General features: G+C 41.5%; 1 protein-coding gene across 2 annotated transcripts; it reads left to right on the top strand.

Moving 5' to 3' along the window:
* The first annotated feature begins 33,585 nt into the window (after window positions 1-33,585).
* Window positions 33,586-64,311, top strand: LOC121453650 (desmoglein-3). 2 transcript variants are annotated; one of them, XM_041660576.1, is made up of 18 exons: window positions 33,586-33,633; window positions 40,702-40,704; window positions 42,734-42,766; window positions 43,414-43,548; window positions 44,387-44,542; window positions 44,971-45,115; window positions 45,742-45,908; window positions 46,806-46,934; window positions 47,948-48,133; window positions 50,753-51,024; window positions 52,038-52,177; window positions 54,182-54,412; window positions 56,136-56,390; window positions 59,209-59,354; window positions 59,632-59,695; window positions 62,027-62,256; window positions 63,499-63,777; window positions 63,982-64,311. In XM_041660576.1, the coding sequence occupies exons 1-18, from the start codon at window positions 33,586-33,588 to the stop codon at window positions 64,309-64,311; spliced, it is 2,949 nt and encodes a 982-aa protein (XP_041516510.1). The 2 variants fall into 2 exon arrangements, with proteins under 2 accessions (XP_041516510.1, XP_041516509.1); XM_041660575.1 differs by lacking the exons at window positions 40,702-40,704; window positions 42,734-42,766 and adding exons at window positions 34,232-34,260; window positions 36,209-36,224 and having other exon boundaries at window positions 33,586-33,637; window positions 43,418-43,548; window positions 63,499-63,800; window positions 63,954-64,311.
* Window positions 64,312-69,454: the final 5,143 nt, after the last annotated feature.

Raw genomic sequence — 69,454 nt, 5'->3', positions numbered from 1 at the left:
CAGTTTCCAGGACCCACCTCAGGTAGCTCACAACCACCTATACCTCCAGCTTCAGGGGATCTGATGTTCTCTTCTAGTCTTCATAGACACTGAACTCATGTGCCTATAAAGACCCACACACAGGCAACCGTGCATTCACATCATTTTAAAACAATAGAAATATTTTTAAAACGAAACATTTTTAAGTAAGATCATACTTAGGTTAGAAATCCATGGGCTGTCCTACCATGTGAGCACCAGATGACTGGTTTCTTGGTGAGAGAGATGCTGAGTGTGTTTGAGAGAGGCGGTCTGTATCTCTGGTGAGTCACAGTGAGTGTTAGGGCAAAGGTCACAGTGCAAGCATGTGATCAGCAAATACATATTGACTAGGACAACTTCATTATGAGTTTAAGAGGGAGTCACTGACTGGGTGGGGACTTTGGTATCAATGAGGTGAGTGCCACCAGGTGTGAGGAACATGAGACATGGTGGGATTAAGTTATAAAAAGGAGAGTAGCAAAACTAAGAATTTGTTGTTATGTGTCTCATGGTATGTTAGTCGCTTCTCCAACTTTCCTCTTTAAATCTCTTATAATTTTCCTTTTATGGATAAAGGAGGTTAAGAAAGATAAAATTGTTATGAGAATCACTGTGACCATGAGAAGTCCTAATAATCATGTGGTTTCACATTACCATTGGTTGGGTTTTTTTTTTAATTTGTTTAGTATTGCCATCATTTGTCTATGAACCAATTGCCAGAGACAGAAAAATAAATTGAATTAGACATCGAGGCCTTCACAGTCAGATGCAGGGGGAAATAAAGAAGTAGAATTCAGTCATATTCAGCCATGTGCACCTGAGAAAAACAACTTGAAGAATGACCTTTGACTCCGGCTGTAACTGTGCTAGTCTCTGTATCATCATCATAACACCTGTCATAGCTGCTTAAAAGAAGGAGAATTTACTTTGGCGGCAGTCATGGGGCTCCATGCTTCTGGGTCAGTGGCAGAACAGAGGATTGCCATAAAGACCATGTTGTTGAGCAGAGCTGCCCAGCTAGTGCAGTCAGGAAACAGACAGTTGGTAGAGTGTTTGCCAGGCATTCTCAAATAAAGCCCTAGGTTCAATATTCATCACTACATAAAACTAATTGTTTTAGTACACATCTGTAACCCCATTATTCAGAAGATGGAAGAAGAGGATTTGAAATAGCATAGTGTGGCTATATAGTAAATTTGAGACTACCCTGGACTATATGAAACATTGTTTTAAAACATAAAACAGGGCCATCTCTGACCACTGGAGCTTTGGCCCAGGCTGCCCCTGGAGAGGTAAATGTCTGAGTTTGTAGCTGAAGGGCCCAGTGCTCTGACCCTAGCCCACAGAGGTACATCCCAAGCCCCATATCCACACAGTGAGGACCCAGAGCCATGGGACCAGTCTCCCTATACCTGCAGCCATCCCCGACTGCATCCCTGACCACTGGAGCCTTGGCTCCTGGAGAGGTGAGTGTCTGGGTTACAGGTTGGATAGCCCTGCTCTCCAGGCCCTAACCCACAGAATAACATCCCATGCCCCACCCTCAACCACCAAACCCTGTGGCAAGGATGCCAATTTGTTGCATGGAGGCCACTTGTTCATCCCTGCCACCCAGAACCAAAATAACCACACAGAAACTGTATTAATTAATTCACAGCTTGGCCCATTAGCTCTAGCTTCTTATTGGCTAACTCTTACACATTAATTTAACCCATCTTCATTAATCTGTGTATCACCATGTGGCAGTGGCTTACCAGCAAAGATGTGGCATGTCTGACTCTGGCCACAGCTCCATAGCATCTCTCTCTCCACCTTCCTTCTCCCAGCATTCAGTCCAGCTTTCTCTGCCTACCTAAGTTCTGCCCTATCAAGAGGCCAAGGCAGTTTCTTTATTCATTATTCAATAAAATAAACACATAGACAAAAGGACCTCCTACACCAAAACCCCAGAGACCCCGGAGAAGCTTCACCACACCTGCAACAATCTCCCCACTGCACCTACAACCACTGGAGCTTTGACCCTTGACTGCATCTGGAGAGGATCCCCCAGAGCCACATCAGTGACTACCAGAGGTACAGCCCCACCTTCATCAGGAGGAGGAGTGATAAAGTAAGCCACAGGCCCCACCTGCATCAATTGGAGGAAGAGAGACCCCCTGAAGCACAAACCCCAACTGCACCCCTTGGAGAAAGAGATGGGCAGGCACTAATGTAAAAATATATTCAACAACCTAAAGAGCAATATGGCAACACTTGAACCTAGTAGTCCTACAAAAGGAAAACCTGATCATCATAACCTAGAAGAAGCAGGTAAAAAAAAAAACCTTAAATACAACTTTCTGAAGATGATAGAGACCATTAAAGAAAAAATGAAAAATTCTCTTAAAGAAATAGAGAAAAAGACAAACAAAAAATGGAAGAAATCAGTAAATCTCTCAAAGAAAGGCAATAAAACCAAGAAAGAAAAAAAAACAACCTAACAGGTGAAGCAAACAGTTCAAATAGTTTAAGACTTGAAATAGAAGTAATAAAGAAAACACAAACTGAGGGAATTCTGAAAATAGAAAATCTGGGTAAACAAACAAGAACAACAGATGGCAACATAACCAGCATTACAAGGGATGGAAGAGAGAATATCAGGAGTTGAAGATATGGTAGAGGAAATAGATTTATCTGTCAAAGGAAACATTAAATCCAATGAATCTTTAACATAAAACATCCAGGAAATATGAGACACCATGAAAAGATCAAACCTAAGAAAAATAGGGACAAAAGAGGAGAACTCCAGATCAAAGGCATAGAAAATGTATCCAACAAAATCATAGAAGAAAACGTTCCCAATCTATAAAAAAAAAAAAATATGCCTATGAAGGTACAAGAAGTTTACAGAACAGAAAATACACTGGACCAAAAAAACAGTCTCCTCATCATATAATAATTAAAACACTAAACTTGCAGAATAAAGAAAGAATAGTAAGAGCTGCAAAGGAAAAAGGTCAAGTAACATATAAAGGCAGATCTATCAGAATTACATCTGACTTATTAATGGAAACCCTGAAAGCCAAAAGATCCTGGACATATTGCTGCAGACACTAAGAGACTATGGGTGCAAGCCCAGACTGCTATACCAGCAAAGATTTTAATCAACATTGATGGAGAAAATAAGATATTCCATGATAAAACCAGATTTAAATAATACCTATCCACAAATCCAGTCCTACAGAAAATACTAGAAGGACAACTCCAACCCAAGGAATCCAACTGCACCCACAAAAACATAGGCAACAGATAATCTCATATGCACAAACTTCAAAGAAGAGGAAACACAAACACTACCACCAAAAAAAAAAAAAAACAGGAATTAACAATCACTGGTCATTAGTATATCTTAATATCAATGGACTTAATTCATCTATTAAAAGACACAGGCTAACAGAATGGATATGAAAACAGGATCCATCCTTCTGCATACAAGAAACACACCTCAACCTTAAAGATAGACACTACCTCAAAGTAAAGGTTGGGAAAAGATTTTCCAATTAAATAAACCTAAGAAACAAGTGGGTGTAGTTATCCTAATATTTAACAAAATAGACTTCAAACTAAAATCAATCAGAAGAGATGGAGAAGGCCACTTCATACCCCATACTCATCACAGGAAAAATCCATGAAAATGAAGTCTCAATCCTGAGCATCTCTGCCCCAAATACAAGAGCACCCATATATGTAGAAGAAACATTATTAAAACTTAATCGCACATCAAAGCCTACACACTACTAATAACAGACATCAACACCTTACTCACACCAATGGACAGGTCTTCCAGACAGAAACCTAACAGAAAAATAAGAGAACTAACATGGCATGCCAAGATGGGGCTGACTACATCCACATAAAACCTGAGAAAGCTTGGAAAAGAATTCTAGACACAAAAGAACAGAGTTAAGCATAGCTTCTTGGTAGCCAGCATTTTTTTTTCAAATGGGCTCTGTTTGCTGGTAGCAATCAGGAGTACCACAGCTCCTTTAAGAGAGGTCTCTGTGACTCAGCATCAGCAGCAAAAGGCTGTGCATCTTCTTTAGGGAAGGGCTTCCTGGTTTGTGCTAGTTACATGTACAGCTCTGGCTCTTTCAGGAGACTGAGCATTTGAATGGGGGTATGTGAGCAGAGTGCTACAACTTGCTTAATGGCAATATAGACCCACTGTGAGCCTGAAAATAGAGCTGTGAGCATGACTCGCAGAGCTGAACAGACATCCACCATGTTGGACTGGGTGAAGCCAAAAGGCAAAGCAGCCTTAGTCCTAACCATACTGCTTAGCATTTTAAGAAGTGGTCCTGGTCAGAAAAGGATTACAGATACATAATAGAGATTCAGATGGAAAAAGATCTCTAAATGGGTCACAGTGTTGTATAAATGTGCATAAGCTTGAGAGAGAGAAGTAATAGAATATAGAAAAAAATAAAACAAAGTCTTTAAAAAGACAGAGTACAGACAGTTGTAGATTAAAAGAGTAAAAGAATAAGCCATGTAATGATTAAATATACACAGAGAGTCTGGATTATGTATATTATTGTGTTTTCTTTGAATTTTTTGGCTGTGAATGAGCTAAGTATAGAGAGATAGTTCATTGTATACATTGCTAAGCTAAACCAACACATATATTTTAAAGGTATTTTGACTTCAAAATTTCGGTCTAAGGATATGTTGCTTTGGAAAAGAGGTTTTGTTTTTGTTTACACAAAGGATAAAAACTTGTGGATTCCTTCCAGACTGATAGTGGTTTGATGGATCAAACCCCTAAAATTACTTTACCCAACAAAAAGTAGGAAGCAGTTTGGAGAGAACTATGCCCAATTCCCAAATATTGTTTATAAATGTTTGTTTACATTTAAGGGGGGTTATGATATAGAAATGAATACTTGGCATTGATATGGATTTTGATCTATTGATATTTAAGGTCAATTTTGTTATATGTATATTTCTGCTCTTGGTTAAGGTATTGTGTTTGTGTAGCTCATTTAAAAATATAATGTATCACTAAAAATATGGAATAATAGCCATCTATAATATTCAAGCTTGTACTCATGTTAGTTAGGTTTTATAGATGTACAGAGTTATATTTCAGAGAGATAGTTATTCTTCAAACCTTTCAAAGACTAACAGAGTATGGCATTTAAAATGTTTAAGAACTTAGGAATTTTCATGACAATGAGACACATCTGCTCCTGGCAGCACCAATCTACTTCAAGAGAATGATGGGCCTTGAAGAGGCTCTTATGGATTTTGCTAGCCATTTGGGCAAGAAACTGCTCTTTCTTGGACTGCTTGATGAATGCAGCATCTGTAACACATCTTCCATACAACATGAGCATAGCAAGACAGTCCCAGATGTTGCTGATAGCAGCTTATACCCACAGACATAATGACAAGAATGACATAATTTTTAACTCTGAAATCCCAGTTTTCTTTAAGTTCTAGACCGAGTCTGTGAGTTCAGTATACACATATTATTCTTGAACCTTCTTATAGACTTTCTCACTATGGTGAACTAATTGAACAGACAGCCCTGCATCAACGCTAAAGCTGGCCCAGGCTGTTTTGGTGGCTGCAAAACTTACTGTTTTTTGAATGAAGTTGATGCAGACTCTGCTGTCTACAGATGTGTCTACCTGCTTCCTGTGTATTGTATAACCCTAGGACTAATATTGTAGGATATAGTTTTCTATGAAAATGCTAAGCTATCTTTGACAATTATAGATTCTGTAAAAAAAAGTTGTCCAAATATGTCATGAGAAAAATTGTCACCCCAACATCTCCCAGGAGCTAGCCATGAGCTGATTGATGAAATGAAACTCTAGCTAGACATTAATGGCCCAGATTTACTTATTTATTTATTTATTTATTTATTTATTTATTTATTTATTTTTAAAATATTTATTTATTATGTTTACAATATTCTGTCTTGTGTATGTCTGCAGGCCAGAAGAGGGCACCAGACCTCATTACAGACGGTTGTGAGCCACCATGTGGTTGCCAGGAATTGAACTCAGGACCTCTGGAAGAACAGGCAATGCTCTTAACCACTGAGCCTTCTCTCCAGCCCAATGGTCCAGATTTATAATCATAACACCTGGAGCAGAAACAGTAAAATCAATGAGGTACAGGCTAACCTGGGCTAACTAACTTCAGACCCTCTACTTGGGTAAAATGTCTTAGATTCAGGTGTAAGCTTCATAGGGTAAAATACATCCTTGGCAATGACGGACATGATCTGACATGATCATGTGACTCCCTTCCTTTATTAACCCTTACTGCCTGACCTCATCCTAAATCTAAACCACCTGGAGATTTCTGCATAGTCTATAGTGCACTGCACTGAGACTGGACTTTCACAGCTTGTAGGTGTCCTGCTCTAACTTAGCTCTGTCATTTCCATTCCCCACCTTAGGAAACCTAAATTCTCTGTCTCATCTGCCCTGAGTTGTCAGCAAGAGAAAAGCAGCTGTGGCAGGGACTGAAAACCCACAGTAGCAGTGACTGAAAGCCCATGCCAGCACACTGCATTTTACCCCTCAATAAAGAAGATCGACAGGTGGTACTGGCTCACACCTTTAATCCCAGGACTCACAAAACAGAGGCAGGTGGCTCTCAGGAACTTCAAGGTCAGCCTGGTCTACAAGGCAAGTTTTAGGACTGCCTGGGCTATTACTCAGAGAAACCCTATTTCAAAAAAACCCAAAGAAGAAGAAGGAAGAGAATGAGGGGACCAAAGGGGTCTCAACCCATGTGTTGAGAACCACTTCTCTAGACCTCCATAGTTTCTGATTTGATTCAGGAGACTGTGTTCTGTAGGGCCGCAGCAAGTTGGTTCTGTAGACAAGGAGCCCTGGCCAGTGGATCAAGAGGGAAGCAAAACCCTATGCTCTATTGATCCTTCTTCTCCTTGTCTCTCCAAGATGATGGCTCCAGCAGGCGATCTACAGAAATAAGGCCCAAAAGTGAAGAAGGAACCAGCTTCCTTCTGCCTTCCTGTGGAAGGGCAAAAAGAGAGAGTGGGAAGAGGGGGAAAAAAATCAACCAGAAAATCCTGCTGGTTTAGGAACTATGGTTTCTGTGGACAAAAGAGAAGTCCTTTTCCTGAAGGCCAGGGCATGTCCAACTCACTGCAGGTCTTGGCAAATTGCTTGCAAAGAACTCATCTACAACAAAAGAACACGTGACTGAACAGGGAAGAGGCTGGTGAAGGAGACCTGGAGGTGGAGACCGAGAGGTGACGCTTCTGAGCTTCACTACAGACACACAGATCACGGATCCTCAGACAAAGCTGAAAGAGAAAACACTCTGTCAACTAGAAAATACCTAGTGAAAATAAGGAAATGCTCTGTAGTAAGCCTGAAACTTGCCAGAGCTGGTGATGTTGAGGTGGAGTGCATAATTAGTTCCCCTCTGTCCTTGTCACCCAACACACCCAGATACAGGATTATAACACTGTCTCTGTCTTTGCATCTTGAGGTACAGGCTGTGTCCACACTTGCAAGATATTTGAAAAGTGTTTGTGGCGTAAATGTTTGACAGTTTAATTGCATTTCTGCAATCAATTTTTAGTTTCATTACAAAATATTATTTATGAAAATACATTGTCACCATATCGGGGAAGGGAAGCAGACTCCAAGATTCAAGTTCTATATACACACTGAAGCTCTGAGAAATGGGACGGAGAAGTCTATTCATATTTAAGGCCAAGTCTGCAGTACGTCACCAGTGTTCCCCTGCCTGTTTATGAAATTAAAGAATTGCACTCAACCACTCTTAACAGACAGGTAAGATCCTTACAAATATGCCTATTTCCAGGAAGAACTGGGAAAATAAAGTATTAAACCCTGAGATACAACGGAAGGATTCATAAAAATGAGCCCTCTGGGATCTGCATCCACCCACCAGGGGCCTATGGTAATTGTTCCCCAGGAGACCGTTCATCCACATGGAAGGGATGCCATGAGCTGGAGGTACATATTCCTTCACTCATTTGTATTAAATCGCACACGCACATACATGCACACACACGCACACACACACATACACACTATTTTAGGCAGGATTTCACTACACAGCTCTGGTTAGCCTAAAACTAGAGATCTTCCTGCCTTAGCTTCCACAGTGCTGGGATTACAGGTATAAATGAACACAAATTCACTCTGATTCTTTTTCTTTCATCTCAGCTTCCTGGGTATGAAACACACTGCACTTTGTATGTAGGTTCTTGACCCCGTTATCCAGTGGCACTGAACTGTTATCCTAACCTCAAATGTAGGCATGGATTCTGGGCCCAGTACTACTCGTGATGAGCAATTCAGTGGTAGAGAAACCCATTATCGGGGTTTCATCTTCTGAAAAAATTGAGTTTCCCCAACTGGGTCTCTAGGTATAAAATTATTCAGTGCTCAGTTTTGTACGTGTATGCATGTGTGCGTGCATATGTGTGTGCGTGCATGTTTGTGGATAGGTGCACACTGGTGCATGGGCATGTACAAACTGGAGAACAACCTTGGCAATGTCAAGATACCATCCACTTGTTATCTTTAGAGACATGGTCTCCTGTTAGTCTGGAGCTTACCAGGCTGACTAGGCTACCAGGCCATCAAGCCCCACCTGTCTCTGCCTCCCCAAAACTAAGATGACAAGCACACATCGTCATGTGTTCTACCCCTCTCCGAAAGTGGCTTCTGGGGATCAAACTCAGGTCTTCATGTTAACGTGACAAGGATTTTATCAACTGAGCTAACTTCCCAGCCCCTATTCTGTTATGTGTGGGCAGATACTAAATATTTTTTGATGCAACAGTGACTTGAGGCATTCCAGGCATTTTGGTCAAAAAGAAATCAATTCTGCGGGATGTTCTTTGTGTGTAGCACACTCCACAGGATGCTCAGAGAAAGCAGGGAATGCCACTCTGAAAAGAGAAGCAGCCCGAAGACAAGAATTCCTTGTGGGTGGGTGCCCTATGGCCTTCCCTGTCTGCCACTCTGGATGGAGTGGAGGGTACCCTGGGCTTTACTGCTTCAGCTTATATTGAGGTCAGGCTCCACGCACCCAAACCCGCCAGAACCCTTACCCTCAGCAGCTTGCTTTTTATCAGGTTAACTTTTAATGATTTCTAATGCGTATAAAGGATTATAATTAACTGATTTCTCAAAAATGAAAAAAAAAGTTACGTAAGGGTAATTATCTTCTCAAGTGAAAGTATGGAAAGTAAATTCCCTCAGATCAGTAGATGCATACAGACTTCAGTCCCACCATATTCCCAGTGGGAGCAAACACAAAGGAAAAGAAACTGGGGGAATAAGAAAACATAGAAGGAGATGAGAGGATAGGCAGAGATGGGGAGACTGAGCAGCAAGAAGGAAGAGAAGACGGAGAATGGTTAAGGAGAGAACTGCCCAGAGAAGGAAGGGCGTGCCTCAAGGGTGTGGTGGGCTGTGCTCACCTGCCTGCCAGGGATCTAGCCGCACCCAAGTCTGCCCAAGCTTCTCCAACCTTACCAGGAAGCCACTCACTTCCAGTTCTCGGCATAGGTGAAGTCCCAGTTCTGAGAAACAAAGTGGCTTCCTGATTAGGATTTGGAAGGATGAAATTCTGTCCTGGTTCCTGATAACTTGTTCCTAATTTTTACTCCAAATTTTCTATTTTTGTTTTGTGAACTTATTTTTTCCTACCTAATCTTATCTTAGAAATACATTAGTCAAACACTGCTAACTGAACAGTTTTCAGGCTCTGAGACTGCCCCCTCCCCAGCCTGACCTGGTGTCTCTCATCCCGATCTTAGATTTGCTCTGGAGACTCCAGCCATATAAGCTTGTGTCTTCCACAGAGCCACGAGCCTTCAACTGGTGCTTCACTGTTGTTCAACTAGTATTGATTGACAGGCACTGGGGTACAAAGAGAACAAAGCTTGATCCCTACCACTGGGGAATAGCACAGACTAATTAGAGAAGTCATTTTTTTTTTTGAAGCACTGAATCTAACTTTTATTATAACTTTCATTAGTTATATAATCCTTTCAAGTCTTCTGTAATCTTTTTTTCCGTTTATTTATTTATTAAAGATTTCTGTCTCGAAAGTAATAGAAGGAAAAAAGAGAAGTCATTTTTTTTTTTTTTTTTTAAGAGAGAGTCTCACTCTGTGGTCCTGCCTGCCTGGAACTGGGCTGACCTCACAGCCCTAGAGCTTGCCATGCCGCTGAATCCCAAGTGCTGGGCTTAAGGGATCAATGCTTAAGCAAACATTTCAGTGTAGCATTGGAGAAAGTTCTCCCAGCAGCTTTGGACATGCAAACACAGTGCTCCTCCTGCTAGGATGAGCCCAGATAGATACCTGAAGAAGACACAACCTGAGCTGAGTCTGAGTAGCAGCTGACAGCGGTGGGAAATGCTAGCTGCTGCTGTCTGCAGTCTGGCAATAAAGAGTTGGGAATGCTAGAAAAGAAGGTTGGAAATCTTCACTGGCCCAAAGCATAGAAGGCCTGTCATCTCTGCAGAGCCTAGAGTCTGCCACATGTCCTTCTAGTAGTGTTGCTCTAGTGGACAATAAAATTGGATGTGGACAAGAAACTGTGTTGCTGTGACTTCCAGCTCTGCACCTCTTAGGCAACTTGGCCCTGTGATCATCTGTGACAAGCTAGGTGTCTTTGGAGGCTGCTGTCTTTAGACCTGGAAGAAGCAATAAGATAGCTTAATATCTGATGTATTTCAGAAAGCTTACGCTGCAACAAGTGAAGTGTTTGGGAATGCAAACCAAGGGCTAACCAGACTACAGTCACTAGAAACTTCCTTAAAGTCTCAATTCTTCTTCTACGCTGGACTAATTTGAGTGTGGGTTCAAAAAAAATAGATGCAAGTGGATCAGTCAATTCTGACTCCACCTTCTGAAGAGATGCAAAGTGAAGCAGAGAGAATGTACTCTTCACCAAAGCATTTGGGTTGAATATAATGAAGCCCTAGAGATAAAAAGAAAAAGGCAAAGGCCTGAAAATAGTACAAGGTCAGGGCAGCAATTAAACCTGACTGCGAGGTCAATACAAAAATGGGGCATCTGTGGAACTAACTGCCTCAGACATGCAAAAGCTGAGGTCTCTAAAGATCCTCACAGAAGGCCACTACTGCAGGGTCTTGGTTTGATTTTCATTGCTCTGATAAAACACTGATCTAAAGCAACCTGGGGAGAAAAGTGTTTATCTGACTTATGAGAGTCCATCATTGAAGATGGGAAGCAGGAGTGGAAGGAACCTGGAGGCAGGAACTGAAGCAGAAGCTATGGAGGAGTGTTGCTTTTGCTCCCCCTGGCTTGCTTAGTCTGCTTTCTTATACAGCTCAGAACCACCTACCTCCCCAGGGATGTCATCACTTACCATGAATGGTCCTTACTATGTCAACTAGCAATCACAATGGATAGACTTTACTATGTCAATTAGCAATCACAGACAAGCTCACAAGCCAATCTGATGGGGGCAGTTTCTCAGTTGAAATGCCCCCTTCCCAGGTTCCTCACATTAGCAACCAGGACTAATGACCACAGAATGAAAAACATTTAAGGTGGCACCGTGGCTGAGTCAGATCCTTGGTTTGGATAAATCAGCCCTAAAAGCCTTTTTTGTTTGTTTGTTTGGTTGGTTGGTTGGTTGGTTGGTTTGGTTGTTTTTGTTCATATGATATTTAACTAAGAACTGGGTGTCATGGAAGATGTTCATTAACACAAAGGGTATGATCATTCACAGAAAAAAAAACAGCACACACAGTAGACTCTTGTTGTGTAGCAGGCTTTTTCTTTTGGACCACCAACCAACTCCTAAATAAGGACACAGAGACTTCTTATTAGTTTTGAGTGCTCGGCCTAGCTTAGGCTCGTTTCTTAGGTTACTTAAAGTAACCTGTTTCTCTTTATCTACCTTTGACTCGAGACTTTTTACATTCTTTCCTTCTTTATATCTTACTTTCACTGCTTCTTGTGTCTAGTTGACTAGTAGGTAGCTGCCTGGCTTCTTACTCTGGGTTTGTCCTTCTCTTTCTCCTCATTCTGTTCTCCTTCTTCTCTTCCTCTTGTTCTTTTATCTCCTCCTATTTATTCTCTCTGCCCACCAGCAAGCACCACCTATCCCTCTCCTGCCTTGCTACTGCCATTCAGTTTTTTATTAGGCCAGTCAGGTGCCGTGGGCAGACTAGGTGAAAGAGTAGTGCATCTCTTTATAATTAAACAAACATAACACACCTTTACAGTTAAATATTCTATAACATTGTTTTTAAAAAAAAAGTGATACAAAAGCAACAAGAAGAGATTGTGTGAGGAAAGGGAAGTAGAATACACCGTGTACTCTCTGCTCTATGCATGCTTATGTATGAGAATTTTCTTTTCCTTTTTCCTTCAGAAACAGCTATATATTCACAAACACACAGTTGTACATACACACACACACACACACACACACACACACACATATATATACATGTTAGCAAAATATAGAGCAACCTAAAAATTAGATCAATCTTAATACATTTTATGTTATTTGACCAAATACTCCTAAAAATTATTAAATGTTGTAGGGGTTGGCTTATACAGGCCAATATTTCTAATTGTACGGCAATCAGAATTCTGAGCAACCTAGCAAAGCACAATCTGCACCTTCCACACAGAAGGTGGTCGCTTAGCCTTTGATAGTGGTAGCGAGACAACCTGACACCTTCCAAAGCAAGTGGCCAGGATATACTAATGTCATTCGGCTCCTTCTATTGTAATTTAGGAGGTCGCCTAGGTAAGAGGTGCTTTTCAGTCTACATGACAGAGCAGCCATAGTTGTGAATGTGACCTAAGTCATTCTCCCCCACTATCTAGGAAACAGAATGATAGTGAACTTTCCCCTCAGTTTACCTTTTGGTATAAAAGCTGTGTGGATAAGAGGTGAACACAGATGGTCTTCAGGATCTGGATGAACCCTGAGACCCCCTCCTGACATATGTGAACTGCGTCTCAATTATTCTCATGCTTCCATTCCGGTAAAAAAAATAATAATTTATGTAGGGGCTGGCCCCCAGCAAAATGTGAAGATTTTTATTTCAGATACTTATTTAGTTATCTTATTCTCTCTGCCAAACGCCCAGCAAAGAAGATGTTATGATTTTATAGACAAGGCATGAACTTTGAAGGGTGAAGAAAGGTAATATCAGAATTTGATGACTTTTTTATTTGTATTTTCTAGAAACATTTGTGTTTTTATTTCTTAAATTAAGAGTCAATAATGCATGACTCTAAGAAGAAATCTCAAGTTTAAATATTTTAAGCTAAATGGAAGCTCAACCTTTAAAACACTGTAGGGTACAGAGAAAGAAGTATTTAAAGAGAAAGTCATGGCACTGAATATGTCTGTTCAGTGAGGAGAAAAATATAAAATCAATAATCCTCGATTCTAACATAAATAGTGAAAATTAACTGGGCATGGTAGAATACACATATGATCCTAGCACTCTGAAGGCAGAAGCAGGAGGATTGTGAATTCAAAGTTAACTTGAGCTATGTAGCAAGGTTTTGTCACAAAAAAAGAAAGAAGAAAGGTAAAGAGGGAGAAGTGGAAGAAAGAAAAAATGAAGAAGACAAGAACAGAGAAAAGGTGATTGCAAAATGAAGTACAAGTTGAACCCAAAGAAAATAAATAATGAAAATTAGAGCGAAGACCAGAAAATAAAAAACAAGAAAGTAATAAAGATAACCAATAAAATCACAAGCTGGCTCTTTACAAATATTGATAAAATTGATGAGCCTCTAGGTAGGATAAGAAAAACAGAGAGATAATGTCAGTTACTAATAACAGAAACCTAATAAGGGACCGTAGCAATAGCTCTTTAGCTAAGAGCATGTGCTGTTCTTACAAAGGACAGACAGAGGCTACATTCCCAGTACCCACATAGCATCTCAAAAATGTCTGTAATTCCAGTTCCAGATGATCTTACACCCTTTCCTGGCCTCCACAGATACCTGTACGCAGCTACATAATGTATGATTTCAACCATCTGACACTGTGGAAGAGCTAAGTGTGGAAATTGTAAGAATCAGTGGCCATTAAAGGCTGAGAGGAGGGAAGGGTAAAATAGAAGAGTATAGACATTTTTAGAGCAGTGAAAATACCCAGTATTACATCATAAATTTCAAACACAGAGAAAATTACAGCCCCTAGAGTGGATGTTACCTTGCCTGGGCCATACAGCAAGACTTTGTGTCCAAGAGGTGAGGAGTGAAGAAGAAATGGAAAAAGTAATGAAGTTCTCCCCAGTGGGACAAAACCCCCGGCCCCTCTCCCTTGGCTTTTCTAGCCAACCAGCAGAGGGTTTTCTGTGGCTAGGTTCCCCCAAAACCCAAACTCATCCACTGGATCTTCCAAGTTTCTAGTGACACCCTGTCTAAGAGCTCACAGTTTACTACAACACTGAGGGGATTAAGAGAGAGCACCAAGAGAGCAAACCAGGAGAGAAGACCAAGAGAGCTTCTTATAGAGACCTCAGAGGCTTTCTGAGACAGATATTAACAGTACAGAGCAGATCAAGTAAAACTACCAAACACTCAGACAGCCACTGCGAATATTGGACCAAGACACAAAGACACTGCAGGCCTCATTTGAAGGAAGAGATGGGTAGGCACCAATGTAAGAATTTCTCCAACAACCTAAAAAGCAACATGGTAACACCAGAACCCAGAGGTCACACAACAGAAAGACTTGGTCATCCTAACCCAGAAGAAGTAGAAGAAAACGACTTTAAATACACCTTTATAAAAATGATGGATACCTTTAAAGAGGAAATGAAAAAAAAAATCCTTAAAGAAATGGAGAAGACAAACAAAAATTGGAAGAAATTAATAAATCCCTCAAAAAAAAAGAACAAGAAAAAACAATCAAACAGGTGAAGAAAACAGTTCAAGGCTTGAAGACTGAAATAGAGGTAATAAAGAAAACACAAACAGAAGGAATTCTGGATATGGAAAAAGTGGGAAAATGAACAGGAACTACAGATACAAGTATAACCAACAGAATGCAAGAGATAGAAGAAAGAATCTCAGGTGCTAAAAATATGATAGAGGAAATAGACTCATTGGTCAAGGAAAACATTAAATCCAACAAATTTTTAACATAAAACATCCAGAAAATCTGGGACACTATGAAAAGACCAAACCTTAGAATAATAAGGGTAGAAAAGGGAGAAGAACTCCACCTCAAAGGCACAGAAAATATATTCAACAAAATTGTAGAAGAAAACCTTCCCAACCTAAAAAATGTTATTCCTATGAAGGTACAAGAATTTTACAGAACATTAAACAGACTCAATAAAAAAAGAAAAAAAATCCCCCACCATATAATAAAAACACAAAACATACAGAATAAAGAAAAAAATATTAAGAGCTGCAAAGGAAAAAGGGCAAGTAACATATAAAGTTAAACCTATCATAATTACACCTAACTTCTCAATGGAAACCTTGAAAGCCAGAAGGTCCTGGATAGATGTGCTACAGACACTAAGAAACCATGGATGCAAGCCCAGACTACTATACCCAGCAAAGATTTCATTCACCATTGATGGAGAAAACAAGATATTCAATGACAGAAACAGATTTAAACAATACATATCGACAAACCCAGCCTTACAGAAAGTACTAGAAGGAAAACCCAACCCAAGGAAGCTAACTGCACCCACAAAAACACAAGGATCTGATAACCCCCCACCGTATAACCCAAAGAAGGAAAAGAAACAAATGCTACTACCAAAAAATATCCAGAATTAGCAACCACTGGTCATTAATATTGCTTAATATCAATGGACTCAATTCACCTATAAAAAGACACAGGCTAAGAGAATGGATATGAAAACAGGATCCAGCCTTCTGCTGTATATAAGAAACACATCTCAACATTTACTCAAGACCTCAGAGTAAAGGGTTGGGAAAGATTTTCCAATCAAATGGACCTAATAAACAAGCGGGTGTGGCTATACTAATATCTAACAAAACTGATTTCAAACTAAAATCAATCAGAAGAGATGGAAAAGGACAATTTATACTCATAACAGGAACAGTTCATCAAGATGCAGTATCAATCCTGAATATCTATGCCCCTAATACAAGAGCACCCACATATGTAAAAGAAACATTACTAAAACTTAAATCACACATCAAACCCCACACACTAATAATTGGAGACTTCAACACTCCACTCTCGCCAATGGACAGATCAACCAGACAGAAACTTAACAGAGAAATAAGAGAACTAATAGATATAATTAATGAAATGGATTTAACAGACAACTATAAAACATTCCACCCAAACACAACACCTCATGAAACCTTCTCTAAAATTGATCACATACTCGGTAACAAAGCAAACCTCCACAGATACAAAAAAAGAAAAAGAAGAAAAAAAGAAAGTAACTCCCTGTGTCTTATCAGATCACCAGGGATTAAAGTTAGAATTTAACAACAGTACTACTCTCAGAAAGCCTACAAACTCATGGAAATTTAACAGTCAACTACCAAACCACCTTGGGTCAAGGAAGAAATAAAGAAAGAAATTAAAGTCTTCCTTGAATTCAATGAAAATGAAGACACAACATATCCAAACCTATAGGACACTATGAAAGCAGTACTAAGAGGAAAGTTCATAGCACTAAGTGCTCACATAAAGAAAATGAAGAAAGCTCACATTAGTGACTTAGCTGCACACCTAAAAGCTCTAGAACAAAAAGAAGCAGACTCACCCAGGAGGAGTAGAAGAGAGGAAATAATGAAATTGAGGCCTGAAATCAACAAAATAGAAACAAAGAAAACAATACAAAGAATCAAGGAAACAATGAGCTGGTTCTTTGAGAAAATCAACAAAACTGACAAACCCTTATACAAACTAATCAGAAGGCAGAGAGAAAACATCCAACTTAACAAAATCAGAAATGAAAAGGGGAGACAACAACAGACACCGAGGAAATTCAGAGAATCATTAGGTCATACTAAAAAACCTGTACTCCACAAAATTGGAAAATGCAAAACAAATGGGCAATTTTTTTAGATAGATACCATATACAAAATTAAATCAAGACCAGGTGAGCAATTTAAATAGACCTATAAGCTGTAAGGAAATAGAAGCTGTCATCAAAAGTCTCCCAACCCAAAAAAGCCCAGGGCCAGATGGTTTTAGTGCAGAATTCTACCAGAACTTCCAAGAAGAGCAAATGGAATACTCTTCAAAGTGTTCCACATAGTAGAAACAGAAGGGACATTACCAAATTTTTTTATAAGGTTACAGTTACTGATATCAAAACCACACAAGGACTCAACCAAGAAAGAGAACCGCAGACCAATCTCACTCATTAACATGGGTGCAAAAATAATAAAATACTGGCAAACTAAATCCAAGAACATATCAAAAAAAAATCATCCACCATGATCAAGTTGGCTTCATCCCAGAGATACAGGGCTGGTTCAACATATGAAAATCTATCAATGTAATCTGCCATAAAAATAAGCTGAAAGAGAAAAACCATATGATCATTTCATTAGATGCTGAAAAAGCATTTGACAAAATCCAACACCCCTTCATGATAAAGGTCTTGGAGAAATCAGGGATACAAGGAACACATATAAATATAATAAATGCAACATACAGCAAGCCAACAGCTAACATCAAATTAAATGGAGAGAAACTCAAAGCAATTCCACTAAAATCAGGAACAAGACAAGGGTGTCCACTGTCTCCATATTCTTCAACATAGTTCTTGAAACTTTAGCAATAGCAATAAGACAATAAAAAGAGATCAAGGGGATTCAAATTGGAAAAAAAGAAGTCAAACTTTCATTATTTGTAGATGATATGATAGTGTAGATAAGTTACCCCAAAACTCTACCAGAGAACTCCTACAGCTGAAAAATATGTTCAGTGATGTGGTAGGATAAAAGATCAACTCAAAAAAAATCAGTAACCCTTCTATACACAAATGATAAAGAAGCTGAGAATGAAGTAAGAGAAACATCACCTTTCATAATAGCCATAAATAACATAAAATATCTTGGGGTAACACTAACCAAAGAAGTGAAAGACCTATTTGATAAGAACTTTAAGTATTTGAAGAAAGAAACTGAAGAAGATACCAGAAAATGGAAAGATCTCCCATGCTCTTAAATAGGGAGGATCAACATAGTAAAAATGACAATCCTACTAAAAGCAATCTATAGATTCAATGCAATCCCCATCAAAATCCCAACACAATTCTTCACAGACCTTGAAAAAAACAATAACCAACTTCATATGGAAAAACAAAAAACCCAGTATAGCCAAAACAATCCTATACAATAAAAGAACTTCCAGAGGCATCGCCATCCCTGACTTCAAACTCTATTGCAGAGCTACAGTAATCAAAACAGCTTGGTATTGGCATAAAAACAGAAATGTTGACCAATGGAATCCAATTGAAGACCCGGGTATTAATCCACACACCTATGAACACCTGATTTTTGACAAAGAAGCTAAAATTATACAATGGAAAAAAAAGCATCTTCAACAAATGGTGCTGGCATAACTGGATGTCAACCTGTAGAAGAATGAAAATAAACCCATATCTATCACCATGCACCAAACTCAAGTCCAAATGGATTAAAGAACTCAATATAAATCAAGCCACACTGAACCTGATAGAAGAGAAAGTGGGAAGTATGCATGGGCATAGGAAACCACTTCCTAAATATAACCCAGTAGCACAGACACTAAGAGCAACAATAAATAAATGGGACCTCCTGAAATTGAGAAGCTTCTTTAAAGTCAATATGACAAAAAGGCAGCCTACTGAATATGAAAAGATCTTCACCAATCCCACATCAGACAATGGACTGATCTCCAAAACATGTAAAGAACTCAAGAAATTAGACAATAAAATTCTAAATAACCCAATTAAAAAAATGGGGTACTGAACTAAACAGAATTCTCAACAGCAGAATCTCAAACGGCCAAAAGATACTTAAGGAAACTTAAGCTAACCTCCTTAACTATCAAGGAAATGCAAATCAAAACAACTTTGAGATACCATCTTACACCTGTCAGAAAGGCTAAGATCAAAAACACTAATGATAGTTTATGCTGGAGAGGATGTGGAGTAAAGAGAAAACTCATCCATTGCTGGTGGGAATGCAAGCCTGTACAACCACTTTGAAAATCAGTGTGGCAGTTTCTCAGTAAATTGTGAATCAACCTACATTAGGATCCAGCAATACCACTCTTGGGAATATACCCAAAAGATACTCAATCATACTACAAAAGCCTTTGTTCAGCTATGTTCATAGCAGCATTATTTGTAATAGCCAGAACCTGGAAACAACCTAGATGCCCCTCAACTGATGAATGGGTAAAGAAAATGTGGCACATTTACACATTAGTGTACTATTCAGTGGGGAAAAAAAACACAATGACCTCTTGAATTTTGCATGCAAATGGATGGAATTAGAAAGCACTATCCTGGGTGAGGTAACCCAGACCCAAAAAGATAAATATAGTATGTACTCACTCATAAGAGGATACTAGCTATAAACAAAAGACATTGAGCCTATAGTTCATGATCCTAGAGAAGTTAAGTAATAAGATGAACTCAAAGAAAAACATATATAGGCCCACCTGGAAATTGGAAACAGACAAGATTGCCTGACAGAATTAGGAGCAGGGGAATGGGGGAGAGAAAAAAGGGTAGAAGGGGAAGAGGAGGGGAGAAGGGGAGGGTTGAGGAGAACTTGAGGGAATGGGATAGTCAAGATGGAGGAAAAACAGAGATGAGAGCAAGGAAAGAAATATCTTGATTAATGAAGCCATTATAGGGTTAGCAAGAAACCAGGCTCTAGAGAAATTCCCAGGAACCCACAAGGATGACCCCACCTAAGACCCTAAGCAATAGAGGAGAGGGGACCTGATCTTGACTTTCCCTGTAGTCAAACTGATGATTATCTTAAATATCACCATAGAACCTTCGTCCAACTATAGATGGAAACAGAGGCAGAGACCTGCATCAGAGCACTGGACTGAGCTCCCAATGCCCAGTTGAGGAATGAGAATATGTGTAGAGGTCAAGACCATGATGGGGACACCCACTGAAACAGTCTACCTGAGCTAATGGGAGCTCACCAACTCCAGCTGGACTGGAAAGGAACAAGCATCGGACCAAACTAGTACCTCTGATGTAGGTGACAGTTGCATGACTGGGGCAGACTGAGGAGTCACTGGCAGTGGCACCACGATTTATCTCAGCTGAATGTACTAGCTTTTTGAAAACCTATTCTCTTTGGATGGATACCTTGCTCAGCCTAGATATAGCAGGGAGGGCATTGGACCTTCCCGAAGGCAATGAATGTGTCTTACCCTTTCTTATGATTAGATTGGGGTTAGGTGGGAGGGTATGTGGAGGGAATGGGAGAAGGGGAGGAAGTGGAAATTTGGATTGGTATTTTTTTACAAAAAAAAATCTTGAAAGAAAGAGAGAGAGAGAGAGAGAGAGAGAGAGAGAGAGAGAGAGAAAGAAATCCAGTATTCATTACTTTAGAGTCTTGGCTGTGTGGTGTATAAAACAGAGTTGATAACATCTCCAATGCAGGGCATTTAGGGTAAGCTAATTAATATTTTAAAAAGTACTGAGCATCACCATTAAGTATGTGTTCACTGAATCTCAGCTTCCAAGCCTGGCTGAAGTCAAACTGTATAGGGGTTCAGGGTCTTTAGACTGTAACCTGAAGGGAATTAAGGGTAGCCAGTAGGAGAAGTTTTGCTCTGTCTCTGGCTCATTTGGAGCCTAGATAAGAACCACATTCAATTCCCTTCAACTCCACACTCACCCAATGATGTGTCCATGTACTCACATCCTCAATAGGTGCATAGTAAGAACTAAACACTGAACCAGGAGAGAAGTGGAAAACAACAGGTATGGGCCTGCTCCTTTCAGAGCCTGTGCTCTAGTCCTTTGAAAGAGACCTTCTCAACAGAAGAACTTCAAATGGCCAAAAGACACTTAAGGTCATGCTCAACTTCCTTAGCGATCAGGGAAATGCAAATCAAGACAACTTTAAGATACCATCTTACACCAGTCAGAATGGCTAAAATAAAAAACACCAATGATAGCCTTTGCTGGAGAGGTTGTGGAGAAAGGGGTACACTCATCCATTGCTGGTGGGAATGCAATCTTGTGCAACCACTCTGGAAAGCAGTATGGTGGTTTCTCAGGAAATTCGGGATCAACCTACCCCTGGACCCAGCAATACAACTCTTGGGAATATACCCAAAAGAGGCCCTATCATACAACAAAAGTATATACTCTACTATGTTCATAGCAGCATTGTTTGTAATAGCCAGAACCTGGAAACAACCTAGATGCCCTTCAATGGAAGAATGGATGAAGAAAGTATGGAATATATACATATTAAAGTATTACTCAGCAGTAAAAAACAAGGATTTCTTGAATTTTGCGTACAAATGGATGGAAATAGAAAACACTATCCTGAGTGAGATAAGCCAGACCCAAAAAGAGGAACATGGGATGTACTCACTCATATTTGGTTTCTAGCCATAAATAAAGGACATTGAGCTTATAATTCATGATCCTAGAGAAGCTAAATAAGAAGGTGAATCCAAAGACAAACATATAGGCATCCTCCTGAATATTAACCTTCCTCGGGCGATGAAAGGAGACAGAGACCCACATTGGAGCACCGGACAGAAATCTCAAGGTCCAAATCAGGAGCAGAAGGAGAGGGAGCACGAGCAAGGAACTCAGGACCACGAGGGGTACACCCACACACTGAGACAATGGGGATGTTCTATCGGGAACTCACCAAGGCCAGCTGGCCTGGGTCTGAAAAAGCATGGGATAAAACCGGTCTTGCTGAACATAGCGGACAATGAGGACTACTGAGAACTCAAGAACAATGGCAATGGGTTTTTGATCCTACTGCACGTACTGGCTTTGGGGGAGCCTAGGCAGTTTGGATGCTCACCTTACTAAACCTGGATGGAGGTGGGCGGTCCTTGGACTTCCCACAGGTCAGGGAACCATGATTGCTCTTCAAGCTGATGAGGGAGAGGGACTTGATAGGGGGAGGGGGAGGGAAATGGGAGGCGGTGGCAGGGAGGAGGCAGAAATCCTTAATAAATAAATAAATTTAAAAAAAAAAGAATCTGCTAGTGAATCTCATAACAATTAGTGCTGTAGGAAGCCGCTAGTTAGTTCCTGGCTGCTCAGCCCGCAATAATCACACAGAAACCATAATATTTGCAATACTGTTTGGCTAATAGCTTAAGTATATTTCTCCATAACTCATATCTTAAATTAACCCATCTCCATTAATCTGTATATTGCCATGAGGCTGTGGCTTACCAAGTAAAGTTCCAGCATCTGTCTCCAGTGGGGCTACATGGCTTCTCACTGACTCGGCCTTCTTTCTCCCAGCATTCAGTTTACTTTTTCCTGCCTACCTCTGTTCTGCCCTGCTATAGGTCCAAAGCAGTTTTCTTTATTCATTAACCAATAAAAGCAACACATATACAGAAGGACCTCCCACACCAAATTAGTAATATCTTCTATAAATCCCCATTGTCAGAGCTACAACACTCTTATCCTTTATAATAAGAAAGTGATTTCCAAATTAAAAAGAAAATGTTCAGTTTTTTTTTTTTTCATTTCAAACCACAAGTAAAAAGAATGTTCTTCCTCAGTCCTGTTCCGGTTTCTCTCTTTAAATGTCCCTCTGTCTCAGTTACAATAGAAGAAAATAAAGTTGGTCATGCTGCCAATACCTTCAGCACAATGTGTACAGCTGATTCCTCTCTTCAGACAGCATTTTATATTAAGGGAAAAACACGTGGTTCAAAGAAATCTAATAGTTCAACGTTTGTATGGTATTTTTATTGTAGATAAAGTCTTAAAATAACAATTATATGTAACTTTTCATGTTAGGGCCAAGTTCATTTTTTTCTAAATGGTTTTAAATATCAAATGCTTTGAAAAATAAAAATATATTTTAATCAAAATATCTTATTTTTCAGAGGCATATATTACATTTTTCATAGGTGACTATGGTAATTTGAATGCAATTGATCCCCATAAAATCATAGGAAGTGGCACTATTGAGAGGTGTGGCTTTGTTGGAGTAGGTATGGCCTTGTTGGAGGAAGTATGACATTGTAGGGGTGAGCTTTGAGGTCTCATATATGCTCAAGCTACACCTATTGTCTCAGCCCACTTCCTGTTGTTTGCAGGTCAAGATATAGGACTCTCAGCTCCTTCTCCAGCACCATGTCTGCCTATAGGCCACCATAATCCCAGCCTCCATGTTCCCCACCAAAATGATAATGAACTAAACCTCTGAAAATGTGAGCCATCCCAACTAAACGTTTTTCCTTTATATATAGAGTTGCCATGGTCATGGTGTCTTTTCACAGTAATGGAAACCCTAACTAAGACATGCATAAATGTGATGGATTAATATATAAAATAAAGCAGTAACATAAAAGTAAAATAGTTAAAAGAGATTCCAGTGAGTTCTTTTCCATTTCCTTCTTAGTTAAATGACCCTTCCCCTCTATGGACTATATAGCAGTAAGAATATTTTATGTTAAAATTCACCCTATTTATTTTTTATTTTAGTCATGTGCACATAGGGAGGCATGAGCGCAGATACTGGTGGAGGCAAAGCATCCTCATAGGGCTAGAGTAACAGGTAATTGTCAGCTGCCCAGCATAGGTGCTGGGAATCAAACTCAGTGCCTCTCTACTGCTGATGCCCCTTTCTAGGTCCCCAGTAGCAACAGTTCTAATGGTTGATTCAGGGACAATAGAAGCACTGGGGTAAACTTTGATACCTAATAAACAAGACCCTTCAGCCTTCTTCTCAACAATCATGTTTCTGTTAATATTGGATTTCACTGGGCAAAGTGTTCTGGGGCTTGAGCCCAGGGCTTTGCCCATGGTAATCACACACTCTACCCTCAGTATAATGCTATCCTCAGTGTTTCCTTTAAGATTGCTTAGAAGCTTTCTTTTCTTCTGTGTGGCCTTTTAGTGCCCCAACTTCACATTCTTCTTACCAGTCAATTCTGAAAAAAGGCAGATAGACTTTTTTTAAAAAATAATTGTTTACAGCAGCAATTTGTTTCATAGAGGAATATATTATCTGACTATTATTTTCCTGTATTTTATGTCCTTCTTTAGTGATTTCTGTGCATCCTTGAGAAATTACTTCCAAATATTTGATCATTTTTAGCTAAAATTCTAGATAGATTATTTTTCTTATGTCATTATGTAAATTCTCATTACTACAGGAAAGGTACCTTTTTTAATATTTATCCTAACTCCCCTTAACCATTTCTTGGAACTAATTTTTCTAAGAGAGGTACCATATGCAAATATGCAGTGGTGAGTGCGAAAATGCTGAAGAGCTCCTTGATCCTGAGAAAACACTAATTATAAAAATGTAGTTCCTCCTCAAACATAAGAAAACATTGGCAGATTGATTGCATGCTGAGGGCATTTAGAGTAGGGACACTCTTACCTAGAGGTTAAATAGCCTGAGCTCAACACCTCCTCCGAGTGATGCCTGATCAGCCTGCACTGTGCCTCTTCTATTTCTAAAACAATAAAAGGGTGTCTTGAGAATGTGTCAGCCTGATTCTGCACCAGAGAATGGAAGATTAATGCTAAGCCACTATATTGCACAAGATGAGGGATGAGAACAAACAACCATCGAATTTGTCCTTTGACTAAAGCATCAGAAACTCAGCCTAACTTGACTCATAGAGCAGCTGTCACAGTGAAGAAGGAGAAAGGTGGAGTTTTCTCTACTGTCACCCTCTTAGATTAAGTTTCCAGAAAGGGAACCACATATTGCTGCATCTGTACCAGTCTTGAACCAAAGATTATAAACCCCTCTTTGAGAGTCACATCTAATGTTCAGACTAAATAACCCTTGCGATCCTGGAGAGATTTAAACCAAGAAAGTAGATTGTAATCAGAGTCGGAATCAAAGCAATGAGGAACAATATAGAAAATCTCTGTAGAGTAACTGACCCATCTCTCTCACAGATTCATGAACAGGTTAAATAAGACGATGGGTTCTGCCATTAATGCCAATGGCTAGAACAATGATGATGCAAAGAAAGGTCAACCAAACGTATCCCAAACTTAGGTAATTTCCCCAACAGCAGGAGAATGATGATGACACAGAGAAAGGCCAACCAAACACATCCCGAGCTGTAGGTCATTTGCCCACAGGAGAATGAAAAGTGGGTTCTCATGAGCTAGTGTTATTCTGTCCTCTGAGAGGCAGAAGTGACAAAAACCCTTTCGAAATTTCTATTCCCACCAATTAATCACTTCAGGAAGTGTCTCATAACTTCTGGTTAGGAGACAATAGAAAAATCACAGAGCCCAGTTGGTTGTGCAAGTCTTTCAGGTTTTGTAAATTCACTGGGGACTTACTAATCACACACACATAGATGCCCAATACCTCACTGGGTAAAAAGACAGGAGTACATGAGTCTTAAATAAAAAATGCACAGGCCTTGAAGAATTAAGTATGACGCGCTGCCTTTGTCATGTCAGAGCTGGCGGTTCTACACTACACTGAGAGCTGAGACCTTTACATGGCTTCTTCTTAATGTGACATATGTTTACAGACAACACCCTTCCACACATCAGCATCTGTGATGTGACAGAGAGCCCAGGCAGTGACCAGTGGTCACTACATCTTCTATTATGGAGTTGAGGAGCCAGTAGAATATTCCACTTGGTATTAGAAATGGGTTGTGCTTTAACTCACAAAAATTATTTTTTAAAAATCTCCCTAAGAATTGCTAGTAATGATAAGGGTACATTCAACCAATAGAAAGTAGAAGTTGAGATCCTGTGGTATTTAAAGTTGCATCAAGCAGATTAGATTCTGTCCTAAAGACACAGGGAGACAGTATCTTTTTTTTATTAAAAATAGACTGTTCCCTCTTACAATATATCCCACCCACAGTTTTTCCTCCCTCCACTACTCTGAGCCCCCACACACAAGATCCACTTTCTCTAGTTTTGCCTTCATAGGAGAGCACACCTCCAAAAGACAGCAACAAAACAGTACAAAACAAGATAAAATAAGACAAGGGAAAAACTCTCATAGGCAAGGCAAACTAATGGAAAAGAGTCTCAACAGCAGGTAAAAGAGTCAGAGACTCACATGCTCCCACTGCTAGGAGTCCCACAAAAACACCAAGCTAATAGTCAAAACAGAAACCTGGTGCAAACCCACACAGTACCCTTGCTTGCTGCTTCGGGCTCTGTGAGCCCATGTAAGCTCTGCCTAGTTGATTCAGTGGGCCATGTTCTCCTAGTGTTCTCCATACCCCTCTGACTCCTACAGTATTTCATCTTCCTCTTCCATGGGGTTCTCTAAAGCTCCAAGGGGAGGGACCCAATGGAGACCTCCAATTTAGACTCTCTGTATAATGTCAGACTTCCATATGCTGCCATAGGAAGCCTCTCCGATAACAACAGGAGGCCAAGGCACCAATCTTAGATCTCTAGGCTCTCCAGTGTCTGGTTCATGGTCATCGAGCAGTGTCAGGAATTGGCGCTCCCATTCAGAGCATGGGCCTCAAGTAAGTCAGACATTGGTGGACCATTTAGACAAGTTCTGTGCCACCACTGCCCCAGCACACCCTGCAAGGAGAACAGATTATAGGTCGACCGTTTTGTGGCTGAGTTGGTATCCAGGTTTCTTTTTCAGTAACCTGCAGATCACCTTCCAATACAAAAGTGACCAGAATGTAGGGTGAAAGTTCCAGACAGGCACCAGCACTACCTCTCTAAGTTCAATAAGCTGTGTGAATGTTGTCCTCAGCAATGGGGACCCACTATCAGTTTTCAGAGAATAACTCTCTGTCCTAGCATCAGCCTGGGTAGTTTAGGGATCTCCGTGGGACCCCTTTGATCAACAACTCAAGGGAATACAACCCAACCCATCCCTGGAAGTTTTGCGTGGCTACAAAAGAGGCCAATTCAGACTCTGTATACTCCATTACTAGGAGTCCTCACCAGGGTCACCTTCATAGATTCCAGGAAATTTCCACTGCACTGTTTCCACACCACCCCAAATACTCCCCAACTCCATCCATCCCTCCTGAATCTCCCTCTCTCCATCTCATTCCCTCACCATCTGATCCCTCGCATTCCCATCCCCATCATCCCACAGACCAACCACAAATTCTATTCTATTTCCCCTTCCCAGAGAGATCTGTGTGTACCCCTTAGAGCCTTCCTCTTTACCTCTCTGGGTCTGTACATTGTAGCTTGATTATCATTTACTTAACAGTTAATATCCACTTTTGAGTGAGCACATACCATATTTGACTCTCTTGGTACGGGTTAACTTGCTAAGGATGCTTTTTTTTTCTAGTTCCATCATTTTCTGCAAATGTCATAATGTCATTGTTTTTAGCAGTTAATTAATACTCCGTTGTGTAATGTACCACATTTTCTTTATCCATTCTTCAGTTGAGGGACATCTAGGTTGTTTTCAGTTTCTGGCTATTATCAATAAAGCCACAATGAACATGGTTGAGCAAGTGCCCTTGTGGTAGGATGGAGTGTCCTTTGGGTATATGCCCAAGAGTGATAAAGCTGGATCTTGTGGTAGATAGAGTCCCAGTTTTTTGAGGAATCGCCATATTGATAGTGGCTGTACAGTTTGCACTCCCACCAGCAGTGGAGAAGGATTCCCCTTGCTCCACATCCTCTCCAGCATGAGCTGTCACTTGTATTATTGATCTTAGCCATTCTGACAGGTGTAAGATAGAATCACAAAGTAATATAAATTTGCATTTCACTGATGGCTAAGGACTCTGAACAGTTCTTTAACTGTTTTGTCAGTCATTTGAGATCCTTGTGTTGAGAATTCTTTGTTTAGATCTGTACCCCATTTTTAATTGGATTATCTGGTGTATTTAGATCTAGTTTTCTTGAGTTCTTTATATATTTTGGATAGTAGTCCCCTATCAGATATTTGGTGAAAATATTTTCTCATTCTGTAGGCTGCAGTTTTGTCCTATTGATGGTGTCCTTGGTTTTACAGAAGCTTTTTAGTTTCATAAGTTCCCATTTATTAATTGTTGATCATGGTGTCTGCACTATAGGTGCTCTGTTCAGAAAGTTGTATATGGATTTTGTTTGGTTTTTGTTTTGTTTTGATAGTTTTTCAAGATAGAGTTTTTCTGTATAGCCCTAGCTATCCTAGACCAGACTGACCTTGAACTCAGAGATTCGCCTGCCTCTGCCTTCCAAGTGCTGAAATTAAAGGTGTGCACCATTACCACCCAGCATGGGAGACAGCATCTTTTTAAAAATAGTATGTAGGATGTTAATGAGTGGGACCTGAGCAAGAACAAAGTTGTAAGTCCTTACCTCTGAGACAGATGCTAAGAACTTAGCTAAAGTAGCTGGGATAAGAAAGGAACTCATGACTTCAATATACACTTTTGTAAAATGTCTCAAGTCTGTCAGTTTTATCTCCAAAAAAAAAAAAGTCACAGGAACAAAGGAAAAGTTTACTTTAAAGCTGCATTGAGGTTCATCTGGAAAGTCTCTCTCACACATTTTATTATCTTACAAAACATTCCCACAAGTAAGCAATTACTATATCAGACTAAAAGAACATACATTAATTTTTTTAATGAAGTCTGAAGTCTGGGATAGAGTTAGCATGTAAGTCTGGATGTAGCTCAACAGCAGGGTGCTCAGTTGGCATGTGCAAAATCCTGGGTTTAATCCTTGATACCACAAGCATATACATGAAAAAAGAGAAGGAGGAGGAGGAGAGAAGAAGAAGAAGAAGAAGAAGAAGAAGAAGAAGAAGAAGAAGAAGATTACATAATGCTTTCTATCAAAATATTCCTAAGAACCACAGAAGGATGTGAAGCATTGTTGGGACAACAGCTGGGTTTCCACTAATTAAATGCACGCTGTTTTCTGCAGCACAGTCCGACTTCCTGGCATGTCTGGATGTCTCCCCTGGATGATCAGAATGGAAGAGGTATACAGTTCCCACTACCTTGAATAACAAAAAAAGACAGACCCATGCTTTTGCAAGTCATATCAAAATACAGGTACATTTTTGACTGGCAGCACTAATCTCAGTTCATGAGTTTGTGAACACTCAAGCACAATTAAACATCAAAAAAGTAGTAAACGTGGCATAGAGCTGCATACATGTTTCCAGTGGAAGCAATGAATGCCAACAAAGGCTTGCCAGGGAAGCTGAAGTCTAATTAGTGTCTGTACTTTATGGATAAGGGAGCTACTATAGATAACAAGCTTCAAAAGCAGAATGGAAACTTCTGGAGACTCTGCCCATTTGAATAAATGCTTACTTTTATTGCTTGGCTTCTGAGGCTCAATTTCCAGCAAAGAGAAGATGAATTCTTCAGCTTATGTTGGATCCACTTTCAACCTCTCCTGTCTTCACATGGTACATTAGTTGGGGCACAGCCAACACATACAATGAAGTTCCCCTTTAATTTTTATTGTTATGATTCTCATTTTGATTTCAGTCTCTTGATCCAGAGCCAGTTCAAGCTAGGCTGGGGTTCCAAGCAATTATCTCAAGAGTAATAACACCATTGCTCAAACAGAAAGCACTGGAAAACAGTGAATGGTTAAGAGCAGTGTCTATTCTTCCAGAGGACTGGAGTTCAAATTCCCAGCACCACATGGGAGTTCATAACCTCTTTAACTCCAAACACAAATTAAATAGAAAGAGAAAGTCCTACTAAGTATAAGAAGCACTACCTAAAATCACCATCCAGATCACTTTTACAGCCACATGAACAGGGCTACACCAGGCTGCTTCCTTACCTTGCTAAGCCACCCATCTTTCAACAAACAGGATGTATGACTTCTTACAGCTACTATGAAAGTCAGTGGAGGAGCCTCAGAAGACTAACAATAGATCTTCATATAACCAAGCTACACCTCTCTGGGTATTAACCCTAAAGATTCCAAGTCAAGATGTCACATCAATTCTTGCATTTCTTCCATGTTTACTGAAGCACTACACAGTAACTTAGTCATGGAACTAACCTGTGCCCATCAACAGAAGAATAGATAAGGGAAATACAATCTATATACACAGTGAAATGTTCCAATCATGAAGAAAGATGAAGGTATGTCATTTGCCAAAATATCGATTCATCTAGAGATAATCATATTAAGGCAATTACATCAATCTCAGAAAGAGAAAGATCACGTTTTCTCTCATCTGTGGGTCCTATATTTAATAGCGATGCATAAAATCCTATAAGCACAGATGGCATTACATAGAAGTCAAACTGTCTGGGGGAGTTATAGAGAAAACAGAAAGATGGCAGAGCTTGGGGGAACATGCCCCAAGTATATTATACACTTGCAGGAAATTTGTCTTATGTAACCCAGAATAGTAAAATAAAATACAAAGGAACTGTTACAGGCACAGAGAAAAAAAAAACACAGAGAGCCCCATCTGCCTGGGGATCCATTTGTCATTAGCTCAAGAAAAATCTAAAGAATTGCAAGATATTAAATTATGGGGGAAAAAAACTACCATACTTGATTTGTCTTTCCTTCCCTACCAATAAGTTTGGAATATTACTCATAAAGCCTTGCTTTCTTCGCATTACTTTTTAAGAAACTTAGCTTTTTAATTGAAAATTAATCCAGTCTCAAGCTGGATATGGTGCCTATCTATAGTCTCAGCACACAGGAGGCTGAGGCAGGGAGACCTTGAGTTCAAGGCCAGTCTGAGCTACTACTTAGTGAGATCCTGTCTCAAACAAAACCAAACAAAGTGGGGTGGCAAAGGTTCTCACCACAAAAACAAAATCACATATAAGTCAGCATATGACCAAAATCGGGAAAATACACTCAGACTCTTCTAACTAAGCTTGGACTTTGCAATGAACCTTACTACTGTTTTGTCGCTCTTCTGCATTTCTCCTTGTGGGAACAATGTAGAGGCAGAAACCCCAAGGTTATCTACAACCTTAACTAAATTCAAACACTAAATTCAGAGAGCCCCTAACATTTGATCACTTATATCAGCACCGCACAAAACACTGGCAAATGTGATAAATCTCTGCTCAGCGGCCAACCACTCACACGTGCTCCCAAGTCTCCCAAGGATTGAGGCACAGAACAACCTTCTCCGTGTCCAGACTTTGTCCTGTGCCTCTATCCTTCAGTGTTGACAAGAGCTGAGTAGTCACTCACTTTCTAATGCTGGTCCAAAAGTGCATAAAATGCGTTTGCTGGAATCACATGGAGGAAACTCTACGAGGAATGTCAAGCTTGACCTCTTGGATAGAAGTCGACTTTAAAAGATTCACTAATTATTTTTCTGTTACAGACTCAAATGCCCAACAGATTTGTCACAAATACTGTTTAAATGGATGATGGGGCTAGAGAGATGGCTCAGTTGGTAAAGTGGTTGCCTCGTGAGCACAAGAGCCTGAGTCCAATCCCCATAATCCCAAATCCAGACGTGGTAGCATGCTTGCAGTCTGGGAGCTAGTAAAGCAGACACAGACAGATTCCTGGGACCCATTGGCCCAGGATAAGTTACTACTCGATAAGTTCCAAGCCAAGGAAAGAACTTATCTAAAAAAAAAAAAAAGGTAAAAGAAAGGCCAGGTATGGCGACACATACCTTTGATTCCAACACTCCTGAGTCAAAGACAGGTGAATCTCTATGAGTTCAAGACCAGCCTGGTCTACATAGTAAGTGCCAGTCCAGGAAAGAGATACATAATGAGAGCCTATTCAAAATAAATAATAAAGTAAATAAATAAGTCAAAGGCAGATGGCACCTTAGGAATGACACCCAAGGTCATCCTCTGCCCTACTTCACATACACACAGATACACACAAACACATATACTCACAAACACACACACATTTATAGTGTCACCCAGAAATCAGCAAACGAACATGACATACAGTTAATATATTTGTCCCAGCAGTCATACGGGCTCCTGTATAATTGCACAGCCCTACTCAGCATGCCTGCACCAAAGCGGCCATTCACAATAAAACAAGTGGAAATGTCTATGTCCATTAACCTTAAATTCACAAAAATTTTTATGTCAAAAACAACAGTTTTTTTGGAGATAGGTGGTAATAATGATCACAGTTGCACAACTCTATGAATGTGTTTAATAACATTGAGCTGTACCCTGAAGTACCTGAACAGGAAGGCTGGAAAGATGGCTCAGACATGGGGACATCATGGCCAAGGCTGATGACCTGAGTTCTGCCACCAGAGACATGGAACAAGGAGAGAAGTGACTCCTGTAACTTGTCTTGTGGCCACACACACACACACACACACACACACTATAAGTGCAATTTTTAAAAATTTCATTAGTAACATTCCTGAATATTTCACCACAATTTAAAAGAAATTAAAATGTTTCCTACCAGATTCTTTTTTAACTCCTGGCCTGCATAATCTTTTATGCCAAACGCTTTAGGATTGAATAAGCTACCTAGAACGAAATGCTTCTAAAATGATGTATAAATATTTCAAAGATAAAATTATTCTTCCTCAAGTCCTTCAGATATTGTGACACCAGCGAAGAGCCTATTCTAGCTCCGTCCCCTAACCTGGGGTACAGTCCAGGTGCTCAGGTGCCTCTTACGATGTGACAGTCATGGTGACTGCCTCGGGAAATTAAAAGAGTAATTAAATGAGCACTGTGATAACCTATCTGATAGTCAATCTACTTTCCCTAAGTTATGAGTGAACAAAGGCACAATGGATGTCACTTCAGCGCCAACACAAGCAGATTCTGCAATGCATTAGTCATATACCTCAAACCCCAGCGCACCCATGGAGCTGCTTGTTTCTAGTTATTGCTAATTGATTTTATTCAAACTCTGTATTCATGGTGGCTAGATATGGCTCCTTTCTTTGTTACTTGTAGACCTTTCAATAGCATACATTATTAATTAAGATGCACCCTTACCCACACACAGCCTTAAAACAAGCACTTTTCCACAAGCAGGTTTGGGGATTTTCTGTTTCCTCTTCTGCTTTCTAGTTTTTAGCTATGACCGTAAGAAGCCAACTAGATCTTTTTTTTTAAGTGTGGCAGGGCCAGCTCGTGCACTTTCGTGCCGTGATTAATGTGTTATTCATCTGGTACCTTCCTAGTCGACTCTTGCCTTTAGCCTGTGAACATCTCATTTTGCTCCCAACAAAGGATTCCATTGCTGTAGGAACTGAGGTGTGTCTCGGTTTTTACCTGGGAGGCAGTGATGCAAGCGTTTCAGCTGAGACCAATCCTTGGCTTGGGGTGGGGAGGAACAGACTAGCAGGCCACCAGGAGAGTCCTAGAGCAGACAAGAGAGCCACCACTGCCAGAAGGGAGTTTCAGACCTTGGATACAGACACTCGGGTGAGGAGCAGCAGCAAGAGGCTTGGATTTGTTCACCGGGGACACCAGCGACAATGACCTGCCTTTTCCCCAGAGCGCTAGGGCCTCTGGTCCTCTTGATGGTAAGTCCCTTCTTTTTCTAACACTAGAAAACTCTCTCTGCTTCCTTGCATAGATCAGAAAATTGGCTTTGTTTGCTGAATCTCTGATGTACATTCTAAAGAGGACACAGCAGAACTAAGCGTTAAACTGAAAATTTTACATTCCTTCCTTTTTTGATTTTCTTAATGTTCAATTTTAAAAAGAAGTGTAAAACAGGGAAAACGTTTATTTAATATAGTTATTTCACACTTCTTCAGTGATGAGATTAACTCATCCCAATCCCACGTTTTGTTTCCCACAACCTTCGTTTTCTTCAAAGCAGCGCATTATTTTTCCAACACCCAGATGAGAACACGCACAACACAGGCACTTCTGTTCTCCAGGATTACACATCTCCTGGTAAGGTATGGCTGAGAGCTCTGCATGCCTGATCTTGACGCCCGACTTGTTTTTAGAATACTCATCAACCGTTGAACTAAAATCAAAGTAATTTTGATTCTAGACAAGTTGGGAGGATTATTAAGAAAACCGGTTTTACATTTAGCCATTATGTACAAGCTATATCGAGCCTTGGGGAGGGGTGACATGGGCTTTACATGATCATGTTCAGGAGAGTAGCTCTTTTGTTGGCTGGGGAAATGTTACATGTTTTCTGATAGACAAAAAGAATCAAGAGGGAAAGCATTAGCTCAGATTCTATAAGCTAGTTTATGCTTTAATCATTGTATTAGTGAGGCAAAAATATGACTTATCTCATACATGAAGTTCACCAAAAACTTGAATATAAATAAATACAGGGAAATCACCAAAGTTTATCACCACGTTGTAGATGACAAACTCGGCCTCGGCAGCCATTGTCTCACTTCAAAACACAGAGAGCAGTGGCTTTTAAAAGTTACAGGGAGACAGATCTCAAGGACTGCCTGAGATGTAAAGTTTGTCCGCCATTATAACAGACGCCTCGTGTGGAAGAAAACTCGACACTCCCTCACGTGGCACCGATTTTTAAATACTGAACAAATGATTGAACGAGGCCTCTTTTAACTTTGAATCAACCTTCAATTCTCTTATGATGCTGGTGATGAGGAAGTTAGAACATATAAGATGTTTTCCAACACACAGTAAAGTTTTGCCCATGTAGGGGTAGAGAAAGAGAGGAAAGATAGGGAGGAAGGGAGAGGGAGGGAAAGCAAGGGTAAAGGGGAAGAGAGACAGAGACAAAGAGAGACAGAAACAGAGAGGGGGGAAAAATGAAGGGTCTAAATGTAAGCTGTGCAATATCATAGCCACCATCCATACATGGACATTTATCACTTGGAATATAATTGTTCTGAGATGAGATACGCTGTTAAATATAAAACATACAACATAACAAAAGAGTGTAAAAGATATTACTAGTTTTTATTTTGTTACATACTGAAATTATAGTCTTTTTCAGTAGATTAAATTAAATATACCACTAATTAACTTTTTAACAAGCCTTTTGATAAAAGTATAAGAAAATTTAAAACTGTTCATGTAGGTGGCATTTGTGCTTCACATTAAGCAAAGCTGTGTCCTAATTCTACTTGCAGAGGGTGGTGTAGGCAGATAAGACTCCGTGGATTGAGTGGGAGTTGAGATTCCATAAGTGGGGATGGACAGAACTACTGTCAGACCGATACAAGCAAAGACAGGGCAGTTGTGGCCTCTGCCCGGGGCTGTGGAGCTACCGGTTTGACTGGACCGAAACTGTCTGTTAGGGGATAGGGGCACAATTTACAAAGGTAGAGGAGTGTGACATTGAAAGGTTCATTCTGTGAAGGCAAATGGAATCCTTTTAGAACGCAGAGCCACCCAGAGTTTTGACATAATGTGGTTACGGGTAAAAGGCAATGTTCTCAGAGCACGGGCATCATTTGTTGTTGAAGGGTGGTGTCTGAACGTTGAAAGACATGTCTGGAGGTTTCTAGGTCCCTTTCCCATCGCACACACCACACAAGGTCATTGACAGCGCTGTAACGTGAGATGTAGCAGCAAGACCTAGGCTTGACTGTGCAGCTGTTCTAGTGACTCACTCCAGGTCCCATGTTCTCCATTGTCAACAAAGAATCATCTTAGACTGGATATGGTAGCACATACCTTTAACCCCGTCACTTGAGAGGCAGATCATCTGTGAGTTCAAGGCCAGTCTGGTCTACATAGTAAGTTCCAGAATAGTCAGGGCTCTGTAGAAAGACCCTGTCTCAAAAAAACAAGCAACAAAAAGTAATAACAGTAGAGAGACCTTAGTCCTCCCCCGCCTCTCTATTATGCCCACAGTGAGAAGGGAGTGTCATCGTGTTCACAGAAGTACTTGGAGAAACAGAAGCATTTGAAAAACTGATACCATCCACTTGTGGTGTTTCCATTCTAGGTGTGATTCTTGATTACATCAGTCTCAGTGTTGTATTTTAATGCTTGAAGTAACCACTGACATCCATTTTAATATGTCAAGGAAGGACGAACATGTTTCTTCAGTTAGAGTATATTACGATGTATGGGGCTGGGGAGACGTCCCAGTAGGTTAACAGAGCTTGTCGAACAAACATGAAGATGTGCATTTGAATCCTCAAGACCCATGTAAAGCCAGGTATGGCCGTATGACTGAAGCTTCCCACTATGGGAAATGGAGGAGGAGGACTGTTGGGTCTTGCTGCCCATTAACCTAGCTCCATGTTCAGTGACAGACCCTGTCTCAAGGGAATAAAGAGCGATAGTGAACACAACCAGTGCCCTCTGACCTCCAGGCACATGTAAATACATAACACACACACACACACACACACACACACCATTCACCTATACATACGAATACTCAAAAAATTTAAAAAACATTTCTGAAACGAATGTTTTGAAAGTTACAGGAAAAAAACCAATCTTAAATATACTGTGACTGTTGGAAAATGACATGCTTTCTGATGTAGAGAATTTTTTCAAAAAATCTCTGCTATTTTGGGCTTTAAGATTAATTCTTTGGAATACGTAGGTATAAAGTGAACCTGAATATCCCTTTTTAGGTGTCAGATTTATCAATCATTTATATGTATCTGATTTATTTCACATAACACAAAATCAGAAAAACTTTTCATGGAAGATGCTCCCCTTCAGAGATTCATTTGTGAAAATAAAGATTATCCACAGAGAAACCCATCATTCCCCGCCACATAGTTAACAAACTCTAGCACACATCCTGTGCCATAACACTCCTTACCCGAAGAATGAGCTTGTCAATCTCATGTGACAATGCCAAATCCGAAGGTTTAACACAGCTTTTTTTTTTTTTTTTTTTTTTTATCGAGACAGGGCTTTGCTGTAGTTTTAGAGCCTGGCCTGGAACTAACTCTTATAGACCAGGATGGCCACCTGCCTCTGCCTCCCAAGTGCTGGGATTAAAGAAGGCTTGCACCACCACCACCCAACCCTAACACGGCTTTTTAAGCTGCTGTGGTAAAGGGGAAGAGTGACAGCCATTAAAAAGTCAGGTCATGAGCAGAATATCCCCTCAAACTAGCAAGATCCCTTCCAGCCATCTTTCTCTGCCCCATGAAAGTTTATAAAAACAGTTTTAAGTCAAACATCCCACTTCAGTCAATGGAAGTCTCGGAAGTGTCTCTTCCCATCTTGATTAGTGAGATGGCTGTTTCCTCTGCTGATGAATACATATGAAGATGAGTCCCACTGAATCTCTTCGAAATTCAAAATTCTAAAGGCAGAAGAACCTTGCCAGGACTCCTGCCTAACACTGCCTGGCTTGGGCAGCAGCTGGGATAGACCCAATTATTTCTACCAATTAGCCTTCCCGCTTGCTTAATACCAGAAGCCAGTTCTCATCCCTAACTATAACACTCCGTGTCCCAGAGGTTTCTCGTAAATCTCTTAGCTCTTGGTGCTTCCTTTCCAGTAAAAAGTCAATCTGATAGCCTAAGGTGAGGGCTTGTTTGGGGAAATGCCTCATGAGGAAATTACACAGATGATGGGTTGGTCGTCCATAATTACATGACGAATAATTGAATCTGCTTAATGCACACTTTTTCTTAATGCAGCGCCGCAGGCCAGGCTATGCATTGCACAACTTCAGTGGGTGCATTCACAGGATCTGCAGTGGTAGCAGCACCCGGAAGTTTGCAAGGAGCAGCCTGCACAACGGTATAGTGGAGCGCTGTGTTAAGGAGTCTTTGTATTGGTCCAAGGGCTTCTGATAGCCCTTTCCTTCTCTTGTTATTCTAACAGAAATTACTAGCATCTACTAAGCACCTACTATGCACTTGGGCTCATAGTTCAATCCCCACAACAAACCGCCATGCAAGTAAGAAGTGGTGAGATCTCACTACGGCAGATGAGGAAATGCGAGGACTGGGTCATGTTCCCAAGGCGTATAGTGGTACATGTCTGGGACCAAAATTTAAATTGGCCTGGAAACTAGGAAGATGGCTCAGGGGGTTGCCGAGCAAATGTAATCAGAACATGCAGTACACACATGTAATCAGAACATGCAGAATACACATGTAATCAGAACACACAGTATACACATGTAATCAGAACACGCAGTACACACATATAATCAGAACATGCAGTACACACATGTAATCAGAACATGCAGTATACACATGTAATCAGAACACACAGTATATACATGGTATACACATGTAATGAGAACACACGGTATACACATGTAATCAGAACATACAGTATACACATGTAATCAGAACATGCAGTATATACACAGTATACACATGTAATGAGAACACACGGTATACACATGTAATCAGAACACACAGTATACACATGTAATCAGAACACGCAGTATACACATGTAATCAGAACATGCCTCTGGGAAGACAGTAAGGAGAGACGGGAATCCCTAGACGCTCGTGGCCCAGGAGCCTGGCAACTGCAGCAGCAAACCAGAGCTCTTACCTCATGTAAGATGGATGAAGACTGACTGACACCTGAGGTTGCCCTCTGACCTCCACACACATGGTCTCGCATGCACACACACAGACACACACACTATTAAAAAGAAAACCAGTGTGCAGGATCCAGGTTCATACCAGCACACTGACACAGCATCCTCCAAATGGAACATCCACAAGCAACCAAGGGCATTACTTTTACTTGGCTTCTCTTCACTGCAGGAAAAAAAAATCAGCTTTCTAAATTAATTGAGTTTACATATCAGTTCTCGAAAACTGAGCCGCCTGAAATTAAATACTAATTTCTAAACAATTTAATATATATTATTCAGTTGGAGAATTTGTCTTTGTTTTGATTAATATAACCTTTATTAGCATGTTTTGTGGCTTTAAAATTCAAAATTTCTACACAGTTCTGACTTACACTTAAATTTTTTCTGCTTTATATTTATACAACTCTTGGGGTTTTGTTTTCAGGGTAAAATCCAATAAATTGCATGAAGTACTCAAGGCTTCATTATAGAACGGCCTCTGCATTAGATGATTCCCCAGCCATAGACTGTAGTAAGTGTTCTGTGGATGCAGACTAAGCTAAGACGTTCAGAGGGTTATGGATGTTACATGCACGTGAGGATCAGCATTTCCAGCTTACAGTGGGTTATTAGGACATTGCACACCATAAGTGAAGGAGCTTCCACATAGAAATCAGAAGGAGTCACTCATTCTTCCGAGCTGTGCACTGTGTAACTCATTTATCAAACGTGTCCTGAAAGGCTGCTATGACCTATGTGCTTACAATAAGTTTCTGACTAGTTGATCAATTGTAGCAGTGAACCGCCAGCCTATGGGCATTTCATGGCATTTCTTGCCTGAAAGGTATAAATCTAAAATCATATTTGAACTCTGTAATGACTTCTTTGAGTTCCCTACGTTATTCTCTGAACTCCCCAGCGGGGAGCATGGCGGGTGCTGTGATAACTCTGGAAACGGGCGGTGGCTGTGTAAGCTGCTTTTCTCGCAGCTGCTGAAGGCAGCTGACTGAAACCTGAAGGGAGGCGAGCTTTATTTTGGCCAGTGATTCCAGTCTGCCACTGGGAAGCATGATGGCAAAGCTCATGCCAAGAGAATCTCACATCAATAGCTGCTCACACAGGAGGCAAAGAGGGCTTGCTGAGACTAGAGAAGGAGGCAACTTTCTGAGCCCCACCCTCAGTGATTGTTTCTCCAGCCAGGGACCCCCTCCCAAGGCTCCATGGCCTTCAGAATTAATGTAGAGCTGCAATCACAGTTCCAGTCAGCCAAAAATAATGGTTCCGCATTCAGAAATGTTTCCTGTGATATCTCTCATGTTTCCAGAAACAAAGAGTATCTTTCTACAACACTAAAATGAAGGGACACTCTTTGAGATCAGGCTTAAAAGAAAAGAGTTTAAATTTTGGAATGGAGAAGTCATCCAAGGGTTCTGGTTTTCTGAGAACTGGAAATACGATAACCCGTGGTCTGCTCTGCTAATTTTCCACAGACTAGGCTTTGCCTGCCTGGGAAGGTAGATCAGGGTTTTAAGGTCTATAGAAGCCCCATTCTCCACGGGGCCAACACAGACGTGACTCATGGTTTCTGGATGACTCCATTTTTCCTGTAGAGGGGAGCACGCCCGGCCCATCCTTCCCCGTACAGTCAGATGAGAAAGAACAGTCGGTGACCACACCATACTGGTCCCTTCTTTCCTCAGAGATTGCAAGATGTTGGGGCATCATCTTGAGGTGTTATTTAAAATCAGAATTTCAGATGAAATGCTTATGATGGAGGGGTTGATCATATGTCTGGCTTAATTGCTCCTTTAGTTAAGACTTGGACCTGCCTGTTCATTATAATCTTTAAAAATAAATGACGTAATAAGTCTACATTGTTTCGGGATCAGCCACAGCCTTTGGCCAGATAAAAATCTAAGTCACCGTCATACAACTTTCTTCTGTGTATTTACGTTAGGTTGGGGTTAGAATCTATTGTCACGGCAATGCACACACCCTGGAGATAAAGTGGTTATGTTTCAAACCCTAGCTCATCAAGGGTTGTTAAACAGGGAGAAAGTATCCGTGTTCCTGCTTCTCTATATACATAAAAACGGGGGTTATATAATCGAATCTTCTTCAGGTGGTTGCAATAAACAATAGCAATATTAAGCACAATGTTCTGTGAGTAAACACTAAGCAAGTCACCACCACTACCACTCTCCTAAATTTACCCTGTAATTTGTTTTCCATGGCCTTCTTTTCTTCGGATCTCACACTCAGGGAACCAGCAAATACTTGCTGAACACTTGAATAGGGAAGAGCAATAGCATAAGACCCAGGACTTGGAAAGCTCATGAAGAAATTCTTTACTACTCATAAAACAGTAAGATACAGGGAGCGTTTGTGAGCTACATGCCCTTAAAGAGAATGTGAGCTGTACAAACTCAGAGAGGGAGCCATTAGTAAAGGCAGCTTCATGTAGCATGCCGGTGCTTGACTGGGTGAATCACCTGTAGGTGGGCCGTGAGGAGCAGGAACGCATTCCAGGTGGAAAGCAATCCAGATGCCAGGCCTGTGGGCTCCTAAGAAAGGTCCCAGGAAGCCCCACTTCTTTTGTCCTCATTTAAATTTTAGACCCGTAGTACACAATGAAACTCTTGTTTTTGTTTGTGACATGGTCTCATGTAGCTCTGCCTAGCCTAGAACTCACCATGTAAACCAGGATAGTCTCAGACTCACAGAGACCCACCTGCCACTGTCTCTTGTGTACTGGGATTGAAGACAACACATTTGGAATTTAAAATGAAGTGTAATGTTTATGTTACAGTAGGAAGAAGAACAGATTCACGCCCTACAGCAAACAGCACCTAAGACCAGCATAGGACAACCCCTGCTTTTAGAAAAAGGTTCCATTTTCATAAGCTAGAATAGTTTTGTCCTATTCTCCTTACTCTAGTTCAAATAAAAAAAATAAAATAAAATAAATGAAAAAAAAAGAGCTGGATTCCACTGAACCTGAAGAAGTATCTACAGACAAAAAGAAATAAATATTTGGATAATTTGCCAAATAGGAAGATAAAAAAAATAAAATAAAATAAAATAAAAAGCAAAAAAATAAAATAAAATAAATAAATAAAAAGAGGAGGGGGGATAAAAAAGTGGGGAACAAAGAACCTGTCTTTAGAAGGAGTTAATCTGAAGTTGCTTTTGTATAAGCACACATGATAGGTAATAGAGGCTTGGGGTTTTGATTTTGTTGTTGCTTTTTTTCTTCCTAGTTTTTTGAGACAAAGTCCTGCTATGTCTTCCTGACTGGCCTCCAGCACTTTGTAACCCTCCTACCTTAGCTTCCCACATGCTGGATTGTAGGCATGCACCAACATGCCCAGCATAACAGCTGTCAATAACCATGTGGCTACTTGCAGGAGTTTATCATAACAGTTCCTAAAGCAATGATTTCTGGGAGGTTTTTATATGATAACTGTGTAAGAAACATCTAGTGACTGAGAGTGCCTGAAAGCATAATTTTACAGTCAAGGAGATGGTGATAATGGTGGCAATGGCGATGATGATGATGTTGTGGGGGTGGCAGTGAATCTTCTTCCTTGCTTTTGTTGTTTTGTTTTGAGACGGGGTTTTATTTTGTAGTCCAAGCTGATCTGCAGTCACTGAACAGCCCAGGTTTGTCTATCCTGCAGCATCTGCCTCTAACCACTGGTGAATTCCTCTTTTCTGGTATAAAAAAATCTGAAGCATAGTACTGGAGACATATCTTAAGAATTAATAACTCTTGGTGCTTTTGCAGAGAACCCAGGTTCAACTCCCATCACTGACGTAGCAGCTCACAGCCATTCTAAATTCCAGCTGTGGGGCACTGAGCAGGTGCACACATGGTGCACACACATACATGCAGGCAAAATATCCATAGACATAAAGTAAAACAAATCCTTAAAATGTCTAAAGTCAGATCGAAAAAGTTGAAGACCTTGTTTACTTGGAGAATATTCCTTTTCCTGGTAGAATTTTACACTTCGGGGTGCTTCTGCAAACTGTTTTAAAACTAGAAACGAACTACGAGCTGAAGAACAGGATGCAGTGATAAGGATGGCTAGCTTTCCACAGTCGCCTGTTTGGGGAACTCACGTGGAGTTGTTTCTATTTGATGTCTGCAGGTGCTGCTGGTGCACGGGGAGCTGCGAACAGAGGTAAAGTGTGCAGCCTGCATCATTAGAATCGCTTCACTGGTAAAACTTAGTTATATTGAGAAAAGCAATTAATTTAATTATTTGGTAATTCAACTGTAAAGATGTGTAAAAGTAAAATTCTAGAAAATAACCCAAGATATTTTAAAGTTATCTATACATATTATGATTATTGTCTCATATGGTCTTGTTTTTTTTTATCTTATTTTCTATTGGATTCTGGGTTGGTTGCTTGGCTCTCTTCTCTTGAGAACCACTCTTCTGGGAAGTGCTGCCTAGCCGGGTACTCACTATGCCTACCAGGCTAGCTTTGAACTCCTGGCAATCTTCCTGCCTCAGCCTCCCTAGTGCTTGCTTGCAGGCATTCACTGCTATGTCTGGCTCCTTTCTACATAGCTCAAATAAACAAGAAGTCAAATCCTACTATGGAGTTTATAGGGAAAATCAAATTGACTAAATAGTAAGATTAAATAGCATAGCTTTGTGATGACCTATTTAAGGCTGCTTCTTCTCGACAAAGGGTCAGGTGAGCAAATGCTCATCAAAGTAGAAGCATAAAGATTCTCAGCGTGGGTATCTAGCTATGATTAATATTCAAAGCAAAGACTGCCAGTCACGGATGCGATAAATCGGGGTCTCTTTCAACACAGTCAGGAGGACAGCATGGAGAAGACGGGACAGCAGTGCAGCCGGCTGTCAAAAGAAGGTACAAACGTGAATGGGTAAAATTTGCCAAGCCCTGCAGAGAAAGAGAAGACAACTCAAAAAGAAATCCCATTGCCAAGGTAAGTCATATTGACAGAAGCAGTGTGAGCTTTAGAATAAACGTATTACATGCAAATTACAGATGATGTAGGAACTCCACTCAACAATATGCAGCCTGGAAAGTCCACAGAACAACAACCTGTCCTCTACAACAAAGCTACAATAATAATAATGTAAAAGAAAAAGATAGGAATGATAGCCTCTAGAGCTATAAAATGGGATTAAGAAATATATTGCTCATTTTAATGCATAAGCCCGTGCCTGTCCACATTCTATTAAACAAGGCTAAAAATAGAAAGAGATAGCAATTAGATGACTGGGAGAGAGTGTGGGCGTGGCCGTGGATGGCGACTGCTGAGGCTGGACAATGAGCTGTCTCGTGAGCTCTGTACTCTTCGCTCTGCTAAACAGCTTTAAGATTATAAAAATAAAACTCAGTCCATGTTCACACATACTCTGAACATCTGTTACCTTAGTCTCTCCATTTCCCCCTTCCTTGTCACTTTCCCGGACTTGCAGAAGCATCCTTTTGTAAATGGTAAGTGAGGATTGGGCATCCAGAAGAAGCTTTCTCACCACTAAGCCTCCTTTGTTTTCTTACAACATTTTAACATTCCCACCATGGCACCACGACCCAAATAAGCACTCAGAATGGCTTGTCATTCTTGGTCCATGCTGGTGAGCAGAGCAGCTGTACTTGATTTTTTATTCCGACTCTCCAATAATAAGTAGAGCAAGAATAAATGACAGCAACGGAAAGGGTGGGTCCAGTGAACGGATGACTTTAGACTGTGCAGGAGTCAGGAGAAGGCTTGTCAAGGGTCAGCTTGACATTTAAGCCATCTTCTTTCCTTACAGATCACTTCTGATTTTCAAGCAACCCAGAAAATTACCTACCGAATTTCTGGGGTGGGAATTGATCAGCCCCCTTTTGGAATCTTTGTTGTTGACCCAAACAATGGTGATATTAACATAACAGCCATAGTTGATCGTGAGGAAACCCCGAGCTTCCTGGTGAGTCCCCAGTCAAGCTAGCCTTCTTTGTGAAGTTATCTCCTCTCCAGGTAGATTTGCAAGAGAAGAAATTATTACATGGGTTAGTCTATTAGCGAATAATATTCATCCTTCTACTAACCCCCACCCCATGGTTCATGTCCCTGGGATAATACACCAGAGAGTGGGGGATGATGATAGGGGAGTGGGGGAGGGGCTGGGGACACTTTCCAGAACTTCATCCTGCCAATATGCAGCTACTTGAAGGAAGAGCAGCTGGACAACAGCAAGAGTGGGAACCTTTCCCTTCACCCACACTGGGGGAAATGTTCTTTCTTCCTTTCTCATTGACTTCTGTAAATAGCAGCATTGCTCTAATTTCTATGGGTGTTAATCATATTCAAACGAGGTCCATATAGTGATAATGGCTATTCTCCCTTTATCTCTAGATCACATGCCGAGCTCTAAACGCCCTGGGACAAGATGTAGAGAGACCACTCATATTAACAGTGAAAATTTTAGATGTCAATGATAATGCTCCGATATTTTCACAAACCATATTCAAGGGTGAAATTGAAGAAAACAGTGCTTCAAGTAAGTCTTTAGCAGCACCAACCACCTCCTATCCATGACGTTCAACTACACATGTCATTATACCATTTTTAAAAACTATTCTGTTCTGCTCTGTAGTTTGATAACAAAAAAAAAAAAACCTCATCACGATAGTCTGAGATTTCTTTTCCAAATTTTGTAGTAACTCTCAACAATTACCCATCAGGATTACGTTTGTAGATTATAGTCCCATCACGAAGCTAGTGCCTAGGCGTACAACCTCTGTGTGAGTCCCAAACATGAAGAGGGCTCCTAGGCAGCCTGGATGCACAAGCTCAATGAGTTTGGATTATAGAAGGCCGCCATCTATTCACATTCCTTGGGTCATATTTAAAAGGAAACCCGCACGTGCATCTATTTCGGGGAGAACTCCGGTCAGAAGATAGCCCCAACCTCAACAAAGTCAAGGCTGAGGGAACGTTGGAAGATTTTTCTGAAAGCCAACAGAAAGAACAACAGTGACATACTTTGTTTTTTTGGGTTTTTTTTTTTTTAAGCAAACAGGTAGTTTTTAAAAAAAAAAAATTTTTTGAATGGGAATTAGTGCTAAACTAGTTTGGCTCTTTGATGTGAATGTAATGTCTTTGACAATTTTCCTATATTCCCAGATTCACTGGTAATGATCCTAAATGCCACAGACGCGGATGAACCAAACCATATGAATTCTAAAATTGCCTTCAAAATCGTCTCCCAGGAGCCTGCAGGCATGCCCATGTTCCTCATCAGCAGAAACACAGGAGAAGTCCGCACTTTGACCAGTTCTCTTGATCGAGAGGTAAGGCAGATTACCTGGAAGCATCAAAAAAAAAAAAAAAAAAAAAGAAAAAGCCAAAAGTTTTTGACGACTAGCAACCCAAGAGAGGTACCTCCATTTTATCTGAGGATACAAAGAGAACACAAAGACACCGTCTGGAGGACCCTGCCTCCATGGGTGTGATTCCGCTGTAGTAGCGTGTGTACCTGGGACAATACCTCTCACAAGACAGACGCCGGTGTGTAGAAGCAGACTACACTGGGATTCATTCCTAAAGAATGGGAGAAAATTCTTAGATGAGGAGATGTCTATCTGTCATAAAAGTCTGAAGGCATACATACCTTTCCTCTAGACATCGCCATTTATTTTTAACCTCTCCTTACAGACACGGAAGGATCTCTTCCTCTCCCTCTCTTCATTCCCCACCACCATGTTTCTCCACCAGAGCAGGCTACTCAGGTGCACATTTCCTTCACACAAATGGTGTCCCCAACAGACTGGCAGGGAAACGCCACATGTGAGCTTCTCTCAGACAGGCACAGCGCCCCTCATTCTCTCAGACAGGCACAGCACCCCTCATTCTCTCAGACAGGCACAGCGCCCCTCATTCTCTCAGACAGGCACAGCGCCCCTCATTCTCTCAGACAGGCACAGCACCCCTCATTCCTATATCCATGTTTTTGCTCTACATCTACCCCGCTACCTTCAGACGTCAGCCAAAGAGGAAGCCTCTTCCAGCCCCTCAACACCTCCACCCAGTCATCTGGCGCCACACCAGTCTCTCTCTGCCACGGACAGCTAACAGTGTGCATGAGCCACGATTCACGATCTTAAATGTTTTCAGGGAAACATTTTATCATATCTATAGAAGGCAACTACTAGCCACTTGTAAATTTTATTCTTTTTCTCCAAATATAGCAAATCAGTAGCTACCACCTGGTTGTGAGTGGTACAGACAATGACGGAACGGGACTGTCGACTCAATGCGAATGCAGTATTAAAGTGAAAGACGTCAACGACAACTTCCCAGTGCTTAGGGATTCTCAGGTATGCCGCCTGGTCCTGTCCTTGAAGAACCATTTTTGTGTGTGATTAACAGTTTTGCATCCCAATTTATTAACTACACATTTGTTGGGCTTTAAATTTTCTATGTTTTGCTATTTTAAAAAATAGTTTAAGCCGGGCGGTGGTGGCGCACGCCTTTAATCCCAGCACTCGGGAGGCAGAGGCAGGTGGATCTCTGTGAGTTCGAGGCCAGCCTGGTCTACAAGAGCTAGTTCCAGGACAGGAACCAAAAGCTACGGAGAAACCCTGTCTCGAAAAATCAAAAAAAAAAAAAAAAAAAAGTTTAGGTAGAGCAGTGGTGGTGCATACCTTTAATCTCACTCAGCACTTAGGAGACAAAGGAAGATCTATGAGTTGGAGGCCAGCTTGGTCTACAAAGTGAGTTTCAGAACAGCCAAGGCCACACAGAGAAATGCTGTCAAAAAAAGAAGAAGAAGAAGAAGAAGAAGAAGAAGAAGAAGAAGAAGAAGAAGAAGAAGAAGAAGAAGCTGGGCGGTGGTGGCGCACGCCTTTAATCCCAGCACTTGGGAGGCAGAAGCAGGCGGATCTCTGTGAGTTTGAGGCCAGCCTGGTCTAGAAGAGCTAGTTCCAGGACAGGAACCAAAAGCTACGGAGAAACCTTGTCTAGAAAATCAAAAAAAAAAAAAAAGGAAAAGAAAAGAAACAAAATCTAACAAACAAAAAATTCAAATATGGCAGTTAAGGGATTGGTATGAAATAATATATAATTTGAAAACAAAGAATTAATATTACTTAAAATAAATATGCTTTTAGGTAAGCCCTAGTGCGGACTCCTGAGTTCTTTTCTAGCGGTTCTAATAGTGGGGCTGCGGACCATCCTCTTCAGCTGGGGGAGGAAGGGCACACTGACCTAAGCAGCCGGGTTGCCCAAACAACCCTGGCAGTGGACAGAGTGGCATGGGAGCAACGCTGCAGCCAGGTCACCCTCAGGACTCCTAGCACCGACTCTTAAATCCTGCTCATCTCCCTTTCAGTACTCAGCGCGCATTGAGGAAAACACTCTAAACGCCGAGCTACTCCGGTTTCAGGTGACAGACTGGGACGAAGAGTACACGGATAACTGGTTGGCCGTGTACTTCTTTACCTCTGGGAATGAGGGGAATTGGTTTGAAATTGAAACAGATCCAAGAACCAACGAAGGCATCCTGAAGGTGGTTAAGGTAAGGCCTGAGTTTCTTTAGTGGGTAAAAACATTCTACAGAACTCAAACTATTAGTAATACAAATAAATTACATCAATAATATGATCACTCTATTATTTAAAAAAAATAGAAAACATAACAAAGTGGATAGCATTTATTTTACTAGCATCATAGCTCTATTGCCTAAAGACAACTTCTCTTGAAATACTATTTTTTTTCCTTCCAAGCTACCATACTTTCTTTAACACACACACACACGAACACACACAAGGTGGGGGAGGTTTGCATACTCTCATGACAGGAAAGAAAAGACATTTCATATATTAATCAAATCCACTGTCTGCAGATGGATTGGAGTTCAGAAGCGATAGGAAAGCATGGGATTGTGACTTGGGAATTGGTCAACACACTTTAAGGGATTAAACTAATCTCGTCACAGAAAGAAATCACAAAATCCCTAAAAAAAAAAAAAAAAGGAAACTTAACAAATTCTGCTAGGTAAAAAGCAAAACACTGAGTAAAGCTTGGGTTCAGCGAGACAGCATCCCCAGCTGGAATTACCTTAGGGCAGCTGTGCCTGGAAACAGTGCAGACTCGAACGGTAGCCGCGAACGGTAGCCGCTCTGTTGATGTTCTTTGGCACTGGGCTTGAAACATTCTGGAGCTTCTTTAATGACTGGGTCTGACTTAAAGATGGAGTGATAGTATTTTCCTAACAAAGACACTTCTTAGTGGTCCACATTTCACGGAGAGTGTCACTGCTTCTGAATCTGCAAGGACCTTGTTATAAATTCCAACATCATCGTGATTCCCTATTTAATGTCCTGGGGTCATTCCCTTTCTCAAACTTGCCACCTGGCTGTTATCCTTGAACCTTGACAATTCCTACAGCATTCCGCCAGCCATTGAGTTCTGCCGCAAGCTATGAAGCAAGGATGGCTTCCTCTTCCTTTTACCACCTAGCCTCTGCCTGGCCTTGCTCCTTCCCTCTGACCTGACTGCAATACTGTCTAGCAGGTGTCCCTGCTGCCTGTCCCCAGTTGTCATCCTCACTGCCACCAGTCCACTACCACATTATTTTAAAGAAACAAACAAGATGACTTACTTTGTTCTGTCAATCCTGCCCCGGCTCTCAGTGAGCTGAGCTGGCCCCGGTGCCAACAGCACCTTTATGTCACCTGCAGTTTTTCTACATGGAATCCAGAAAGGATTCGTTGGAGGAGTCTGGGGGGGCAAACAATCATATTATTGAGTCTTAAATTAAGCAACGTGATTCTAACGTGCCATCCAGGTGGATGACCACCTACTTCAAAATGAAGCGGCAGACCTTCGCATTACTGTGCCCAAGACCCTACCCTACCAGCCAGCTCAGATCCTTCCGCAGCGCAGGGTGTTTGAAGATGCTTCCGCCTTTCCCTGAAGAACTTCCCAGCATCCTTCAGTGCTCAGTTCAGATCCTCTCAGATGCCTTTCCCAGCTCTCGCCTAGAAGCCTCTCCTGCTTCCATGCAGCTCTGCCATCTCTACCCACACTTTCCCTTCCGCCGGGGAACTCTGACACTGTCAAGCAGTCCCTGTAGCTGACACTCGAATCCAGATCTCTTCCCTTAAAAAATATTCTGCGGATAAATAGATAAAGCCAAAATTAGCATTTCCTACTCTACCATCCCAAAAAGAAGAAGAAGTAAACAATTGAATGAAAACTGTTAACCTTGAACTCTTGATTTAGGCCAGCTTAACTAGAAAACCAAGCCACTATAAGCAAAAACACTGAAAATTGGTTTTATAAAGACTTGGGCCAATTGCTCACTGATATAAAAAAGAATTGGTTGGTCTTTTTGCCAACAAAGATGCAATAGGTGGCCTTTGAACCTTGGAATTTTATTTATGTCAGAAAAGAAGATACATGAATCCAATGAACATATTATTAATGGCCAAGTGGCTGTTTATTTTTCAAAAAAAATGAATCGCCAGGCAGTGGTGGGGCACGTCCTTAGTCCCACCACTTGGGAAGCAGAGGCAGGCAGATCTCTGAGTTGGAGGCCAGTCTAGTCTATAGATTGACAGTCAGAACTACACAAAGAAACACTGTGTCAAAAACAAACAAACAAAAAAGAATGAATCATAGAACTTAATTGTTTAGCCTCTCAACAACCTGGTGAGATAAGGTTTGGTTTTATGTGTCAGGAAGTTAGGCCTGGGATGTGGCGTGGTGATAGAACAGTTGTCTGCCTTACATAACATCCTGGGTTCTGTTTCCAGTACTGAAAAGACTAATATTCTTAAACAAATTAATAAAATGTACATAACATTTAGAAGCGAAAAGCTGAGGATCCCAGCTCAGATGTATCAGAATGAAGACTTGAGCCATGTTGCCACCACGAATTCAGGACTTCTTAAGTTCTACATCACAGCCTAAAAAGAGTTGACGATGTTTTGTTAATCTGGAAAGTAGACACAGGTTACCAAAACGAGGTCTCATGAGTTAGAAATCCTAAGGCATTCTCTATTGGACACTGCAATCACTTCTGAAACTATCTTTGCTCTATAGAATTAGAAGGTCCTGTCTTCCAGATTGTGCTTGCTTGTTTTCTCTTTTGTGACACTTCCTTCTTGGTCTTACTTGGTCTTCACTCCAGGCTCTGGATTACGAGCAGATGCAAAGCCTGCAGTTTAGCATATCCGTCAGGAACAAAGCTGAGTTCCACCAATCTGTGATCTCCCAGTACCGAGTGCAGCCGACTCCAGTCATCATCCAAGTCACCAATGTCCAAGAAGGCATTTCATTCCGTCCTCCTTCCAAGACATTTACTGTGCCAGGGAGCATAAGCACCAGTAAACTGGCCGGTTACATCCTGGGAACGTATGAAGCTACTGATGAAGACACTGGTAGAGCTGCCTCGACTGTCAGGTAAGACAGGCCTTCTATCCTTTCAGGCCTTCGTGGAGCTTTTATCTATAAGCGATTACAGCATCAGGCTCCGCCCACTAGCTGCCAAAACCAGAGCTACGAAAAGGGTGAAATTGGGGAGCCAGACAACCCAAAAAAAGATATAAAGATAAATTATTAGAATACATTATGCCGTGAGCAGAAATAGTATGCCCATAAACTAGTAGACACTAAATAAAAGAGGGATGCCTTAGCCCATGTGGAAATCAGGAGAGCGCTTCACAGCTGAGACGTGGAAAAGTCTTGAAGTTCATCAGAAGAGTGAGATAAGACATTATGGTTCAAGCTGGGCGGTGGTGGTGAATGCCTTTAATCCCAGCACTCGGGAGGCAGAGGCAGGTGGATCTCTGTGAGTTCGAGGCCAGCCTGGTCTACAAGAGCTAGTTCCAGGACAGGAACCAAAAGCTACGGAGAAACCCTGTCGAAAATCAAAAAAAAAAAAAATAGCTGAAGCATAAAGCGTCGTACAGAGTAACAGTCACAGTGTAAAGAGCAAAGGCACAGGGTTTGTTTTACTTTGTTCTCTTTTATTTTTCACAGCCAAAATTGGGTAACCAGACCAATGAATGTGTAAGGATTATAAATTATGATTCCTCTATGTCATGCTAACTTTCTGGTTTTTTAATTGCTTTCTAAGATTTATTTATGTTTATTTTAATGTGGATGGGTGTTTTGCCTGCATGTGTATCTTTGTACCTTATTGTGCAGTTCCTCAAGGAACCAGAAGAGGGCATCAGATCCCCTAGAACTGGAGTTATAGCTGGTTGAGCTGCCATGTGGGTGCTGGGAACTAAACCCAGATCCCCTTAGAGAGCAGCAAGTGTTCTTGAGTACTGAGCTACCTTTCCAGCACCCTGATATTATTTACAAGTACATATACAACATTTTTAGATCATGCATTAATATGTTGGCTATCTAATGAATAGTATTTGTTAAACAAGTAACATTTTGTATTTTGTTCTATTATAAAACAGATATGTCCTGGGTCGTAATGATGGTGGTTTGCTTGTTATTGATCCAAAAACTGCTCAGATCAAATTTATCAAGAACATTGACCGAGATTCTACTTTCATAGTTAACAAGACAATCTCAGCTGAGGTTCTGGCTATAGATGGTAAGAAAGCTATTTCCATGGTTTTGAATTAAGTATTTTTTAAAAAGCATTTCCTTCGGAGTAGATGATCATTACTGCTTTGCATCTTTCCTTTATCATAGAGATTATTCTCTTAGGAACTTTCCGGCCTGAGTCTGTGACCCCACACCTTAACCTAAGAGAGACTAAGAATTTCCATTTCCCAGTTTAGTTGGTACCCACCATAACTCTGGTCCCTTTGGTTTACTATGGGTGAGGGAGAAAGTGTACGTGTGTACACGTGTGTGTGTGTGTGTGCATATGTGTGTGTGTGATATGTATTCATCCCTGTGTGTGGGAATGCATGTGTCCATGCATTTGTGGAGACCAGAGGCAGATGCTGAGTTTCCTGTTTCATCAGTGTAAGCCTTAGTAACCTGAGACAGGGTGCCTTACTTAACCTGAAGCAATGCTGGCTGTCAGCAGGCCCACAAGACAGAATTACAGGCACACACACAGTAGCCCCGGCTTTTTACATAGTGCTAAGGATCCAAACTTGGCTTCTCATGTCTGTACATCCAGTGTTCTCACACCCTGAGCCATTTCCCAAGCCTCAGGAGGAATTTTTTACAGAAATAACTGAGTTTTAGAGGACAAGGAAAAATCCCCATAGACAGTCAATCCACAAATCCCCATAGACAGTCAGTCCACAAATCCCCATAGACAGTCAATCACAAATCCCCATAGACAGTCAACCACAAATCCACTCCAAATGTAGGCTCACGTTGTGAGCTTCCCATAGACAGTCAACCACAAATCTGCTCCAAATGGAGCTCCCTGTAAACTCATGTCATTAAGCAATAAAGTTTCCTCTCCTGAGATGTCTTAAAATAATATTCATAGAATGTATGTGTTAAACGATCTATAAAATTAATTTAAGCTCGGTGTAATAAGCACCAAAAATAAACATCAAAAATATTAACATTTGGAAAAACCACCCCAACCGCAAAAATGACAGAACTCATTCATCATCTCACCACCAAAGAGTTTTTTTATTTGTTGCTTGATTGTAAACATTAATTGTTTGCGTGCTTTTTTGAAATGGGGCTTGACTGTATGGAGCTGGTCCTGTGACTCACTATGTATAGCAGGTTAGTCTCGAACTGACAGCAATCCACATGTCTCTGTTCCTAAGTGCTGGGATTAAAAAGCCACATGCCACCACCCACCCTGACTTCAGTAAACTTTTAAGTATTAAGTAATAATTATAATTATTTATTTTAAATACTGGGGGCTCAGATTGCAGAAGCAAGACCCTTACAAGCTATTTTTTGTTTTAATTTCATTTGTAATTAATGAATCAATTACTTTGATTTCACGACTATTTAACTAATACTCATGCTGCTTACTAGAGACACCAGACAACTTGACAAGTTTGAACTGGTTTTATAAGTTGCAGAGATAGGATGGTGTCTTTTTACTCTTGATAATAACAAACACACCTTTTCATGAGAAGTTATCATGACTTGGCAACAAGAAAGAAATAAAAAAATTAATTTTGTAAGTTGACTGCAGGGCATATCTATAATCCCAGCTACTCAGGAGACTGCGGCCGAAGTTCACAACCAGCCTGAGCAATTTAGAGTGACTCTTTCTCAACAAGAAAGGAAGGAAAGGAGAGAGAGAGGGAAGGGAGGGGGAGAGAGGGAAGGGAAGGAAACAAAAGGATGGAAGAGAGGGGAGAGAGAAGAGTGTGTGAAGGAGAGAGGAAAGCAGAAAAAGAAAGGAAGGTGAAAAGATAGAAAGAAAAGGGGAAGTGGAGAGGAACAACTCAGAGAAAGCAACGAGAGGGGGGAGGGGAGGGGAAGGGAGGGGAAGGGAGGGGAGGGGAGGGGAGGGGAGGGGAGGGGAGAGGAGAGGAGAGGAGAGGAGAGGAGAGGAGAGGAGAGGAGAGGAGAGGAGAGGAGAGGAGAGGAGAGGAGAGGGGGTGTGGAAGATCATGTTTTGTTCAACTTTACTCTCTGTATTCCTGTACTATTCTTACAGAAAACACTGGTAAGACGTCTACGGGCACAGTGCACGTCGAAGTGCCCAGTTTCAGGGAAAATTGTCCCTCGGTTGTCCTGGAGAAGAACGAGATCTGTAGCAGTGCCTCGCCGTCTGTGCTCGTCTCGGTGAGAACCCTGGAGAGGGGCAGATACACTGGCCCCTACACAGTGTCACTGGAGGAGCAGCCTCTGAAACTGCCAGTCATGTGGAACATCAGAATGATAAACGGTGAGCGAGCAAACTTGTCTCTGTGGGCCGAAGCTGCGGCTGCTGTGTATTTCCAGAGGAACATAAACCCCCTGACGGAGGTCCTTTCTAAAGTGAAAAACTGAATGCATTGCTTTGAAACTAAGACATGAGCCTGGTCTCTTCTGAGGAGAAGAGAAATTGGAAGAGCTGAGCATCATTTACTGTTTTCTGGGTTTGTTAGTATCGTTGTTTGAGACAAGGTCTCTCTGTGCGGTCTAGCCTGGGATGGAGCTTGCCCTGTAAGAGGTAACCTTGAGTACAGTGGACTGACAGCTGCAAACTCACTAGCCAATGAAAAACAAGGAATCGTTTCCTCCTAAAACATATCATGTTTATCATATATTTTCTGAGTTTTTCAAAAGTCCCTTTCTGGACTGCACAGTGACCATTAAGCCGCTTCTAGTCCTCTGCAAACATATTTCCCTCTCTGGTTTCTGTGCAAATCTTGCTTCCTCTCATGGATGTGCTCCATGGTATCCTGCAGTCGTATATCAGTCAAGGCCAGAGACACCAAAGAAATCTTGCTCTCTTACTCTCGGCGTTCTGATCTTATTTAGAGGAATAGCTCCAAACTGGATGTGCCATTGGTCTCTATAGGCATTTGCCAGATAGACGCACAGTCAGCAAACAGACAGCTGGGAATGTAGCTCAGTGGTACTGCTCATGCCTAGCACTCACAGGGTCCTAGGGTCAAGTATTGGGGTGACAGCATAGGGGTGACTGAATTGAATTAGGTTGGTCAAAGCAAACGATGTAGCCATGGCACAGTGTCAAGGGCACTGCGGATTCCAGAACGATTCAAACAATGTAACACTGCCAGGTTTCCTACTTAGAAAGAGGTGACAAAGAAATGGAGAACCCAAACCAGGTGGTGCTCAGTTGTCTAACAGGCAATGGGCCCTACCACTAGGAACCCTATCACCCAGGCCCTTAGCTCTGGGGATAAGCAAAAGAAGCAGATAAGAGAGCACCCCCAAAGCCAAAAGTAGATTTCAATGAGTCAGACATGGGATCAGAGTTTGAAAGCATGCATGGGGTCATATGCCTATAAGTATTGGTGCAGATATACACAAGAGTGGGTAAGCTCAGGATATAAACATGACATTGTGATGCCCCATCTCCCACCAACTTCAGTGGAAAAAAAAATAATACAGGGCTGGGTCCTTGTGGAGGGGAATCATGGGCCTGTTGGGCTATGGGAGAGAATGACAAAAAAAATCACGAGGGGTTCAACTTTTTGTCTTCTCTCCATTGGATGAAAAACTGTCTTGGGCCACAGAGGGATGTCTAACCCACAACCTTGAACCTACAAGAGCCTGGGGGCTGGAAATATATGTTTATTTTCACAACACTGTTTCATGACACAACACTTTGAAGCTGTCTTCTAAAGACTTCAAGTACTGAGCAATCAGTCTATAAAAACAAACAAAAAATTAATCTCTTGTGTTTTAATTAGCTTTTACAATTTTGTGTTCAACTGTATCTACAGCTATTTTGGGCCACATGTGGCCTACATGATTGGACACTCCTGGTGGGCAGACTGACCCCGCCAAACCCCTTCACCACTCAGCACTGCTCCAACAATGCCAGTCTGGCTGTTTGTGACCATGATTCCAAGACAGTTCTGGCACCATTATCACATGCAGGAGGCTTTAAGAGCAAGGGCTGCCTGGTCTCACTGTTGCTTTTGACTTTTTTGTAGATACTTCCGCACTTCTACGAGCCCAGCAGCAGGTGTCCCCAGGAGTGTACAGCGTCCCAGTCGTCGTGAAGGACAATGAGGGCGGGCAGTGTGACACACCAGAGATCCTGACCCTGACAGTGTGTCAGTGTGATGACCGGAACATGTGCCGAGCCCCTAACCCGAGCAGAGAGCCTATGAGACACAGAGAGTCATCCTGGCGGCTGGGGCCCGCTGCCATCGGCTTGATCCTGCTGGGACTCCTGATGCTGCTGTGTGAGTAAACTAACACGCCCGTCGGAGTCTGTGGCAAGGGCCTCATTTGGAAGAGTCACTGTGCTCATCTGTGCAATGTGAGAAGCATCATTCTAATCACTTAGATGGCAAAGCTGAAGGAAATCGCTAGAAAAAAAAAAACTCAAATGTGTTTAGCTTGTCACTTAACAGCAATTTAAATACAGGAAGGCAAGTCATATATGCAAACATTTCCAAAAAAGACAGGGCTGGGGAGATGGCTCAGTCAATACTGTTTGCCTCGCAAGCATAAGGAACTTGAGTTCAATCCTGCACCCACCTAAAAAGTCAAATGCCGCAATGGATGCTTGTAATTCCAGCCGTAGTAGCAAGATGGAAGGAAGAGACACACCGATTTCTAGAACTCACTGGCCAGCTAGCCTAGCCTACTTAGCGAAGCGCAAGCCATTGAGAATCTCTGTCCCAAACAAAAGGGGAAGACACCCACGGGATGCTATTCAGGTGGTGCTCTGGCCTCTGTGAGCACACTCGTATGGTGTGTGCTCACAAGCACATTCCACACACGCGGAGGGTAGGGGACAAGAGTGAGGGGAAAATTATAAAGATGCTCTGTTCACAGTCCAAACCATGCCTTTATTCATACGCATGGGCTTTCTAAGATACATCTCCGACCCACATACTAGTCTCATGACTACAGTTCTAAAACAAAAGAACGCTGGTCACATAACCTCAGAGAGGTCATCTAGGATCCACGTTAGCAGAACTTGAGCCCTGAGAATTTATTATTTAATCCAGCAAGTCCTCAAAACAGAGTTTACCCCTTATCTCATGTGCACCCTTTAAAATATTCACCCCTGGGCTGCAAAGGTGGCTCGGTAGTTAGGAGTACTTTCAGAGGGCCCGGGTTCAATTCCTAGCACTCATTTGGTGGCTCACAACCACCCATAACTCCCAGACACATATGCAGTGCACACTCATACATATAAAATAAACCTTTCAAAAACACCTTAATGTTCATACATAATAGGAAGACATTTAGGGAAACTACATGGCTTACTGTCTTTTAATAAATGTGCATTTTAGTTTATTCAATAGCTAGATTTCTAGAAATTTTCATTTTAACCGAAAGTTCATTAATCAAATGATGCTGTAAATGCAAGAGTCCTCTACTTAAAGAAACTTTGAAAGGAGTCGGATAAGATATCCTCAATAAATTCACAATAATTCCTTAGTTTATTAGTGCATCATAAAATATTAATGGAAAAAGTTTTTCATGTTATATATGTATATTCTACTTCAACTGTCTTTAGAAATATGGTTTATGGGGTGGAGAGATTGCTCAGTGGTCTTGAACACATAGCTCTGAGAAGAGCTGAATTCAGTTCCCAGTACATACAGTGGATGGCTCACAACTCCCTATAGATCCAGTTCCAGTGGACCCAGCATCCTCTTCTGGCCCTCAGAGACATGTGCACTAACATGTACATACCTACACACAGACTGCACATGTGTGCACATAATTAAAAATAAAATATTTTAATGATAAATTCAATTCATATAAGCATTATATTAAAATTCAATATGCTGTATGAATTACATCCCATCTATTTATAACTTGACCTAGTTTTATACTAATATATGACTGATATAATTTGCATAATTATGTAGTTCATTCTAGCAATACTAGCAGGTCTTCCTAGTATCCATTACTGTCTTTTCCCTCTCTCAGACTACCATGATGAAAGCACCATTTGCTTCCCCTTTAAACTGATGGCTTAGATCATACAACTTGGGATCATAGAACTGAAAAGCCATGCATCCAAAGTTCAGACCCTAGAAGTCTGATTCGGAGACGGAGTTTGCTAACCTTTCAGGGGACCACTTCTAAGTGGACAGTTCCAGCATTAGGGTTCATATGGCCTTGACAGTGCAGAAATGGAGTTAAGGCAGGGACAACAGAGCTAGAGAGTGATCAACAGCTAAGAACCCTGGCTGCTCTTCCAGAGGACCTGGATTTGGATTGCAGCACCCACATGGCAGCCAGCAAGTGCCTGTAATTCCCGTTCTAGGGAATCTGACACTTCTTCCAGCCTCTGCATGCACCAAGCAGGCACACGGTCCATAGACAAAGATGCAGGCCAAACACCCATACGTATGAAAAAATGTTTTCAAATGAACATGTTTTACCCATTAGCAGAAAGAATGGCATGGTGGCTGGAAGACCCTCCACGCTAAGGACTTTCTGTTCACAATTAAAAGTGCACTGATGGGGACTGGGAGGACGACTCTGAGGTTAAAAGCACAGGCTCTGCCAGAACCTGGATTCCAGGACCCAGCACCTCACACCTACAGTCCACACACACACAGCGCATCACACACGGTGCACTGACAGCCATTGATTAAAATGTCTTTAGCCGTTGTTCCTGGTCAATTGCTCTTTAGTAAAGATCAGATCCTGAAGTATTATCAAAATCTTGGTTATGGGGTATCATAGTTTTGTGTGTATTTGCCAGACAACATGTACAGACAAGTACAACAAATAGTAATGACAACAACAGCAGAAGCAAGGAATAATAATAATAAGTATTATGGAAAGGAATTACAAAATTGAACAAACCCTCCCAAAAAATGGCCTGGCCTCCTACAGATCATGATCCCTGGAAAATTACTGCATTTAACTTACCAAATTGCATTCTGTAAACACTAATTTTGCTTTCAGTAAATATACTCCTTTAATGTTTGAGTTATTGTATTGCCTTTGTAACACGTTTGACAATTGCCATGTCAAATAGTTTCCGATGGATTCAACCGTTCTCTTGTTATCCTTGTCCCTGCCCAGTGGCCCCGCTTCTGCTGCTGGCCTGTGACTGTGGGTCAGGTCCCATCGGAGGAGGAGCCGCGGCAGGTGGCTTTATCCCTGTGCCTGATGGTTCAGAAGGAACAATCCATCAGTGGGGAATCGAAGGAGCCCAGCCTGAAGACAAGGTGAGGATCCAGTCTGTCAGACAGTTACTGCGGCCGTGCAGTGGGAAACAGTTTATGTTAAAGTAGGAAAGGGGAATAGAGAGAGCTCAAGGGACATCTTAATCCTAAGTGGAGAGATGAGAATGTCATGGATGGGGACTTTTAGGACTCCAGCTCTACAGAAGTCCTGTCCTAAAAAGGGCCACACTCCTAGAAGAATTTTAATGTTATCACTTACAAGGGGGGTCACACTTCATCTATATTGCACTGAAACATGTGTTTGTCTTATAATTTGTAGGAAATCACAAATATTTGTGTGCCTCCTATCACAGCCAATGGTGCAGATTTTATGGAAAGTTCTGGTGAGTAGGCATCAAATTTGTTTTTTTATTTGTACTGGGATTTGAGCTCAGGGCTTCATGCATGCTAAGCAAGTGTACACACTGAGCTACAGCCCATCCTTTTTTATGTTTTCTCTTTTGAGATAGGCTCTCACTAATTTGCCCAGGCAGTCCTTGAACTTTAAATCCCCCTGCCTCAACCCCTTGAGTAGCTGGAATTTATTTTTAAAATGTAACTTTGAAAGTAAGGGCAGGTTAGAGGAGAACTAGCCAAAATTAAGAAATGATCAATAATTGAACATTTGTGTACTTAACAAGCGATATCACCACTGAGATTAGAAGCTGGCTTTACAGTTCTTTGTGGCTGAGCCAATTCCACAGCACTGGTCTGCCCTCCATGAGTTAATTCACTCGCTGATGTTGCTGTTTGGAAAAATGTAAAGACTTTTTTTTTTCATTTTCCAAATTTTAATGAATTGAAGCAACTATAGCTCTCAATCAACTAGTTGCTAACTTTAAAATATTTTTAATTTATTATTTTATTTTGTTTAGAGCTATTTCGCCTGCATGTATGTCTATGCACCATGTGCATGCCTGTTGCCCACAGGGGTCAGAAGAGGGTATAGGATCCCTTGGAAACAGGGTTAAAAATGGCTGTGAGCCACTATATTGGTACCAGGAATGGAATCTGTCTTTTGGAAGAGCAGCCAAGCCCTTAACCTCTGAGCCATCTCTCCAACCACTAATCAATAACTTTTAATTAGGAACTATTTTGCAGTATTAAAAAAACTGTAAATGAAAATTCAAACAATAGCTGTGCCTACCACCAACTCTGTCTATTGCTAGTTCAGGTTGGGTTATGTTTGCCCGTCAAGTCCTATGTGTGCACATCTGTGTCTCGTGTGTGTGTGTGTGTGTGTGTGTGTGTGTGTGTGTGTGTACACTGTGTGCACCTGCAATTCTGTCCCTCTTCCTGACATAACAGCATCAACTGTGTTCCCGATTTGTGTTCAGTTCCTAGTTTTCTGCAATCACCATGGGGCAAGAAGCCTAAAGCTGGCATTTAAGTAAATCTCTTATTTCTTTGGGTTTACTGAGTAAAAATTTCAATCATGCTGTCTCATTACCAAAAGTACTCTGTAAACTAGCGTGCGATAAGATATAACACTCACAGGAATTTTATTCTTAATTCTATAGTTAGCAAAAATCTACACAAATTGTCTCCAGTTATGTGACAACCTTTAACAGCTTCTCAAATACTCAATTGCTTCTCCCATTGTGATTATATAGCAAAAACTAAACTCAGAATTGTGTATAAAATATAGCTCATGATGAACTTGAGAATTGGTCAGGTGGTTTAGGGTACTGTTTGGTACTCCAAAGGACTGGGGTTCAATTCCCAGTACCCACACTGGGTGGTTAATAAACACCTGTGAATTCCAGTCACAGGGGATCTGATAGCCTGTTACGATTTCTGTGGGTACCCATCCATACACATGGGCCCACATTCACACATGCACAAATAAAAAGTAAAAATAAATTCAAATAATCTAGGAAAGCATAACATGAACGAAATAGGAAATACACCATAACACTTTAAATTTCCCATGGATACCATCTGTCACTTTGCACGGCCACGTCATGGAGACTCTCTTCCTTTCCCGTACTGAAATCACACAGCTGCTTGACTGCAATGTCATTGTACCTGAGAACACATGTGCTCGGGAGCTTTCCACGGCTGATCACTGCCAACTGTCCTTTCACGTTGTTGTTTCTGGCTATTGCCACTGACAACCCAATTCCCCTGTACCCTCCTCTAACTGACTGACATGGTCTTGTGGCTGGCTATTTCACCTGCCCATGCCCCTTCAGAGTTACTCTCACAGAAACCTTCAGCAATGCTAACACCAGCCACACCACCGTACTTTCTTCACATCGCGGCTTTATATGGCAACTGTCTGTCAAAGATGAGAGAACTTTAAGGCTTGGAAAGAGCTCAGTCAGCCAAGTGCTTGCTGTACGAGCATGAGTCCCTGAATTCATGAAAAAGCTAAGCATTGTGGCCAATTTGTGGCGAAAGGGGAGGCAGATCCCGGGGCTCACTGATAGAGAGTCTAGCTGAATCTACAAGTTTCAGACCAGGAAGAGACCCTGGCTCAAGAGATGACGGTGCCCTGAGGGTCAACACCCAAGATTGATTTCTAACAAGTCTGACGTGTGCACACATACCACATGGGCATGAACACACCCCTGAGCGCGCACACGAACATACACATACATGTGCACACATGGGAGCTTTTACAAAGTCACAGCATGAACTATCAGAGAACTCTCTCTCTCTTCTGCCTTTAGAAGTCTGTACAAACACATATGCTGGAGGGACGGTGGTGGAAGGCGCTTCGGGAATGGAAATGACTACCAAAGTGGGAGCCGCTACTGGAGCAGGAGCTGCGGGGACACTTGGCCCCTGTTCCCTGGGTCACTCAGGAACGATGAGAACGAGGCATTCCACCGGAGGGACCTTGAAGGACTACGTTGTTGCGCCAGTGAACATGACTTTCCTAGGTTCCTACTTTAATCAGGTAACTGCGTAGCAAACTGTCAGGCTGGGTTATCTCATTTATATAGGAAATCTGGCTACTTGATTGTATACAATAGTTTTGAGATTCATTTCTTCTACACCTTTTTCAATGTAAGGAAAGAAAAGCTTCCTCTTGTCAAAATAAATCAGGTAATTTTGGTGGCTGTCAGATTTGAGCCACTAGTTCAAATTCACAAGCCAAGCCAGCAAAGACAAAGCTAATGCAAAGTCCCCATGGGGTGAAAACTGTTTCCGTGAACGTTGAGAAAGCTGCCTGTCCCCAAGACAAAAATCGAGCAGCCCTAGTGATAGACTCCAGGCAGTTTATACAGTTGCTATGGAGACTGAAATCAAAAATTAACACATAAGGGGGCTGGAGAGATGGCTCAGTGGTTAAGAACATCACCTGCTCTTCCAAAGGTCCTGAGTTCAATTCCCAGCAACCACATGGTGGCTCACAACCATCTGTAATGAGGTCTGGTGCCCTCTTCTAGCCTGGAGACATACACGCAAACAGAATATTGTATGCATAATAAATAAATAAATAAATAAATATTTTTTTTAAAAAAAAGAATTAACACATAAGCCTAGGCTAGCCTCTTTGATGGGCTGTCAGCCATATTGCCAATTCCTCAAACAAAAATGTAAATTAAAGAGTATTTCCTGAAACCAGACTCAGGAAGACTCATATCCTGCTTTCTCTAGTGTGGACCTAGGTTTACTTTTATCTATGACATGAAAGCAAGAGGACTTCTTGGAAGGGAAGGGAAGGGAAGGGAAGGGAAGGGAAGGGAAAGAATAGGAGAGAGGAGCAGTAACAGGAAGAAAAGCCATCTCGTGCTTTCTCTCATTGATGAAATCTATATTTAACTATATATGCATATATAGCACATGGACGCCAAGGACAGACTATTGGGGAAAAGGAAAATGGCTAGCAGGAGAGAGGGGAGAGCAAGAAAGGGCAAGCAGGGATCTAAATATGATCAAAGATCAAGGATATATATTTATGAAAATGCCATAAACCTATTATATTGACCATTAACTAAAAACATACTAACAATAAAAATAAATAAATGAAAACATTTTAGCTACCCAAAGGAAAAAATAACCAAATTTAAAATATGAAGAACATTTTCATCACTAGTGGGGATTTCCTAATGCGGGGATTCACTCTCCAGCCTTGGGCTTTATGGATAAATTCTCTGGTCTTTGTGAGGTCCGTCTCTCCTCTCTCCATCTTTAGAAATCGTTTGCCTATGCAGAAGAAGAGGATGAGCGGGAAGTGAATGACTGTTTGCTGATCTATGATGACGAAGGCGAGGATGGCGCCCCCTGTTCACCTGCCCTCAGCTCCTGCAGCTTCATTCCCGATGACCTAGATGACAGCTTCTTGGAGTCCCTTGGCCCCAAATTTAAAAAGCTTGCAGAGATATGTCTCGGTATTGATGACGAAGCCAAGCAGGCAAAGCCAGGCCCTAAAGACAGTGGTTCTGGGGCAGGCATCTGTGCTCGCTCTGCGGAAGTCCCTCAGTCAGGTGCTAACAGGTACCAAACTTTGCCTGGCAGTCTGGAAATCCCTCAGTCACGTTCTCAAAGGTACCAGACTTCGCCTGGCAGTCTGGAAGTCCCTCGATCAGTTTCTAACAGGTACCAAACTTTGCCTGGCAGTCTGGAGGTCGCTCAGTCGGGTGCTCAAAGGCACCAGACTTTGCCTGGCAGTCTGGAGGTCACTCAGTCGGGTGCTCAAAGGCACCAGACTTTGCCTGGCAGTCAGGATGCTTCTGTTTTGTTCACTTCCGGGTCTGTCCACCCTGCCATTGCTATCCCTGACCCTCTACAGCTTGGTAACTACTTGCTCACAGAAACCCACGCAACTTCAGGTTCCCTCATGCAGCCCACCACTGCCACCTCTGACCCACATCTCACCCAGAATGTCACCTTAACAGAAAGAGTGATTTGCCCCCTTCCTAGTATCTCTGGCAGCATAGTGGCTCCCACGGAGCTGCGGGGCTCCTACAGTATGCTCTATACAAAAGAAACCTGTTCCCATCTATGACCAAAGCAAACTGGAAAAATATACTAGCCAAATTTGGATATTTGTACCCGAATATCTTTTTAAAATCTAGCAAAGCTTGTGGTATTGGACTAATTTGGCTCCTACTGGATAACCTCTGATCATGATCATGATTTACATATTCTTATTCATATATAACACCTAGGTATGTTAAAGAACATTTCTAATTCTCTGATTTTTTCAAGCGCAAGTAAACCTGTATATTTTCAAAAATAATCTTAAGATATTATGTAGGGAGTGTTCCTAAGCATCTTTACGGTTCTGTGATATCAACATCAAAGGAAGATGCTGTAGCCCTACGCAGTGTGGGTTAGTACATTGGCTTCCTTCTTGGAGTTCAGGTTCTTGTCTCTGTCACCTTTCTGGCATCATTAATAAGAATATGAGAGTATTATTAATAACAGTGGAAATCTGAGGGGCATGATGAAGCTTTCAGGGCAGCTTGGGACAAGGGTAATGGATGCAGCTCAGGGGTTTCGTCTTCTTGGTGTGAGAACTCAAAGCCTGTCTTTTGCTCAAGCCCAGGGCTGTGGGTGAACATGCTTAAATTACTGCATCTATATTCTATATGTATTCACAATAAGACAGTTTTAAAATACAGGTAGCATAGAGCATGTAAGAAAGTTTAGTATATGTAAATAAAATTTTGTATGTATTTTAAGCTAGTCCAAGAAAATGTAACTTCCTACAAAAAACACGAGCTCCCTCACAGGTACTCCTCCAAAACTAAGCCTGTGCCAATCTTTTAAAAAGACGCGTTAGTGTAAGTGCCAACAAGTAAGACTGGCTCACAGATGCACATGAGGTGTGGTGTGCAAATAACATCGAGCAGGGCTTGTGGAGGAGAAAGCATTTTTTCCTCGAAGCCAAAAGGGCCATGGACTGAAATAGCAGGCAGTGAGATGAATGAACGTGTATCACATTAGGAGAAAGTGAAGCCATTTTCAAGTGAAGCAGAATTGGACAGCTGTAGCGATTAATGCTGAGTGTGAGGATGTTGTGTGAGCGAACGTTTGGAGCCGTGGTTCTCAGCCTTCCTGCAGCTGCAACCCTTTCATACAGTTGGGCTGACCCTAAACCGTGGAATTATTTTGACTGCTACTTTGTAACTGTCCCTTTGCTACCGAAACGGGTCGTAATGTGAACACTGATATGCAGGATATCTGATATGTGACCCCTGTGAAAGGGTCAGTCAACACCCCCAAAAAGGGATCATGACCCATGGGTTGAGAACCTCTGGTCTAGAACATTTTTCATGAGAGTTTCCCTAACAGTAATACAGTTCTTCCGGATGTGTCTGGTTATTCATGGCCCCAACCTTCAGCCCACAAAGAACACCCTACCTCACCTGCTTCTCGGCATTATTATCTTCGCCAAATCTTTCCAAGACTGTTGTCCAGCTCAGTTATTTCAAATTGCATAAAAAGCAGGTCTTTTAATTTTCCTTTCTGGGTTTTTATTTTTGTTGTTGATGTTGGTTTTTGTTGACTGGTTCATTTTATTTTGTTTTGTTTTGTTTGAGACAGGATCTTGTTGTAGCTAAGGTTGTCCCGAAACCTGTTATGTAGTCACGCTAGCCTTGAACTTGTGAACCTCCTGAGTGCTGAGACTGTAGGCATGAACCTCCACATACATCGGATTTTTTTCATCATGAAAGCTTTGAAATGTTTTCCAGACTCTGAATATTAATTTTTTATGTTTTAACCCTAAAAGTAAATACAGTCTAATGATATTGAGGGTGAAGCAAACACCCAATGTCACTGTCTCTAGTACCTGTCCCTTTTGCTAGCATTGTGGTTCCCAGGAATGTATGTATTAGGACAAACGGGTTGAGAAGCTTAAGCAGCCCACATTTCCAAGACTTTCAGCTCGCCTGTACCGAGTGTGATGAGCCCAGCATGTAGAGAAGCCCAGCATGCGAAGAAGCCCAGCATGTGGAGAAGCCCAGCATGTCTAGAAGCCCAGCATGTGGAGAAGCCCAGCATGTGGAGAAGCCCAGCATGTGGAGCAGCCTGTCCCTCACTTCTGATCCAGAGCGCTGACGCTGGTCTGTGCCTCTGCTTTTTCAGGACTGCTAGACTAACACTCAGAACACTCCTTCCTCAATGTGCAGAGGTGGATTTGGGTTTCTCAGAACACTTTAGCTTTAGCTCTTAAACTTATCAAATGGGATTTTGAGCCTGGCCTGTTAGCACATGCCTATAACTCTGCACTTGGGAATGGAAGCGGTAAGATCAAAAGTTCAAAGTCATCCTCAGCTACATAATGAGCCTGGCAACATGAGACCTTGTCTCAAACAAAAGGTTAGAAAGATAGCCTCAAAAATGGATATTTGACTGCGTTATTAAAATGCAGAGGAAACCAGGTCACAGTGGTAAAGTTTATGTAGATGAAAATCTAACTGTGTTTTTGAGTTTGAAAATGCATTGCTCTTTGGAACAGCCTAGGAGTTCTCTCCATTTATAACAATGTATCTGTATTTTTTATTAAAAATAAAAATCGTTTTAAGTAGAAAACGTAAGTCTCCTTTGACTTCATATACTACACATTGTAAGCAGTACGCAATAAAAGGCATAGCAGGGCTGGTAGCCTGGCTGAGTGGGTGGAGTGCTTGCTCTCAATCCTGACAACATGAGTTTGATCCCTGGGACCTACATGGTGGAAGGAGAGAGCCACTCCCAAAAGTTTTCCTCTGGTCTTTAACCCTAACCCTAACCCTAACCCTAACCCTAACCCTAACATGCACACCATGGCTCATGCATGCCCCCCCCCCACAACAAACAAACAAATAAATAAATAAAGCAGGCAGTGTAAAACTGTTACAATAAAACTGTCAACAACCCTTAAACACTCTGTGAAAGAAAGAGTTTTCCATAATGGTTATTAAGAAATGTGTTGCACTGACTTTGTGGGAGCCTAGGCAGTTTGGATGCTCAACTTACTAGACCTGGATGGAGGTGGGGGTTCCTTGGACTTCCCACAGGACAGGGAACCCTGATTGCTTTTCGGGCTGAGGTGGGGGGGACTTAATTGGGGGAGGAGGAGGGAAATGGGAGGCGGTGGCGGGGAAGAGACAGAAATCTTTAATAAATAAATAAATTAAAAATTTAAAAAAAAAAGAAATGTGTTGCAAACGTGTATATGAATCTTTTAACGGTATTTAGCATTTTGCTCCTGGATAATATCTCTTCCTCATTCTCCCAGACAAGGAGGAAGTATCTGAGGATTCAGAATTGCCTTGGGAGGATGCAATACTCAAGGAGTTCAAAGCAGAAAGCTCTCAGAACCTGGTTGCTTTTAAACATGCACATTGTGTCTGGACGATAGGAGTAACCTCACAAGCAAAAGCCCACCCTTCTATGATGACTTGAGAGAGATGCTGGAGTAAAGAAGGGACAGTGTTCACGTACTGTGACAGACTCTGTACCATGACACTGTGAAGAGCCATCTGCCCTCATGGTGGCTTGTCACTAAATAAATCCCTCACTGTTACGTGTCCTTTGAAGAGGTGCCAAGACATGGGATCTTGCTTCTGACGGGCCCTTCCCCCTTAAACCTGGTCAGCCTTAGATGAAAATAATGTAGAGAAAAAAACTAGGTAAAAATGGTCACTAGATGAAGAATCTTAAAGAATGATGAATGACTTGCCCTGAACATTCTGAATCAAGGCCAGAAAACTGAAAGTCATTTAGGTAAATTACAAAAATATTACTAGATTCTATACATAGAAAATTCAAGAACTAAAAATGGCGATACTGCATATAAGGAGACGGCTCAGTTGATAAAGTGCTTTTTATACTTTATCCCTGAAAACACTCAACCTCTGAAACCCACATAGTAATCCTAGCCAGTGGGAAGCTGAGTGAGGTAGATATCCCCAGGGTTCACTGGCCAACCAGCCCGACCTCACCAGTGAGCTCCAGACAAATGCACAACCCTGTCTCAAACAGCATGCATGCCCGTGAGAAATGACATCTGAGTTTGACCTCTGGCCTCCATACACATCACACACACACACACACACACACACACACACACACACCTGTGCATGTAACCCTTGACATCACCACACACACACACACACCTGTGCATGTAACCCTTGACATCACCACACACACACACACACACACACACACCTGTGCATGTAACCCTTGACATCACCACACACGCACACACACATGTGCATGTAACCCTTGACATCACCACACACACACACACACACACACATGTGCATGTAACCCTTGACATCACCACACACACACACACACACATGTGCATGTAACCCTTGACATCACCACACACACACACATGTGCATGTAACCCTTGACATCACTACACACACACACACACACACCTGTGCATGTAACCCTTGACATCACTATACACACACACACACACCTGTGCATGTAACCCTTGACATCACCACACACACACACACACACCTGTGCATGTAACCCTTGACATCACTACGCACACACACACACACACCTGTGCATGTAACCCTTGACATCACTATACACACACACACACACACACACACACACCTGTGCATGTAACCCTTGACATCACTATACACACACACACACACACACCTGTGCATGGAACCCTTGACATCACCACACACACACACACACACACCTGTGCATGTAACCCTTGACATCACACACACACACACATACACACACACACACCCCAAACAAAACAAGGCAAAATTTAATTTTGTGACCTCAAAGACAAAGTCACAGTGTGACAGGTACGTGTGCAACTGTCTAGCTTCACTGACATCAACAGTTAGGAAACAAATACAAGCAGACTCCTTACTGGTGCCTGGCCTGTTTTTTTCACATCCTCCGCCCAGTCTACAAAGAGGAATTCTGAATCGGCAATTACATGGCTTAGCATTTATTCAGTAATGCAGTCTGGAATGGTTTTAAAGAAGAGGAGCAACTGTTCAATAAAGAAAAGTAACCATCATTTCAGTTCTGGGTGCCAGAATCCACAGATTTACCCCCCACAATTCAAGGTTCCCAATGCCTTGCTTGGTTAACAGTGAGCTGAGATTTGTCCACTGGTACAGGAGAATTGTCTGTATTCTGTCAATCATGTTTTAAATAAATGCTGATTG

This window comes from Microtus oregoni, unplaced genomic scaffold, assembly GCF_018167655.1.
Source record: "Microtus oregoni isolate MIOR12 unplaced genomic scaffold, Mior012 000011F_ref0000422, whole genome shotgun sequence".
NCBI lineage: Eukaryota > Metazoa > Chordata > Mammalia > Rodentia > Cricetidae > Microtus > Microtus oregoni.
Note: the sequence above shows the minus strand (reverse complement) of the source record. Positions and strands in the feature narration are given on the sequence as shown.

Excerpts from the sequence above, each read along its gene's own strand:
- LOC121453650 (XM_041660575.1), top strand. The coding sequence starts at position 33,586 with ATGACCTGCCTTTTCCCCAGAGCGCTAGGGCCTCTGGTCCTCTTGATG. Across the intron at positions 46,935-47,947 it reads CAGTGCTTAGGGATTCTCAG|TACTCAGCGCGCATTGAGGA; the intron begins GTATGCCGCCTG and ends TCTCCCTTTCAG. Across the intron at positions 62,257-63,498 it reads TAGGTTCCTACTTTAATCAG|AAATCGTTTGCCTATGCAGA; the intron begins GTAACTGCGTAG and ends CTCCATCTTTAG.